This window comes from Danio rerio, chromosome 3, assembly GCF_049306965.1.
Source record: "Danio rerio strain Tuebingen ecotype United States chromosome 3, GRCz12tu, whole genome shotgun sequence".
NCBI classification, from domain to species: domain Eukaryota; kingdom Metazoa; phylum Chordata; class Actinopteri; order Cypriniformes; family Danionidae; genus Danio; species Danio rerio.
Window position 1 is genome coordinate 46,783,428 of NC_133178.1, and position 70,067 is coordinate 46,853,494.

A 70,067-nucleotide genomic window follows, 5' to 3' on the forward strand; every position below is an offset into this window, starting at 1 on the left:
AATCTCTCCCTGGACTTGCAGTGTAGGCCCCAGGGTGCCCCCTGGCCCTCCACCTTGGAGCCTCTGACCCCAGCAAGCTACCCAGGGGTCCACCGTTGTCCCTGGACTTGCAGTATAGGCCCCAGGGTGCCCCTTTGCCCTCCACCTAGGGGCCTCTGACTCCAGCAAGCTACCCAGGGGTCCACCTACCTCCCTGGACTTGCAGTATAGGCCCCAGGGTGTCCCTTGGCCTTCCACCTAGGGGCCTCTGACCCCAGCAAGCTACCCAGGGGTCAACCTCTCTCCCTGGACTTGCAGTGTAGGCCCCAGGGTGCCCCCTGGCCCTCCACCTAGGAGCCTATGACCCCAGCAAGCTACCCAGGAGTCCACCTCTCTTCCTGGACTTCCTGGACTCTCAGTATAGCCCACAGGGTGCCCCCTGGCCTTCCACCTAGGGGACCCAGACCCCAGCAAGCTACCCAGGGGTCCACCTCCCTCCCTGGGCTTGCAGTATAGGCCTCAGGGTGCCCCCTTGCCTTTCACCTAGGGGCGCCTGACCCCAGCAAGATACCCAGGGATCCACCTAACTTCCTGGACTTTCTGGACTTGCAGTATAGCCCACAAGGTGCCCCCTGGCCTTCCACCTAGGGGACCCAGACCCCAGCAAGCTACCCAGGGGTCCACCTCCCTCCCTGGTCTTGCAGTATAGGCCTCAGGGTGCCCCCTGGCCTTTCACCTAGGGGCGCCTGACCCCAGCAAGATACCCAGGGGTCCACCTCTCTTCCTGGACTTGCACTATAGGCCCCAGGGTGCCCCCTGGCCATCCACCTAGGGGCCCCTGACCCCACCAAGCTACCCAGGGGTCCACCTCTCTTCCTGGACTTGCAGTATAGCCCACAGGGTGACCCCTGGCCCTCCACCTAGGGGACCCTGACCCCAGCAAGCTACCCAGGGGTCAATCTCCCTCACTGGGCTTGCAGTATAGGCCCCAGGGTGCCCCCTGGCCCTCCATTTAGGGGCCTCTGACCCCCGCAAGCTACCCAGCGGTCCACCCATGTCCTTGGACTTGCAGTATAGGCCCCAGGGTGCCCCCTGGCCCTTCACCTAGGGGCCTCTGACCCCAGCAAGCTACCCAGAGGTCCACCTCTCTTCCTGGACTTGCTGTATAGGCCCCAGTGTGCCCCCTGGCCCTCCACCTAGGGGCTCCAGACTTCAGCAAGCTACCCAGGGGTCAACCTCTCTTCCTGGACTTGCAGTATAGGCCCCAGGGTGCCCCCTGGCCCTCCACCTAGGGGCCTCTGACCCCAGCAAGCTACCCAGGGGTCCACCGATGTCACTGGACTTGCAGTATAGGCCCCAGGGTGCCCCCTGGCCCTCCACCTAGGGGATCCTGACCCCAGCAAGCTACCCAGGGGTCCACCTCCCTCCCTGGGCTTGCAGTATAGGCCTCAGGGTGCCCCCTGGCCTTTCACCTAGGGGCGCCTGACCCCAGCAAGATACCCAGGGGTCCACCTCTCTTCCTGGACTTGCAATATAGGCCCCAGTGTGCCCCCTGGCCATCCACCTAGGGGCCCCTGACCCCACCAAGCTACCCAGGGGTCCACCTCTCTTCCTGGACTTGCAGTATAGCCCACAGGGTGACCCCTGGCCCTCCACCTAGGGGACCCTGACCCCAGCAAGCTACCCAGGGGTCCACCTCCCTCCCTGGGCTTGCAGTATAGGCCCGAGGGTGCCCCCTGGCCCTCCACTTAGGGGCCTCTTACCCCCGCAAACTTCCCAGCGGTCCACCGATGTCATTGGACTTGCAGTATAGGCCCCAGGGTGCCCCCTGGCCCTTCACCTAGGGGCCTCTGACCCCAGCAAGCTACCCAGGGGTCCACCTCTCTTCCTGGACTTGCAGTATAGGCCCCAGTGTGCCCCCTGGCCCTTCACCTAGGGGCTCCAGACTTCAGCAAGCTACCCAGGGGTCAACCTCTCTTCCTGGACTTGCAATAAAGGCCCCACGGTGCCCCCTGGCCATCCACCTAGGGGCCCTTGACCCCACCAAGCTACCCAGGGGTCCACCTCTCTTCCTGGACTTGCAATATAGGCCCCAGGGTGCCCCCTGGCCCTCCACCTAGGGGCCTCTGACCCCAGCAAGCTACCCAGGGGTCCACCTCTCTTCCTGGACCTGCATTATAGTCCCCAGGGTGCCCCATGGCCCTCCACCTAAGGGCCCCTGACCCCAGCAAGCTACACAGTGGTCCACCGATTTCCCTGGACTTGCAGTATAGGCCTCAGGGTGCCCCCTGGCCCTCCACCTAGGGGCCTCTGACCCCAGCAAGCTACCCAGGGGTCCACCGATGTCCCTGGACTTGCAGTATAGGCCCCAGGGTGCCCCCTGGCCCTCCACCTAGGGGCCTCTGACCCCAGCAAGCTACCCAGGAGTGCACCTCATTCCCTGAACTTGCAGTATAGGCCCCAGGGGACCTTCTTGCCCTCCACATAGGGGCCTCTGACCTCAGCAAGCTACCCAGGGGTCCACTGATCTCCCTGGACTTGCAGTTTAGGCCTTAGGGTGCCCCCTGGCCCTCCACTAAGGGCCCCTGACCCCAGCAAGCTACCCAGGGGTCCACCGATGTCCCTGGACTTGCAGTATAGGCCCCAGGGTGCCCCCTGGTCCTCCACCAAGGGGCCCCTGACCCCAGCAAGCTACCCAGGGGTCCACATCTTTCCCTGGACTTGCAGTGTAGGCCCCAGGGTGCCCCCTGGCCCTCCACCTAGGAGCCTATGACCCAAGCAAGCTACCCAGAAGTCCACCTCACTCCCTGGACTTGTAGTATAGGCCGCAGGAGAACCCCTGGCCCTCCACCTAGGGGCCTCTGACCCCAGCAAGCTACCCAGGGGTCCACCGATGTTCCTGGACTTGCAGTATAGGCCCCAGTGTGCCCCTTGGCCTTCCACCTAGGGGCCTCTGACTCCAGCAAGCTACACAGGGGTCCACCTCTCTCCCTGGACTTGCATTGTAGGCCCCAGGGTGCCCCCTGGCCCTCCACTTAGGAGCCTATGACCCCAGCAAGCTACCAATGGGTCCACCTCTCTTCCTGTACTTGCAGTGTAGCCCACAGGGTGCCCCCTGGCCCTCCACCTAAGGGACCCTGACCCCAGCAAGCTACCCAGTTGTCTACCTCCCTCCCTGGGCTTGCAGTATAGGCCTCAGGGTGCCCCCTGGCCTTTCACCTAGGGGCGCCTGACCCCAGCAAGCTACCCATGGGTCCACCTCTCTCCCTGGACTTGCAATATAGGCCCCAGGGTGCCCCCTGGCCATCCACCTAATGGCCTCTGACCCCACCAAGCTACCCAGGTGTCCACCTCTTTTCCTGGACTTGCAGTATAGCCCAAAGGGTGACCCCTGGCCCTCCACCTAGGGGACCCTGACCCCAGCAAGCTACACAGGGGTCCACCTCCCTCCCTGGGCTTGCAGTATATGCCCCAGGGTGCCCCCTGGCCCTCCACTTAAGGGCCTCTGACCCCCGCAAGCTACCCAGGGGTCCACTTCTCTCCCTGGATTTGCAGTGTAGGCCCCAGGGTGCCCCTTGGCCCTCCACCTAGGAGCCTATGAGCCCAGCAAGCTACCCAGGAGTCCACCTCACTCCCTGGATTTGCAGTATAGGCCCCAGGGTGCCCCCTGGCCCTTCACATAGGGGCCTCTGACCCCAGCAAGCTACCCAGGGGTCCACCTCTGTTCCTGGACTTGTAGTATAGGCCCCAGTGTGCCCCCTGGCCATCCACCTAGGGGCTCCTGACTTCAGCAAGCTAACCAGGGGTCAACCTCTCTTCTTGGACTTGCAGTATAGCCCACAGGCTGCCACCTGGCCCTCCACCTAGGGGCCCCTGACCCCAGCAAGCTACCCAGGGGTCCACCTCTCTTCCTGGACTTGTAGTATAGGCCCCAGTGTGCCCTCTCTCCCTCCACCTAGGGGACCCTGACCCCTGCAAGCTACCCAGGGGTCCACTTCTCTTCCTGAACTTGCAGTACAGGCCCCAGGGTGCCCCCTGGCCCTCCACCTAGGGGCTCCTGACCCCAGCAAGCTACCCAGTGGTCCACCGATGTCCCTGGACTTGCATTATAGGCCCCAGGGTGCCCCCTGGCCCTCCTTCTAGGGGCCCCTGACCCCAGCAATTTACCCAGGGGTCCACCTCTCTTCCTGGACTTGCAGTATAGCCCAGAGGGTGCCCCCTGGCTATCCACCTAGGGGACCCTGACCCCAGCAAGCTACCCAGGGGTCCACCTCCCTCCCTGGGCTTGCAGTATAGGCATCAGGGTGCCCCCTGGCCCTTCACCTAGGGATGCCTGACCCCAGCAAGCTACCCAGGGGTCCACTGATCTCCCTGGACTTGCAGTATAGGCCCCAGGGTGCCCCCTGGCCCTTCACCTAGGGGCCTCTGACCCCAGCAAGCTACCCAGGGGTAAACCTCTCTTCCTAGACTTGCAGTATAGGCCCCAGTGTGCCCCCTGGCCCTCCACCTAGTGGGTCCTGACTTCAGCAAGCTACCCAGGGGTCCACCTCTCTTCCTGGACTTGCAGTATAGCCCACAGGCTGCCACCTGGCCCTCCACCTAGGGGCCCCTAACCCCAGCAAGCTACCCAGGGGTCCACCTCTCTTCCTGGACTTGCAGTATAGTCCCCAAGGTGCCCCATGGCCCTCCACCTAAGGGCCCCTGACCCCAGCAAGCTACCCAGGGGTCCACATCTCTCCCTGGACTTGCAGTGTAGGCCCCAGGGTGCCCCCTGGCCCTCCACCTAGGAGCCTATGACCCCAGCAAGCTACCCAGAAGTCCACCTCACTCCCTGGACTTGTAGTATAGGCCCCAGGGGAACCCCTGGCCCTCCACCTAGGGGCCTCTGACCCCAGCAAGCTACCCAGGGGTCCACCGATGTCCCTGGACTTGCAGTATAGGCCCCAGTGTGCCACTTGGCCTTCCACCTAGGGGCCTCTGACTCCAGCAAGCTACCCAGGGGTCCACCTCTCTCCCTGGACTTGCAGTGTAGGCCCCAGGGTGCCCCCTGGCCCTTCACTTAGGATCCTATGACCCCAGCAAGCTACCAAGGGTTCTACCTCTCTTCCTGTACTTGCAGTGTAGCCCACAGGGTGCCCCCTGGCCCTCCACCTAGGGGACCCTGACCCCAGCAAGCTACCCAGTTGTCCACCTCCCTCCATGGGCTTGCAGTATAGGCCTCAGGGTGCCCCCTGGCCTTTCACCTAGGGGCGCCTGACCCCAGCAAGCTACCCAGGGGTCCACCTCTCTTCCTGGACTTGCAATATAGGCCCCAGGGTGCCCCCTGGCCATCCACCTAATGGCCCCTGACCCCACCAAGCTACCCAGGGGTCCACCTCTTTTCCTGGATTTGCAGTATAGCCCAAAGGGTGACCCCTGGCCCTCCACCTAGGGGACCCTGACCCCAGCAAGCTACCCAGGGGTCCAACTCCCTCCCTGGGCTTGCAGTATATGCCCCAGGGTGCCCCCTGGCCCTCCACTTAAGGGCCTCTGACCCCCGCAAGCTACCCAGGGGTCCACCTCTCTCCCTGGATTTGCAGTGTAGGCCCCAGGGTGCCCCTTGGCCCTCCACCTAGGAGCCTATGAGCCCAGCAAGCTACCCAGGAGTCCACCTCACTCCCTGGACTTGCAGTATAGGCCCCAGGGTGCCCCCTGGCCCTTCACATAGGGGCCTCTGACCCCAGCAAGCTACCCAGGGGTCAACCTCTCTTCCTGGACTTGCAGTATAGCCCACAGGCTGCCACCTGGCCCTCCACCTAGGGGCCCCTGACCCCAGCAAGCTACCCAGGGGTCCACCTCTCTTCCTGGACTTGCAGTATAGGCCCCAGTGTGCCCTCTCTCCCTCCACCTAGGGGACCCTGACCCCAGCAAGCTACCCAGGGGTCCACTTCTCTTCCTGGACTTGCAGTACAGGCCCCAGGGTGCCCCCTGGCCCTCCACCTAAGGGCCCCTGAGCCCAGCAAGCTACCCAGTGGTAGACCGATGTCCCTGGACTTGCAGTATAGGCCCCAGGGTGCCCCCTGGCCCTCCTTCTAGGGGCCTCTGACCCCAGCAAGCTACCCAGGGGTCCACCGATGTCCCTGGACTTGCAGTATAGGCCCCAGGGTGCCCCCTGGCCCTCCACCTAGGGGCCTCTGACCCCAGCAAGCTACCCAGGAGTCCACCTCACTCCCTGGACTTGCAATATAGGCCCCAGGGTGCCCCCTGGCCCTCAAACTAGGGGCCCCTGACCCCAGCAAGCTACCCAGGGGTCCACATCTCTCCCTGGACTTGCAGTGTAGGCCCCAGGGTGCCCCCTGGCCCTCCACCTAGGAGCCTATGACCCCAGCAAGCTACCCAGAAGTCCACCTCACTCCCTGGACTTGCAGTATAGGCCCCAGGGGAACCCCTGGCCCTCCACCTAGGGGCCTCTGACCCCAGCAAGCTACCCAGGGGTCCACCGATGTCCCTGGACTTGCAGTATAGGCCCCAGGGTGCCCCTTGGCCCTCCACCTAGGGGCCTCTGACCCCAGCAAGCTACCCCGGGGTCCACCTCTCTTCCTGGACTTGCAGTATAGCCCACAGGGTGTCCCCTGGCCATCCACCTAGGGGACCCTGACCCCAGCAAGCTACCCAGCGGTCAACAGATGTCATTGGACTTGCAGTATAGGCCCCAGGGTGCCCCCTGGCCCTTCACCTAGGGGCCTCTGACCCCAGCAAGCTACCCAGGGGTCCACCTCTCTTCCTGGACTTGCAGTATAGGCCCCAGGGTGCCCCCTGGCCCTCCATCTAGGAGCCTCTGACCCCAGCAAGCTACCCAGGAGTCCACCTCACTCCCTGGACTTGCAGTATAGGCCCCAGGGTGCCCCCTGGCCCTCCACCTAAGGGCCCCTGACCCCAGCAAGCTAGCCAGGGGTCCACCGATGTCCCTGGACTTGCAGTAAAGGCCCCAGGGTGCCCCCTGGGCCTCAAACTAGGGGCCCCTGACCCCAGCAAGCTACCCAGGGGTCCACATCTCTCCCTGGACTTGCAGTGTAGGCCCCTGGGTGCCCCCTGGCCCTCCACCTAGGAGCCTATGACCCCAGCAAGCTACCCAGAAGTCCACCTCACTCCCTGGACTTGCAGTATATTCCCCAGGGGAACCCCTGGCCGTCCACCTAGGGGCCTCTGACCCCAGCAAGCTACCCAGGGGTCCACCGATGTCCCTGGACTTGCAGTATAGGCCCCAGGGTGCCCCTTGGCCTTCCACCTAGGGGCCTCTGACCCCAGCAAGCTACCCCGGGGTCCACCTCTCTTCCTGGACTTGCAGTATAGCCCACAGGGTGCCCCCTGGCCATCCACCTAGGGGACCCTGACCCCACCAAGCTACCCAGGGGTCCACCTCCCCTCCTGGGCTTGCAGTATAGGCCTCAGGGTGCCCCCTGGCCCTTCACCTAGGGAAGCCTGACCCCAGCAAGCTACCCAGGGGTCCACCGATCTCCCTGGACTTGCAGTATAGGCCCCAGGGTGCCCCCTGGCCCTTCACCTAGGGGCCTCTGACCCCAGCAAGCTACCCAGGGGTCCACCTCTCTTCCTAGACTTGCAGTATAGGCCCCAGTGTGCCCCCTGGCCCTCCACCTAGTGGCTCCTGACTTAAGCAAGCTACCCAGGGGTCAACCTCTCTTCCTGGACTTGCAGTATAGCCCACAGGCTGCCACCTGGCCCTCCACCTATGTGCCCCTAACCCCAGCAAGCTACCCAGGGGTCCACCTCTCTTCCTGGACTTGCAGTATAGGCCCCAGGGTGCCCCATGGCCCTCCACCTAAGGGCCCCTGACCCCAGCAAGCTACACAGGGGTCCACTGATGTCCCGGGACTTGCAGTTTAGGCCCCAGGGTGCCCCCTGGTCCTCCACCTAGGGGCCCCTGACCACAGGAAGCTACCAAGGGGTCCACATCTCTCCCTGGACTTGCAGTGTAGGCCCCAGGGTGCCCCCTGGCCCTCCACCTAGGAGCCTATGACCCAAGCAAGCTACCCAGAAGTCCACCTCACTCCCTGGACTTGCAGTATAGGCCCCAGGGGACCTTCTGGCCCTCCACATAGGGGTCTCTGACCTCAGCAAGCTACCCAGGGGTCCACTGATCTCCCTGGACTTGCAGTATAGGCCTCAGGGTGCCCCCTGGATCTCCACCTAGGGGCCCCTGACCCCAGCAAGCTACCCAGGGGTCCAAATCTCTCCCTGGACTTGCAGTGTAGGCCCCAGAGTGCCCCCTGGCCCTCCACCTAGGAGCCTCTGACCCCAGCAAGCTACCCAGGGGTCCACCGTTGTCCCTGGACTTGCAGTATAGGCCCCAGGGTGCCCCTTGGCCCTCCACCTAGGGGCCTCTGACTCCAGCAAGCTACCCAGGGGTCCACCTACCTCCCTGGACTTGCACTATAGGCCCCAGGGTGTCCCTTTGCCTTCCACCTAGGGGCCTCTGACCCCAGCAAGCTACCCAGGGGTCCACCTCTCTCCCTGGACTTGCAGTGTAGGCCCCAGGGTGCCCCCTGGCCCTCCACCTAGGAGCCTCTGACCCCAGCAAGCTACCCAGGAGTCCACCTCTCTTCCTGGACTTCCTGGACTTGCAGTATAGCCCACAGGGTGCCCCCTGGCCTTCCACCTAGGGGACCCAGACCCCAGCAAGCTACCCAGGGGTCCACCTCCCTCCCTGGGCTTGCAGTATAGGCCTCAGGGTGCCCCCTGGCCTTTCACCTAGGGGCGCCTGACCCCAGCAAGATACCCAGGGGTCCACCTCTCTTCCTGGACTTGCAGTGTAGGCCCCAGGGTGCCCCCTGGCCCTTCACCTAGGGGCTCCAGACTTCAGCAAGCTACCCAGGGGTCAACCACTCTTCCTGGACTTGCAATAAAGGCCCCACGGTGCCCCCTGGCCATCCACCTAGGGGCCCCTGACCCCACCAAGCTACCCAGGGGTCCACCTCTCTTCCTGGACTTGCACTATAGGCCCCAGGGTGCCCCCTGGCCATCCACCTAGGGGCCCCTGACCCCACCAAGCTACCCAGGGGTCCACCTCTCTTCCTGGACTTGCAGTATAGCCCACAGGGTGAACTCTGGCCCTCCACCTAGGGGACCCTGATCCCAGCAAGCTACCCAGGGGTCAAACTCCCTCACTGGGCTTGCAGTATAGGCCCCAGGGTGCCCCCTGGCCCTCCATTTAGGGGCCTCTGACCCCCGCAAGCTACCCAGCGGTCCACCCATGTCCTTGGACTTGCAGTATAGGCCCCAGGGTGCCCCCTGGCGCTTCACCTAGAGGCCTCTGACCCCAGCAAGCTACCCAGAGGTCCACCTCTCTTCCTGGACTTGCTGTATATTCCCCAGTGTGCCCCCTGGCCCTCCACCTAGGGGCTCCAGATTTCAGCAAGCTACCCAGGGGTCAACCTCTCTTCCTGGACTTGCAGTATAGGCCCCAGGGTGCCCCCTGGCCCTCCACCTAGTGGCCTCTGACCCCAGCAAGCTACCCAGGGGTCCACCTCTCTTCCTGGACTTGCAGTATAGTCCCCAGGGTGCCCCATGGCCCTCCACCTAAGGGCCCCTGACCCCAGCAAGCTACACAGTGGTCCACCGATTTCCCTGGACTTGCAGTATAGGCCTCAGGGTGCCCCCTGGCCCTCCACCTAGGGGCCTCTGACCCCAGCAAGCTACCCAGGGGTCCACCGATGTCCCTGGACTTGCAGTATAGGCCCCAGGGTGCCCCCTGGCCCTCCACCTAGGGGCCTCTGACCCCAGCAAGCTACCCAGGAGTGCACCTCATTCCCTGAACTTGCAGTATAGGCCCCAGGGGACCTTCTGGCCCTCCACATAGGGGCCTCTGACCTCAGCAAGCTACCCAGGGGTCCACTGATCTCCCTGGACTTGCAGTTTAGGCCTCAGGGTGCCCCCTGGCCCTCCACCTAAGGGCCCCTGACCCCAGCAAGCTACCCAGGGGTCCACCGATGTCCCTGGACTTGCAGTATAGGCCCCAGGGTGCCCCCTGGTCCTCCACCAAGGGGCCCCTGACCCCAGCAAGCTACCCAGGGGTCCACATCTTTCCCTGGACTTGCAGTGTAGGCCCCAGGGTGCCCCCTGGCCCTCCACCTAGGAGCCTATGACCCAAGCAAGCTACCCAGAAGTCCACCTCACTCCCTGGACTTGTAGTATAGGCCGCAGGAGAACCCCTGGCCCTCCACCTAGGGGCCTCTGACCCCAGCAAGCTACCCAGGGGTCCACCGATGTCCCTGGACTTGCAGTATAGGCCCCAGTGTGCCCCTTGGCCTTCCACCTAGGGGCCTCTGACTCCAGCAAGCTACCCAGGGGTCCACCTCTCTCCCTGGACTTGCAGTGTAGGCCCCAGGGTGCCCCCTGGCCCTCCACTTAGGAGCCTATGACCCCAGCAAGCTACCAAGGGGTCCACCTCTCTTCCTGTACTTGCAGTGTAGCCCACAGGGTGCCCCCTGGCCCTCCACCTAGGGGACCCTGACCCCAGCAAGCTACCCAGTTGTCCACCTCCCTCCCTGGGCTTGCAGTATAGGCCTCAGGGTGCCCCCTGGCCCTCCACTTAGGGGCCTCTTACCCCCGCAAGCTACCCAGCGGTCCACCGATGTCATTGGACTTGCATTATAGGCCCCAGGGTGCCCCCTGGCCCTTCACCTAGGGGCCTCTGACCCCAGCAAGCTACCCAGGGGTCCACCTCTCTTCCTGGACTTGCAGTATAGGCCCCAGTGTGCCCCCTGGCCCTTCACCTAGGGGCTCCAGACTTCAGCAAGCTACCCAGGGGTCAACCTCTCTTCCTGGACTTGCAGTAAAGGCCCCAGGGTGCCCCCTGGCCATCCACCTAGGGGCCCCTGACCCCACCAAGCTACCCAGGGGTCCACCTCTCTTCCTGGACTTGCACTATAGGCCCCAGGGTGCCCCCTGGCCATCCACCTAGGGGCCCTTGACCCCACCAAGCTACCCAGGGGTCCACCTCTCTTCCTGGACTTGCAGTATAGCCCACAGGGTGAACCCTGGCCCTCCACCTAGGCGACCCTGACCCCAGCAAGCTACCCAGGGGTCAAACTCCCTCACTGGGCTTGCAGTATAGGCCCCAGGGTGCCCCCTGGCCCTCCATTTAGGGGCCTCTGACCCCCGCAAGCTACCCAGCGGTCCACCCATGTCCTTGGACTTGCAGTATAGGCCCCATGGTGCCCCCTGGCCCTTCACCTAGAGGCCTCTGACCCCAGCAAGCTACCCAGAGGTCCACCTCTCTTCCTGGACTTGCTGTATATTCCCCAGTGTGCCCCCTGGCCCTCCACCTAGGGGCTCCAGATTTCAGCAAGCTACCCAGGGGTCAACCTCTCTTCCTGGACTTGCAGTATAGGCCCCAGGGTGCCCCCTGGCCCTCCACCTAGGGGCCTCTGACCCCAGCAAGCTACCCAGGGGTCCACCGATGTCACTGGACTTGCAGTATAGGCCCCAGTGTGCCCCCTGGCCCTCCACCTAGGGGACCCTGACCCCAGCAAGCTACCCAGGGGTCCACCTCCCTCCCTGGGCTTTCAGTATAGGCCTCAGGGTGTCCCCTGGCCTTTCACCTAGGGGCCCCTGACCCCACCAAGCTACCCAGGGGTCCACCTCTCTTCCTGGACTTGCAGTATAGCCCACAGGGTGACCCCTGGCCCTCCACCTAGGGGACCCTGACCCCAGCAAGCTACCCAGGGGTCAAACTCCCTCCCTGGGCTTGCAGTATAGGCCCCAGGGTGCCCCCTGGCCCTCCACTTAGGGGCCTCTGACCCCCGCAAGCTACACAGCGGTCCACCGATGTCATTGAACTTGCAGTATAGGCCCCAGGGTGCCCCCTGGCCCTTCACCTAGGGGCTTCTGACCCCAGCAAGCTACCCAGGGGTCCAACTCTCTTCCTGGACTTGCAGTAAAGGCCCCAGGGTGCCCCCTGGCCCTCCACCTAAGGGCCCCTGACCCCAGCAAGCTACCCATTGGTCCACCGATGTCCCTGGACTTGCAGTATAGGCCCCAGGGTGCCCCCTGGCCCTCCACCTAGGGGCCTCTGACCCCAGCAAGCTACCCAGGGGTCCACCGATGTCCCTAGACTTGCAGTATAGGCCCCAGGGTGCCCCCTGGCCCTCCACCTAGGTTCCTCTGACCCCAGCAAGCTACCCAGGGGTCCACCGATGTCCCTGGACTTGCAGTATAGGCCCCAGGGTGCCCCCTGGCCCTCCACCTAGGGGCCTCTGACCCCAGCAAGCTACCCAGGAGTCCACCTCACTCCCTGGACTTGCAGTATAGGCCCCAGGGTGCCCCCTGGCCCTCCACCTAAGGGCCCCTGACCCCAGCAAGCTACCCAGGGGTCCACCGATGTCCCTGGACTTGCAGTATAGGCCCCAGGGTGCCCCCTGGACCTCCACCTAGGAGCCTATGACCCCATTAAGCTACCCAGAAGTCCACCTCACTCCCTGGACTTGCAGTATATACCCCAGGGGAACCCCTGGCCCTCCACCAAGGGGCCTCTGACCCCAGCAAGCTACCCAGGGGTCCACCTCTCTTCCTGGACTTGCAATATAGCCCACAGGGTGCCCCCTGGCCATCCACCTAGGGGACCCTGACCCCAGCAAGCTACCCAGGGGTCCACCTCTCTTCCTGGACTTGCAGTATAGCCCACAGGGTGCCCCCTGGCCATCCACCTAGGGGACCCTGACCCCAGCAAGCTACCCAGGGGTCCACCTCCCTCCCTGGGCTTACAGTATAGGCCTCAGGGTGCCTCCTGGCCCTTCACCTAGGGATGCCTGACCCCAGCAAGCTACCCAGGGGTCCACCGATCTCCCTGGACTTGCAGTATAGGCCCCAAGGTGTGCCCCTTGGCCCTTCACCTAGGGGCCTCTGACCCCAGCAAGCTACCCAGGGGTCCACCTCTCTTCCTAGACTTGCAGTATAGGCCCCAGTGTGCCCCCTGGCCTTCCACCTAGTGGCTCCTGACTTCAGCAAGCTGCCCAGGGGTCAACCTCTCTTCCTGGACTTGCAGTATAGCCCACAGGCTGCCACCTGGCCCTTCACCTAGGGGCCCCTAACCCCAGCAAGCTACCCAGGGGTCTACCTCTCTTCCTGGACTTGCAGTATAGTCCCCAGGGTACCCCATGGCCCTCCACCTAAGGGCCCCTGACCCCAGCAAGCTACACAGTGGTCCACCGATTTCCCTGGACTTGCAGTATAGGCCCCAGGGTGCCCCCTGGCCCTCCACCTAGGGGCCTCTGACCCCAGCAAGCTACCCAGAGGTCCACCTCTCTTCCTGGACTTGCTGTAAAGGTCCCAGTGTGGCCCCTGGCCCTCCACCTAGGGGCTCCAGACTTCAGCAAGCTACCCAGGGGTCAACCTCTCTTCCTGGACTTGCAGTATAGGCCCCAGGGTGCCCCCTGGCCCTCCACCTAGGGGCCCCTGACCCCAGCAAGCTACCCAGGGGTCCACCGATGTCCCTGGACTTGCAGTATAGGCCCCAGGGTGCCCCCTGGCCCTCCACCTAGGGGACCCTGACCCCAGCAAGCTACCAGGGGTCCACCGCCCTCCCTGGGCTTGCAGTATAGGCCTCAGGGTGCCCCCTGGCCTTTCACCTAGGGGCGCCTGACCCCAGCAAGATACCCAGGGGTCCACCTCTCTTCCTGGACTTGCAGTATAGCCCACAGGGTGACCCCTGGCCCTCCACCTAGGGGACCCTGACCCCAGCAAGCTACCCAGGGGTACACCTCCCTCCCTGGGCTTGCAGTATAGGCCCCAGGGTGCCCCCTGGCCCTCCACTTAGGGGCCTCTGACCCCCGCAAGCTACCCAGCGGTCCACCGATGTCATTGGACTTGCATTATAGGCCCCAGGGTGCCCCCTGGCCCTTCACCTAGGGGCCTCTGACCCCAGCAAGCTACCCAGGGGTCCACCTCTCTTCCTGGACTTGCAGTATAGGCCCCAGTGTGCCCCCTGGCCCTTCACCTAGGGGCTCCAGACTTCAGCAAGCTACCCAGGGGTCAACCTCTCTTCCTGGACTTGCAGTAAAGGCCCCAGGGTGCCCCCTGGCCCTCCACCTAAGGGCCCCTGACCCCAGCAAGCTACCCATTGGTCCACCGATGTCACTGGACTTGCAGTATAGGCCTCAGGGTGCCCCCTGGCCCTCCACCTAGGGGCCACTGACACCAGCAAGCTACCCAGTGGTCCACCGATGTCCCTAGACTTGCAGTATAGGCCCCAGGGTGCCCCCTGGCCCTCCACCTAGGTTCCTCTGACCCCAGCAAGCTACCCAGGGGTCCACCGATGTCCCTGGACTTGCAGTATAGGCCCCAGGGTGCCCCCTGGCCCTCCACCTAGGGGCCTCTGACCCCAGCAAGCTACCCAGGAGTCCACCTCTCTTCCTGGACTTGCAGTATAGCCCACAGGGTTCCCCCTGGCCATCCACCTAGGGGACCCTGACCCCACCAAGCTACCCAGGGGTCCACCTCCCCTCCTGGGCTTGCAGTATAGGCCTCAGGGTGCCCCCTGGCCCTTCACCTAGGGAAGCCTGACCCCAGCAAGCTACCCAGGGGTCAACCAATCTCCCTGGACTTGCAGTATAGGCCCCAGGGTGCCCCCTGGCCCTTCACCTAGGGGCCTCTGACCCCAGCAAGCTACCCAGGGGTCCACCTCTCTTCCTAGACTTGCAGTATAGGCCCCAGTGTGCCCCCTGGCCCTCCACCTAGTGGCTCCTGACTTCAGCAAGCTACCCAGGGGTCAACCTCTCTTCCTGGACTTGCAGTATAGCCCACAGGCTGCCACCTGGCCCTCCACCTAGGTGCCCCTAACCCCAGCAAGCTACCCAGGGGTCCACCTCTCTTCCTGGACTTGCAGTATAGGCCCCAGGGTGCCCCATGGCCCTCTACCTAAGGGCCCCTGACCCCAGCAAGCTACACAGTGGTCCACCAATTTCCCTGGACTTGCAGTATAGGCCCCAGGGTGCCCCCTGGCCCTCCACCTAGGGCCCTCTAACCCCAGCAAGCTACCCAGGGGTCCACTGATGTCCCTGGACTTGCAGTTTAGGCCCCAGGGTGCCCCCTGGTCCTCCACCTAGGGGCCCCTGACCCCAGCAAGCTACCCAGGGGTCCACATCTCTCCCTGGACTTGCAGTGTAGGCCCCAGGGTGCCCCCTGGCCCTCCACCTAGGAGCCTATGACCCCAGCAAGCTACCCAGAAGACCACCTCACTCCCTGGACTTGTAGTATAGGCCCCAGGGGAACCCCTGGCCCTCCACCTAGGGGCCTCTGACCCCAGCAAGCTACCCAGGGGTATACTGATGTCCCTGGACTTGCAGTATAGGCCCCAGGGTGCCCCCTGGCCCTCCATCTAGGGGCCTCAGACCCCAGCAAGCTACCCAGGAGTCCACCTCACTCCCTGGACTTGCAGTATAGGCCCCAGGGGACCTTCTGGCCCTCCACATAGGGGTCTCTGACCTCAGCTAGCTATCCAGGGGTCCACTGATCTCCCTGGACTTGCAGTATAGGCCTCAGGGTGCCCCCTGGACCTCAACCCAGGGGCCCCTGACCCCAGCAAGCTACCCAGGGGTCCAAATCTCTCCCTGGACTTGCAGTGTAGGCCCCAGGGTGCCCCCTGGCCCTCCACCTTGGAGCCTCTGACCCCAGCAAGCTACCCAGGGGTCCACCGTTGTCCCTGGACTTGCAGTATAGGCCCCAGGGTGCCCCTTTGCCCTCCACCTAGGGGCCTCTGACTCCAGCAAGCTACCCAGGGGTCCACCTACCTCCCTGGACTTGCAGTATAGGCCCCAGGGTGTCCCTTGGCCTTCCACCTAGGGGCCTCTGACCCCAGCAAGCTACCCAGGGGTCCTCCTCTCTCCCTGGACTTGCAGTGTAGGCCCCAGGGTGCCCCCTGGCCCTCCACCTAGGAGCCTATGACCCCAGCAAGCTACCCAGGAGTCCACCTCTCTTCCTGGACTTCCTGGACTTGCAGTATAGCCCACAGGGTGCCCCCTGGCCTTCCACCTAGGGGACCCAGACCCCAGCAAGCTACCCAGGGGTCCACCTCCCTCCCTGGGCTTGCAGTATAGGCCTCAGGGTGCCCCCTTGCCTTTCACTCAGGGGTGCCTGACCCCAGCAAGATACCCAGGGGTCCACCTAACTTCCTGGACTTCCTGGACTTGCAGTATAGCCCACAAGGTGCCCCCTGGCCTTCCACCTAGGGGACCCAGACCAAAGCAAGCTACCCAGGGGTCCACCTCCCTCCCTGGTCTTGCAGTATAGGCCTCAGGGTGCCCCCTGGCCTTTCACCTAGGGGCGCCTGACCCCAGCAAGATACCCAGGGGTCCACCTCTCTTCCTGGACTTGCACTATAGGCCCCAGGGTGCCCCCTGGCCATCCACCTAGGGGCCCTTGACCCCACCAAGCTACCCAGGGGTCCACCTCTCTTCCTGGACTTGCAGTATAGCCCACAGGGTGACCCCTGGCCCTCCACCTAGGGGACCCTGACCCCAGCAAGCTACCCAGGGGTCAAACTCCCTCACTGGGCTTGCAGTATAGGCCCCAGGGTGCCCCCTGGCCCTCCATTTAGGGGCCTCTGACCCCCGCAAGCTACACAGCGGTCCACCCATGTCCTTGGACTTGCAGTATAGGCCCCAGGGTGCCCCCTGGCCCTTCACCTAGGGGCCTCTGACCCCAGCAAGCTACCCAGAGGTCCACCTCTCTTCCTGGACTTGCTGTATAGGCCCCAGTGTGCCCCCTGGCCCTCCACCTAGGGGCTCCAGACTTCAGCAAGCTACCCAGGGGTCAACCTCTCTTCCTGGACTTGCAGTATAGGCCCCAGGGTGCCCCCTGGCCCTCCACCTAGGGGCCTCTGACCCCAGCAAGCTACCCAGGGGTCCACCGATGTCACTGGACTTGCAGTATAGGCCCCAGGGTGCCCCCTGGCCCTCCACCTAGGGGACTTTGACCCCAGCAAGCTACCCAGGGGTCCACCTCCCTCCCTGGGCTTGCAGTATAGGCCTCAGGGTGCCCCCTGGCCTTTCACCTAGGGGCGCCTGACCCCAGCAAGATACCCAGGGGTCCACCTCTCTTCCTGGACTTGCAATATAGGCCCCAGTGTGCCCCCTGGCCATCCACCTAGGGGCCCCTGACCCCACCAAGCTACCCAGGGGTCCACCTCTCTTCCTGGACTTGCAGTATAGCCCACAGGGTGACCCCTGGCCCTCCACCTAGGGGACCCTGACCCCAGCAAGCTACCCAGGGGTCCACCTCCCTCCCTGGGCTTGCAGTATAGGCCCGAGGGTGCCCCCTGGCCCTCCACTTAGGGGCCTCTTACCCCCGCAAGCTACCCAGCGGTCCACCGATGTCATTGGACTTGCAGTATAGGCCCCAGGGTGCCCCCTGGCCCTTCACCTAGGGGCCTCTGACCCCAGCAAGCTACCCAGGGGTCCACCTCTCTTCCTGGACTTGCAGTATAGGCCCCAGTGTGCCCCCTGGCCCTTCACCTAGGGGCTCCAGACTTCAGCAAGCTACCCAGGGGTCAACCTCTCTTCCTGGACTTGCAATAAAGGCCCCACGGTGCCCCCTGGCCATCCACCTAGGGGCCCCTGACCCCACCAAGCTACCCAGGAGTCCACCTCTCTTCCTGGACTTGCACTATAGGCCCCAGGGTGCCCCCTGGCCATCCACCTAGGGGCCCCTGACCCCACCAAGCTACCCAGGGGTCCACCTCTCTTCCTGGACTTGCAGTATAGCCCACAGGGTGAACCCTGGCCCTCCACCTAGGGGACCCTGACCCCAGCAAGCTACCCAGGGGTCAAACTCCCTCACTGGGCTTGCAGTATAGGCCCCAGGGTGCCCCCTGGCCCTCCATTTAGGGGCCTCTGACCCCCGCAAGCTACCCAGCGGTCCACCCATGTCCTTGGACTTGCAGTATAGGCCCCAGGGTGCCCCCTGGCCCTTCACCTAGAGGCCTCTGACCCCAGCAAGCTACCCAGAGGTCCACCTCTCTTCCTGGACTTGCTGTATATTCCCCAGTGTGCCCCCTGGCCCTCCACCTAGGGGCTCCAGATTTCAGCAAGCTACCCAGGGGTCAACCTCTCTTCCTGGACTTGCAGTATAGGCCCCAGGGTGCCCCCTGGCCCTCCACCTAGGGGCCTCTGACCCCAGCAAGCTACCCAGGGGTCCACCTCTCTTCCTGGACTTGCAATATAGGCCCCAGGGTGCCCCCTGGCCCTCCACCTAGGGGCCCCTGACCCCACCAAGCTACCCAGGGGTCCACCTCTCTTCCTGGACTTGCAGTATAGCCCACAGGGTGACCCCTGGCCCTCCACCTAGGGGACCCTGACCCCAGCAAGCTACCCAGGGGTCCACCTCCCTCCCTGGGCTTGCAGTATAGGCCCCAGGGTGCCCCCTGGCCCTCCACTTAGGGGCCTCTGACCCCCGCAAGCTACCCAGCGGTCCACCGATGTCATTGAACTTGCAGTATAGGCCCCAGGGTGCCCCCTGGCCCTTCACCTAGGGGCCTCTGACCCCAGCAGGCTACCCAGGGGTCCACCTCTCTTCCTGGACTTGCAGTATAGGCCCCAGTGTGCCCCCTGGCCCTTCACCTAGGGGCTCCAGACTTCAGCAAGCTACCCAGGGGTCAACCTCTCTTCCTGGACTTGCAGTAAAGGACCCAGGGGTCCCCCTGGCCCTCCACCTAAGGGCCCCTGACCCCAGCAAGCTACCCATTGGTCCACCGATGTCCCTGGACTTGCAGTATAGGCCCCAGGGTGCCCCCTGGCCCTCCACCTAGGGGCCTCTGACCCCAGCAAGCTACCCAGGGGTCCACCGATGTCCCTAGACTTGCAGTATAGGCCCCAGGGTGCCCCCTGGCCCTCCACCTAGGTTCCTCTGACCCCAGCAAGCTACTCAGGGGTCCACCGATGTCCCTGGACTTGCAGTATAGGCCCCAGGGTGCCCCCTGGCCCTCCACCTAGGAGCCTCTGACCCCAGCAAGCTACCCAGGAGTCCACCTCACTCCCTGGACTTGCAGTATAGGCCCCAGGGGAACCCCTGGCCCTCCACCTAAGGGCCCCTGACCCCAGCAAGCTACCCAGGGGTCCACCTCTCTTCCTGGACTTGCAATATAGCCCACAGGGTGCCCCCTGGCCATCCACCTAGGGGACCCTGACCCCAGCAAGCTACCCAGGGGTCCACCTCTCTTCCTGGACTTGCAGTATAGCCCACAGGGTGCCCCCTGGCCATCCACCTAGGGGACCCTGACCCCAGCAAGCTACCCAGGGGTCCACCTCCCTCCCTGGGCTTACAGTATAGGCCTCAGGGTGCCTCCTGGCCCTTCACCTAGGGATGCCTGACCCCAGCAAGCTACCCAGGGGTCCACCGATCTCCCTGGCCTTGCAGTAGAGGCCCCAGGGTGCCCCTTGGCCCTTCACCTAGGGGCCTCTGACCCTAGCAAGCTACCCAGGGGTCCACCTCTCTTCCTAGACTTGCAGTATAGGCCCCAGTGTGCCCCCTGGCCCTCCACCTAGTGGCTCCTGACTTCAGCAAGCTGCCCAGGGGTCAACCTCTCTTCCTGGACTTGCAGTATAGCCCACAGGCTGCCACCTGGCCCTCCACCTAGGGGCCCCTAACCCCAGCAAGCTACCCAGGGGTCCACCTCTCTTCCTGGACTTGCAGTATAGTCCCCAGGGTACCCCATGGCCCTCCACCTAAGGGCCCCTGACCCCAGCAAGCTACAGAGTGGTCCACCGATTTCCCTGGACTTGCAGTATAGGCCCCAGGGTGCCCCCTGGCCCTCCACCTAGGGGCCTCTGACCCCAGCAAGCTACCCAGGGGTCCACCGATGTCCCTGGACTTGCAGTATAGGCGCCAGGGTGCCCCCTGGCCCTCCACCTAGGGGCCTCTGACCCCAGCAAGCTACCCAGGAGTCCACCTCATTCCCTGAACTTGCAGTATACCCCCCAGGGGACCTTCTGGCCCTCCACATAGGGGCCTCTGACCTCAGCAAGCTACCCAGGGGTCCACTGATCTTCCTGGACTTGCAGTTTAGGCCTCAGGGTGCCACCTGGCCCTCCACCTAAGGGCCCCTGACCCCAGCAAGCAACCCAGGGGTCCACCAATGTCCCTGGACTTGCAGTATAGGCCCCAGGGTGCCCCCTGGTCCTCCACCAAGGGGCCCCTGACCCCAGCAAGCTACCCAGGGGTCCACATCTCTCCCTGGACTTGCAGTGTAGGCCCCAGGGTGCCCCCTGGCCCTCCACCTATTAGCCTATGACCGCAGCAAGCTACCCAGAAGTCCACCTCACTCCCTGGACTTGTAGTATAGGCCCCAGGGGAACCCCTGGCCCTCCACCTAAGGGTCTCTGACCCCAGCAAGCTACCCAGGGGTCCACCGATGTCCCTGGACTTGTAGTATAGGCCCCAGTGTGCCCCTTGGCCTTCCACCTAGGGGCGCCTGACCCCAGCAAGATACCCAGGGGTCCACCGATGTCCCTGGACTTGCAGTATAGGCCCCAGGGTGCCCCCTGGCCCTCCACTTAGGGGCCTCTGACCCCCGCAAGCTACCCAGCGGTCCACCGATGTCATTGGACTTGCAGTATAGGCCCCAGGGTGCCCCCTGGCCCTCCACCTAGGGGCCTATGACCCCAGCAAGCTACCCAGGAGTGCACCTCATTCCCTGAACTTGCAGTATAGGCCCCAGGGGACCTTCTGGCCCTCCACATAGGGGCCTCTGACCTCAGCAAGCTACCCAGGGGTCCACTGATCTCCCTGGACTTGCAGTTTAGGCCTCAGGGTGCCCCCTGGCCCTCCACCTAAGGGCCCCTGACCCCAGCAAGCTACCCAGGGGTCCACCGATGTCCCTGGACTTGCGGTATAGGCCCCAGGGTGCCCCCTGGTCCTCCACCAAGGGGCCCCTGACCCCAGCAAGCTACCCAGGGGTCCACATCTTTCCCTGGACTTGCAGTGTAGGCCCCAGGGTGCCCCCTGGCCCTCCACTTAGGAGCCTATGACCCAAGCAAGCTACCCAGAAGTCCACCTCACTCCCTGGACTTGTAGTATAGAACCCCTGGCCCTCCACCTAGGGGCCTCTGACCCCAGCAAGCTACCCAGGGGTCCACCGATGTCCCTGGACTTGCAGTATAGGCCCCAGTGTGCCCCTTGGCCTTCCACCTAGGGGCCTCTGACTCCAGCAAGCTACCCAGGGGTCCACCTCTCTCCCTGGACTTGCAGTGTAGGCCCCAGGGTGCCCCCTGGCCCTCCACTTAGGAGCCTATGACCCCAGCAAGCTACCAAGGGGTCCACCTCTCTTCCTGTACTTGCAGTGTAGCCCACAGGGTGCCCCCTGGCCCTCCACCTAGGGGACCCTGACCCCAGCAAGCTACCCAGTTGTCTACCTCCCTCCCTGGGCTTGCAGTATAGGCCTCAGGGTGCCCCCTGGCCTTTCACCTAGGGGCGCCTGACCCCAGCAAGCTACCCAGGGGTCCACCTCTCTTCCTGCACTTGCAATATAGGCCCCAGGGTGCCTCCTGGCCATCCACCTAATGGCCTCTGACCCCACCAAGCTACCCAGGGGTCCACCTCTTTTCCTGGACTTGCAGTATAGCCCAAAGGGTGACCCCTGGCCCTCCACCTAGGGGACCCTGACCCCAGCAAGCTACCCAGGGGTCCAACTCCCTCCCTGGGCTTGCAGTATATGCCCCAGGGTGCCCCCTGGCCCTCCACTTAAGGGCCTCTGACCCCCGCAAGCTACCCAGGGGTCCACCTCTCTCCCTGGATTTGCAGTGTAGGCCCCAGGGTGCCCCTTGGCCCTCCACCTAGGAGCCTATGAGCCCAGCAAGCTACCCAGGAGTCCACCTCACTCCCTGGACTTGCAGTATAGGCCCCAGGGTGCCCCCTGGCCCTTCACATAGGGGCCTCTGACCCCAGCAAGCTACCCAGGGGTCCACCTTTGTTCCTGGACTTGCAGTATAGGCCCCAGTGTGCCCCCTGGTCCTCCACCTAGGGGCTCCTGACTTCAGCAAGCTACCCAGGGGTCAACCTCTCTTCCTGGACTTGCAGTATAGCCCACAGGCTGCCACCTGGCCCTCCACCTAGGGGCCCCTGACCCCAGCAAGCTACCCAGGGGTCCACCTCTCTTCGTGGACTTGCAGTATAGGCCCCAGTGTGCCCTCTCTCCCTCCACCTAGGGGACCCTGACCCCAGCAAGCTACCCAGGGGTCCACTTCTCTTCCTGGACTTGCAGTACAGGCCCCAGGGTGCCCCCTGGCCCTCCACCTAAGGGCCCCTGAGCCCAGCAAGCTACCCAGTGGTCCACCGATGTCCCTGGACTTGCAGTATAGGCCCCAGGGTGCCCCCTGGCCTTCCTTCTAGGGGCCTCTGACCCCAGCAAGCTACCCAGGGGTCCACCGATGTCCCTGGACTTGCAGTATAGGCCCCAGGGTGCCCCCTGGCCCTCCACCTAGGGGCCTCTGACCCCAGCAAGCTACCCAGGAGTCCACCTCACTCCCTGGACTTGCAATATAGGCCCCAGGGTGCCCCCTGGCCCTCAAACTAGGGGCCCCTGACCCCAGCAAGCTACCCAGGGGTCCACCGATGTCCCTGGACTTGCAGTATAGGCCCCAGGGTGCCCCCTGGCCCTCCACCTAGGGGCCTCTGACCCCAGCAAGCTACCCAGGAGTCCACCTCTCTTCCTGGACTTGCAGTATAGCCCACAGGGTTCCCCCTGGCCATCCACCTAGGGTACCCTGACCCCACCAAGCTACCCAGGGGTCCACCTCCCCTCCTGGGCTTGCAGTATAGGCCTCAGGGTGCCCCCTGGCCTTTCACCTAGGGAAGCCTGACCCCAGCAAGCTACCCAGGGGTCAACCGATCTCCCTGGACTTGCAGTATAGGCCCCAGGGTGCCCCCTGGCCCTTCACCTAGGGGCCTCTGACCCCAGCAAGCTACCCAGGGGTCCACCTCTCTTCCTAGACTTGCAGTATAGGCCCCAGTGTGCCCCCTGGCCCTCCACCTAGTGGCTCCTGACTTCAGCAAGCTACCCAGGGGTCAACCTCTCTTCCTGGACTTGCAGTATAGCCCACAGGCTGCCACCTGGCCCTCCACCTAGGTGCCCCTAACCCCAGCAAGCTACCCAGGGGTCCACCTCTCTTCCTGGACTTGCAGTATAGGCCCCAGGGTGCCCCATGGCCCTCTACCTAAGGGCCCCTGACCCCAGCAAGCTACACAGTGGTCCACCAATTTCCCTGGACTTGCAGTATAGGCCCCAGGGTGCCCCCTGGCCCTCCACCTAGGGCCCTCTAACCCCAGCAAGCTACCCAGGGGTCCACTGATGTCCCTGGACTTGCAGTTTAGGCCCCAGGGTGCCCCCTGGTCCTCCACCTAGGGGCCCCTGACCCCAGCAAGCTACCCAGGGGTCCACATCTCTCCCTGGACTTGCAGTGTAGGCCCCAGGGTGCCCCCTGGCCCTCCACCTAGGAGCCTATGACCCCAGCAAGCTACCCAGAAGACCACCTCACTCCCTGGACTTGTAGTATAGGCCCCAGGGGAACCCCTGGCCCTCCACCTAGGGGCCTCTGACCCCAGCAAGCTACCCAGGGGTATACCGATGTCCCTGGACTTGCAGTATAGGCCCCAGGGTGCCCCCTGGCCCTCCATCTAGGGGCCTCAGACCCCAGCAAGCTGCCCAGGAGTCCACCTCACTCCCTGGACTTGCAGTATAGGCCCCAGGGGACCTTCTGGCCCTCCACATAGGGGTCTCTGACCTCAGCTAGCTATCCAGGGGTCCACTGATCTCCCTGGACTTGCAGTATAGGCCTCAGGGTGCCCCCTGGACCTCAACCCAGGGGCCCCTGACCCCAGCAAGCTACCCAGGGGTCCAAATCTCTCCCTGGACTTGCAGTGTAGGCCCCAGGGTGCCCCCTGGCCCTCCACCTTGGAGCCTCTGACCCCAGCAAGCTACCCAGGGGTCCACCGTTGTCCCTGGACTTGCAGTATAGGCCCCAGGGTGCCCCTTTGCCCTCCACCTAGGGGCCTCTGACTCCAGCAAGCTACCCAGGGGTCCACCTACCTCCCTGGACTTGCAGTATAGGCCCCAGGGTGTCCCTTGGCCTTCCACCTAGGGGCCTCTGACCCCAGCAAGCTACCCAGGGGTCCACCTCTCTCCCTGGACTTGCAGTGTAGGCCCCAGGGTGCCCCCTGGCCCTCCACCTAGGAGCCTATGACCCCAGCAAGCTACCCAGGAGTCCACCTCTCTTCCTGGACTTCCTGGACTTGCAGTATAGCCCACAGGGTGCCCCCTGGCCTTCCACCTAGGGGACCCAGACCCCAGCAAGCTACCCAGGGGTCCACCTCCCTCCCTGGGCTTGCAGTATAGGCCTCAGGGTGCCCCCTTGCCTTTCACCTAGGGGCGCCTGACCCCAGCAAGATACCCAGGGGTCCACCTAACTTCCTGGACTTCCTGGACTTGCAGTATAGCCCACAAGGTGCCCCCTGGCCTTCCACCTAGTGGACCCAGACCAAAGCAAGCTACCCAGGGGTCCACCTCCCTCCCTGGTCTTGCAGTATAGGCCTCAGGGTGCCCCCTGGCCTTTCACCTAGGGGCGCCTGACCCCAGCAAGATACCCAGGGGTCCACCTCTCTTCCTGGACTTGCACTATAGGCCCCAGGGTGCCCCCTGGCCATCCACCTAGGGGCCCCTGACCCCACCAAGCTACCCAGGGGTCCACCTCTCTTCCTGGACTTGCAGTATAGCCCACAGGGTGACCCCTGGCCCTCCACCTAGGGGACCCTGACCCCAGCAAGCTACCCAGGGGTCAAACTCCCTCACTGGGCTTGCAGTATAGGCCCCAGGGTGCCCCCTGGCCCTCCATTTAGGGGCCTCTGACCCCCGCAAGCTACCCAGCGGTCCACCCATGTCCTTGGACTTGCAGTATAGGCCCCAGGGTGCCCCCTGGCCCTTCACCTAGGGGCCTCTGACCCCAGCAAGCTACCCAGAGGTCCACCTCTCTTCCTGGACTTGCTGTATAGGCCCCAGTGTGCCCCCTGGCCCTCCACCTAGGGGCTCCAGACTTCAGCAAGCTACCCAGGGGTCAACCTCTCTTCCTGGACTTGCAGTATAGGCCCCAGGGTGCCCCCTGGCCCTCCACCTAGGGGCCTCTGACCCCAGCAAGCTACCCAGGGGTCCACCGATGTCACTGGACTTGCAGTATAGGCCCCAGGGTGCCCCCTGGCCCTCCACCTAGGGGACTTTGACCCCAGCAAGCTACCCAGGGGTCCACCTCCCTCCCTGGGCTTGCAGTATAGGCCTCAGGGTGCCCCCTGGCCTTTCACCTAGGGGCGCCTGACCCCAGCAAGATACCCAGGGGTCCACCTCTCTTCCCGGACTTGCAATATAGGCCCCAGTGTGCCCCCTGGCCATCCACCTAGGGGCCCCTGACCCCACCAAGCTACCCAGGGGTCCACCTCTCTTCCTGGACTTGCAGTATAGCCCACAGGGTGACCCCTGGCCCTCCACCTAGGGGACCCTGACCCCAGCAAGCTACCCAGGGGTCCACCTCCCTCCCTGGGCTTGCAGTATAGGCCCGAGGGTGCCCCCTGGCCCTCCACTTAGGGGCCTCTTACCCCCGCAAGCTACCCAGCGGTCCACCGATGTCATTGGACTTGCAGTATAGGCCCCAGGGTGCCCCCTGGCCCTTCACCTAGGGGCCTCTGACCCCAGCAAGCTACCCAGGGGTCCACCTCTCTTCCTGGACTTGCAGTATAGGCCCCAGTGTGCCCCCTGGCCCTTCACCTAGGGGCTCCAGACTTCAGCAAGCTACCCAGGGGTCAACCTCTCTTCCTGGACTTGCAATAAAGGCCCCACGGTGCCCCCTGGCCATCCACCTAGGGGCCCCTGACCCCACCAAGCTACCCAGGGGTCCACCTCTCTTCCTGGACTTGCACTATAGGCCCCAGGGTGCCCCCTGGCCATCCACCTAGGGGCCCCTGACCCCACCAAGCTACCCAGGGGTCCACCTCTCTTCCTGGACTTGCAGTATAGCCCAGAGGGTGAACCCTGGCCCTCCACCTAGGGGACCCTGACCCCAGCAAGCTACCCAGGGGTCAAACTCCCTCACTGGGCTTGCAGTATAGGCCCCAGGGTGCCCCCTGGCCCTCCATTTAGGGGCCTCTGACCCCCGCAAGCTACCCAGCGGTCCACCCATGTCCTTGGACTTGCAGTATAGGCCCCAGGGTGCCCCCTGGCCCTTCACCTAGAGGCCTCTGACCCCAGCAAGCTACCCAGAGGTCCACCTCTCTTCCTGGACTTGCTGTATATTCCCCAGTGTGCCCCCTGGCCCTCCACCTAGGGGCTCCAGATTTCAGCAAGCTACCCAGGGGTCAACCTCTCTTCCTGGACTTGCAGTATAGGCCCCAGGGTGCCCCCTGGCCCTCCACCTAGGGGCCTCTGACCCCAGCAAGCTACCCAGGGGTCCACCTCTCTTCCTGGACTTGCAATATAGGCCCCAGGGTGCCCCCTGGCCCTCCACCTAGGGGCCCCTGACCCCACCAAGCTACCCAGGGGTCCACCTCTCTTCCTGGACTTGCAGTATAGCCCACAGGGTGACCCCTGGCCCTCCACCTAGGGGACCCTGACCCCAGCAAGCTACCCAGGGGTCCACCTCCCTCCCTGGGCTTGCAGTATAGGCCCCAGGGTGCCCCCTGGCCCTCCACTTAGGGGCCTCTGACCCCCGCAAGCTACCCAGCGGTCCACCGATGTCATTGAACTTGCAGTATAGGCCCCAGGGTGCCCCCTGGCCCTTCACCTAGGGGCCTCTGACCCCAGCAGGCTACCCAGGGGTCCACCTCTCTTCCTGGACTTGCAGTATAGGCCCCAGTGTGCCCCCTGGCCCTTCACCTAGGGGCTCCAGACTTCAGCAAGCTACCCAGGGGTCAACCTCTCTTCCTGGACTTGCAGTAAAGGACCCAGGGGTCCCCCTGGCCCTCCACCTAAGGGCCCCTGACCCCAGCAAGCTACCCATTGGTCCACCGATGTCCCTGGACTTGCAGTATAGGCCCCAGGGTGCCCCCTGGCCCTCCACCTAGGGGCCTCTGACCCCAGCAAGCTACCCAGGGGTCCACCGATGTCCCTAGACTTGCAGTATAGGCCCCAGGGTGCCCCCTGGCCCTCCACCTAGGTTCCTCTGACCCCAGCAAGCTACTCAGGGGTCCACCGATGTCCCTGGACTTGCAGTATAGGCCCCAGGGTGCCCCCTGGCCCTCCACCTAGGAGCCTCTGACCCCAGCAAGCTACCCAGGAGTCCACATCACTCCCTGGACTTGCAGTATAGGCCCCAGGGGAACCCCTGGCCCTCCACCTAAGGGCCCCTGACCCCAGCAAGCTACCCAGGGGTCCACCTCTCTTCCTGGACTTGCAATATAGCCCACAGGGTGCCCCCTGGCCATCCACCTAGGGGACCCTGACCCCAGCAAGCTACCCAGGGGTCCACCTCTCTTCCTGGACTTGCAGTATAGCCCACAGGGTGCCCCCTGGCCATCCACCTAGGGGACCCTGACCCCAGCAAGCTACCCAGGGGTCCACATCTCTCCCTGGACTTGCAGTGTAGGCCCCAGGGTGCCCCCTGGCCCTCCACCTATTAGCCTATGACCGCAGCAAGCTACCCAGAAGTCCACCTCATTCCCTGAACTTGCAGTATACCCCCCAGGGGACCTTCTGGCCCTCCACATAGGGGCCTCTGACCTCAGCAAGCTACCCAGGGGTCCACTGATCTTCCTGGACTTGCAGTTTAGGCCTCAGGGTGCCCCCTGGCCCTCCACCTAAGGGCCCCTGACCCCAGCAAGCAACCCAGGGGTCCACCAATGTCCCTGGACTTGCAGTATAGGCCCCAGGGTGCCCCCTGGTCCTCCACCAAGGGGCCCCTGACCCCAGCAAGCTACCCAGGGGTCCACATCTCTCCCTGGACTTGCAGTGTAGGCCCCAGGGTGCCCCCTGGCCCTCCACCTATTAGCCTATGACCGCAGCAAGCTACCCAGAAGTCCACCTCACTCCCTGGACTTGTAGTATAGGCCCCAGGGGAACCCCTGGCCCTCCACCTAAGGGTCTCTGACCCCAGCAAGCTACCCAGGGGTCCACCGATGTCCCTGGACTTGTAGTATAGGCCCCAGTGTGCCCCTTGGCCTTCCACCTAGGGGCGCCTGACCCCAGCAAGATACCCAGGGGTCCACCGATGTCCCTGGACTTGCAGTATAGACCCCAGGGTGCCCCCTGGCCCTCCACTTAGGGGCCTCTGACCCCCGCAAGCTACCCAGCGGTCCACCGATGTCATTGGACTTGCAGTATAGGCCCCAGGGTGCCCCCTGGCCCTCCACCTAGGGGCCTCTGACCCCAGCAAGCTACCCAGAAGTGCACCTCATTCCCTGAACTTGCAGTATAGGCCCCAGGGGACCTTCTGGCCCTCCACATAGGGGCCTCTGACCTCAGCAAGCTACCCAGGGGTCCACTGATCTCCCTGGACTTGCAGTTTAGGCCTCAGGGTGCCCCCTGGCCCTCCACCTAAGGGCCCCTGACCCCAGCAAGCTACCCAGGGGTCCACCGATGTCCCTGGACTTGCAGTATAGGCCCCAGGGTGCCCCCTGGTCCTCCACCAAGGGGCCCCTGACCCCAGCAAGCTACCCAGGGGTCCACATCTTTCCCTGGACTTGCAGTGTAGGCCCCAGGGTGCCCCCTGGCCCTCCACCTAGGAGCCTATGACCGAAGCAAGCTACCCAGAAGTCCACCTCACTCCCTGGACTTGTAGTATAGAACCCCTGGCCCTCCACCTAGGGGCCTCTGACCCCAGCAAGCTACCCAGGGGTCCACCGATGTCCCTGGACTTGCAGTATAGGCCCCAGTGTGCCCCTTGGCCTTCCACCTAGGGGCCTCTGACTCCAGCAAGCTACCCAGGGGTCCACCTCTCTCCCTGGACTTGCAGTGTAGGCCCCAGGGTGCCCCCTGGCCCTCCACTTAGGAGCCTATGACCCCAGCAAGCTACCAAGGGGTCCACCTCTCTTCCTGTACTTGCAGTGTAGCCCACAGGGTGCCCCCTGGCCCTCCACCTAGGGGACCCTGACCCCAGCAAGCTACCCAGTTGTCTACCTCCCTCCCTGGGCTTGCAGTATAGGCCTCAGGGTGCCCCCTGGCCTTTTACCTAGGGGCGCCTGACCCCAGCAAGCTACCCAGGGGTCCACCTCTCTTCCTGCACTTGCAATATAGGCCCCAGGGTGCCTCCTGGCCATCCACCTAATGGCCTCTGACCCCACCAAGCTACCCAGGGGTCCACCTCTTTTCCTGGACTTGCAGTATAGCCCAAAGGGTGACCCCTGGCACTCCACCTAGGGGACCCTGACCCCAGCAAGCTACCCAGGGGTCCAACTCCCTCCCTGGGCTTGCAGTATATGCCCCAGGGTGCCCCCTGGCCCTCCACTTAAGGGCCTCTGACCCCCGCAAGCTACCCAGGGGTCCACCTCTCTCCCTGGATTTGCAGTGTAGGCCCCAGGGTGCCCCTTGGCCCTCCACCTAGGAGCCTATGAGCCCAGCAAGCTACCCAGGAGTCCACCTCACTCCCTGGACTTGCAGTATAGGCCCCAGGGTGCCCCCTGGCCCTTCACATAGGGGCCTCTGACCCCAGCAAGCTACCCAGGGGTCCACCTTTGTTCCTGGACTTGCAGTATAGGCCCCAGTGTGCCCCCTGGTCCTCCACCTAGGGGCTCCTGACTTCAGCAAGCTACCCAGGGGTCAACCTCTCTTCCTGGACTTGCAGTATAGCCCACAGGCTGCCACCTGGCCCTCCACCTAGGGGCCCCTGACCCCAGCAAGCTACCCAGGGGTCCACCTCTCTTCGTGGACTTGCAGTATAGGCCCCAGTGTGCCCTCTCTCCCTCCACCTAGGGGACCCTGACCCCAGCAAGCTACCCAGGGGTCCACTTCTCTTCCTGGACTTGCAGTACAGGCCCCAGGGTGCCCCCTGGCCCTCCACCTAAGGGCCCCTGAGCCCAGCAAGCTACCCAGTGGTCCACCGATGTCCCTGGACTTGCAGTATAGGCCCCAGGGTGCCCCCTGGCCCTCCTTCTAGGGGCCTCTGACCCCAGCAAGCTACCCAGGGGTCCACCGATGTCCCTGGACTTGCAGTATAGGCCCCAGGGTGCCCCCTGGCCCTCCACCTAGGGGCCTCTGACCCCAGCAAGCTACCCAGGAGTCCACCTCACTCCCTGGACTTGCAATATAGGCCCCAGGGTGCCCCCTGGCCCTCAAACTAGGGGCCCCTGACCCCAGCAAGCTACCCAGGGGTCCACATCTCTCCCTGGACTTGCAGTGTAGGCCCCAGGGTGCCCCCTGGCCCTCCACCTAGGAGCCTATGACCCCAGCAAGCTACCCAGAAGTCCACCTCACTCCATGGACTAGCAGTATAGGCCCCAGGGGAACCCCTGGCCCTCCACCTAGGGGCCTCTGACCCCAGCAAGCTACCCAGGGGTCCACCGATGTCCCTGGACTTGCAGTATAGGCCCCAGGGTGACCCTTGGCCCTCCACCTAGGGGCCTCTGACCCCAGTAAGCTACCCCGGGGTCCACCTCTCTTCCTGGACTTGCAGTATAGCCCACAGGGTGCCCCCTGGCCATCCACCTAGGGGACCCTGACCCCAGCAAGCTACCCAGCGGTCAACCGATGTCATTGGACTTGCAGTATAGGCCCCAGGGTGCCCCCTGGCCCTTTACCTAGGGGCCTCTGACCCCAGCAAGCTACCCAGGGGTCCACCTCTCTTTCTGGACTTGCAGTATAGGCCCCAGGGTGCCCCCTGGCCCTCCATCTAGGAGCCTCTGACCCCAGCAAGCTACCCAGGAGTCCACCTCACTCCCTGGACTTGCAGTATAGGCCCCAGGGTGCCCCCTGGCCCTCCACCTAAGGGCCCCTGACCCCAGCAAGCTAGCCAGGGGTCCACCGATGTCCCTGGACTTGCAGTAAAGGCCCCAGGGTGCCCCCTGGGCCTCAAACTAGGGGCCCCTGACCCCAGCAAGCTACCCAGGGGTCCACATCTCTCCCTTGACTTGCAGTGTAGGCCCCTGGGTGCCCCCTGGCCCTCCACCTAGGAGCCTATGACCCCAGCAAGCTACCCAGAAGTCCACCTCACTCCCTGGACTTGCAGTGTAGGCCCCAGGGGAACCCCTGGCCGTCCACCTAGGGGCCTCTGACCCCAGCAAGCTACCCAGGGGTCCACCGATGTCCCTGGACTTGCAGTATAGGCCCCAGGGTGCCCCCTGGCCCTCCACCTAGGGGCCTCTGACCCCAGCAAGCATCCCCGGGGTCCACCTCTCTTCCTGGACTTGCAGTATAGCCCACAGGGTGCCCCCTGGCCATCCACCTAGGGGACCCTGACCCCACCAAGCTACCCAGGGGTCCACCTCCCCTCCTGGACTTGCAGTATAGGCCTCAGGGTGCCCCCTGGCCCTTCACCTAGGGAAGCCTGACCCCAGCAAGCTACCCAGGGGTCCACCGATCTCCCTGGACTTGCAGTATAGGCCCCAGGGTGCCCCCTGGCCCTTCACCTAGGGGCCTCTGACCCAAGCAAGCTACCCAGGGGTCCACCTCTCTTCCTAGACTTGCAGTATAGGCCCCAGTGTGCCCCCTGGCCCTCCACCTAGTGGCTCCTGACTTAAGCAAGCTACCCAGGGGTCAACCTCTCTTCCTGGACTTGCAGTATAGCCCACAGGCTGCCACCTGGCCCTCCACCTAGGTGCCCCTAACCCCAGCAAGCTACCCAGGGTTCCACCTCTCTTCCTGGACTTGCAGTATAGGCCCCAGGGTGCCCCATGGCCCTCCACCTAAGGGCCCCTGACCCCAGCAAGCTACACAGGGGTCCACCGATGTCCCTGGACTTGCAGTTTAGGCCCCAGGGTGCCCCCTGGTCCTCCACCTAGGGGCCCCTGACCACAGGAAGCTACCCAGGGGTCCACATCTCTCCCTGGACTTGCAGTGTAGGCCCCAGGGTGCCCCCTGGCCCTCCACCTAGGAGCCTATGACCCAAGCAAGCTACCCAGAAGTCCACCTCACTCCCTGGACTTGCAGTATAGGCCCCAGGGGACCTTCTGGCCCTCCACATAGGGGTCTCTGACCTCAGCAAGCTACCCAGGGGTCCACTGATCTCCCTGGACTTGCAGTATGGGCTTCAGGGTGCCCCCTGGATCTCCACCTAGGGGCCCCTGACCCCAGCAAGCTACCCAGGGGTCCAAATCTCTCCCTGGACTTGCAGTGTAGGCCCCAGAGTGCCCCCTGGCCCTCCACCTAGGAGCCTCTGACCCCAGCAAGCTACCCAGGGGTCCACCGTTGTCCCTGGACTTGCAGTATAGGCCCCAGGGTGCCCCCTGGCCCTCCACCTAGGGGCCTCTGACCCCAGCAAGCTACCCAGGAGTCCACCTCACTCCCTGGACTTGCAATATAGGCCCCAGGGTGCCCCCTGGCCCTCAAACTAGGGGCCCCTGACCCCAGCAAGCTACCCAGGGGTCCACATCTCTCCCTGGACTTGCAGTGTAGGCCCCAGGGTGCCCCCTGGCCCTCCACCTAGGAGCCTATGACCCCAGCAAGCTACCCAGAAGTCCACCTCACTCCATGGACTAGCAGTATAGGCCCCAGGGGAACCCCTGGCCCTCCACCTAGGGGCCTCTGACCCCAGCAAGCTACCCAGGGGTCCACCGATGTCCCTGGACTTGCAGTATAGGCCCCAGGGTGACCCTTGGCCCTCCACCTAGGGGCCTCTGACCCCAGTAAGCTACCCCGGGGTCCACCTCTCTTCCTGGACTTGCAGTATAGCCCACAGGGTGCCCCCTGGCCATCCACCTAGGGGACCCTGACCCCAGCAAGCTACCCAGCGGTCAACCGATGTCATTGGACTTGCAGTATAGGCCCCAGGGTGCCCCCTGGCCCTTTACCTAGGGGCCTCTGACCCCAGCAAGCTACCCAGGGGTCCACCTCTCTTTCTGGACTTGCAGTATAGGCCCCAGGGTGCCCCCTGGCCCTCCATCTAGGAGCCTCTGACCCCAGCAAGCTACCCAGGAGTCCACCTCACTCCCTGGACTTGCAGTATAGGCCCCAGGGTGCCCCCTGGCCCTCCACCTAAGGGCCCCTGACCCCAGCAAGCTAGCCAGGGGTCCACCGATGTCCCTGGACTTGCAGTAAAGGCCCCAGGGTGCCCCCTGGGCCTCAAACTAGGGGCCCCTGACCCCAGCAAGCTACCCAGGGGTCCACATCTCTCCCTTGACTTGCAGTGTAGGCCCCTGGGTGCCCCCTGGCCCTCCACCTAGGAGCCTATGACCCCAGCAAGCTACCCAGAAGTCCACCTCACTCCCTGGACTTGCAGTGTAGGCCCCAGGGGAACCCCTGGCCGTCCACCTAGGGGCCTCTGACCCCAGCAAGCTACCCAGGGGTCCACCGATGTCCCTGGACTTGCAGTATAGGCCCCAGGGTGCCCCCTGGCCCTCCACCTAGGGGCCTCTGACCCCAGCAAGCTACCCCGGGGTCCACCTCTCTTCCTGGACTTGCAGTATAGCCCACAGGGTGCCCCCTGGCCATCCACCTAGGGGACCCTGACCCCACCAAGCTACCCAGGGGTCCACCTCCCCTCCTGGACTTGCAGTATAGGCCTCAGGGTGCCCCCTGGCCCTTCACCTAGGGAAGCCTGACCCCAGCAAGCTACCCAGGGGTCCACCGATCTCCCTGGACTTGCAGTATAGGCCCCAGGGTGCCCCCTGGCCCTTCACCTAGGGGCCTCTGACCCAAGCAAGCTACCCAGGGGTCCACCTCTCTTCCTAGACTTGCAGTATAGGCCCCAGTGTGCCCCCTGGCCCTCCACCTAGTGGCTCCTGACTTAAGCAAGCTACCCAGGGGTCAACCTCTCTTCCTGGACTTGCAGTATAGCCCACAGGCTGCCACCTGGCCCTCCACCTAGGTGCCCCTAACCCCAGCAAGCTACCCAGGGTTCCACCTCTCTTCCTGGACTTGCAGTATAGGCCCCAGGGTGCCCCATGGCCCTCCACCTAAGGGCCCCTGACCCCAGCAAGCTACACAGGGGTCCACCGATGTCCCTGGACTTGCAGTTTAGGCCCCAGGGTGCCCCCTGGTCCTCCACCTAGGGGCCCCTGACCACAGGAAGCTACCCAGGGGTCCACATCTCTCCCTGGACTTGCAGTGTAGGCCCCAGGGTGCCCCCTGGCCCTCCACCTAGGAGCCTATGACCCAAGCAAGCTACCCAGAAGTCCACCTCACTCCCTGGACTTGCAGTATAGGCCCCAGGGGACCTTCTGGCCCTCCACATAGGGGTCTCTGACCTCAGCAAGCTACCCAGGGGTCCACTGATCTCCCTGGACTTGCAGTATGGGCTTCAGGGTGCCCCCTGGATCTCCACCTAGGGGCCCCTGACCCCAGCAAGCTACCCAGGGGTCCAAATCTCTCCCTGGACTTGCAGTGTAGGCCCCAGAGTGCCCCCTGGCCCTCCACCTAGGAGCCTCTGACCCCAGCAAGCTACCCAGGGGTCCACCGTTGTCCCTGGACTTGCAGTATAGGCCCCAGGGTGCCCCTTGGCCCTCCACCTAGGGGCCTCTGACTCCAGCAAGCTACCCAGGGGTCCACCTACCTCCCTGGACTTGCACTATAGGCCCCAGGGTGTCCCTTGGCCTTCCACCTAGGGGCCTCTGACCCCAGCAAGCTACCCAGGGGTCCACCTCTCTCCCTGGACTTGCAGTGTAGGCCCCAGGGTGCCCCCTGGCCCTCCACCTAGGAGCCTCTGACCCCAGCAAGCTACCCAGGAGTCCACCTCTCTTCCTGGACTTCCTGGACTTGCAGTATAGCCCACAGGGTGCCCCCTGGCCTTCCACCTAGGGGACCCAGACCCCAGCAAGCTACCCAGGGGTCCACCTCCCTCCCTGGGCTTGCAGTATAGGCCTCAGGGTGCCCCCTGGCCTTTCACCTAGGGGCGCCTGACCCCAGCAAGCTACCCAGGGGTCCACCTCTCTTCCTGGACTTCCTGGACTTGCAGTATAGCCCACAAGGTGCCCCCTGGCCTTCCACCTAGGGGACCCAGACCCCAGCAAGCTACCCAGGGGTCAACCTCTCTTCCTGGACTTGCAGTATAGCCCACAGGCTGCCACCTGGCCCTCCACCTAGGGGCCCCTAACCCCAGCAAGCTACCCAGGGGTCCACCTCTCTTCCTGGACTTGCAGTATAGTCCCCAGGGTACCCCATGGCCCTCCACCTAAGGGCCCCTGACCCCAGCAAGCTACACAGTGGTCCACCGATTTCCCTGGACTTGCAGTATAGGCCCCAGGGTGCCCCCTTGCCCTCCACCTAGGGGCCTCTGACCCCAGCAAGCTACCCAGGGGTCCACCGATGTCCCTGGACTTGCAGTATAGGCCCCAGGGTGCCCCCTGGCCCTCCACCTTGGGGCCTCTGACCCCAGCAAGCTACCCAGGAGTCCACCTCATTCCCTGAACTTGCAGTATAGGCCCCAGGGGACCTTCTGGCCCTCCACATAGGGGCCTCTGACCTCAGCAAGCTACCCAGGGGTCCACTGATCTCCCTGGACTTGCAGTTTAGGCCTCAGTGTGCCCCCTGGCCCTCCACCTAAGGGCCCCTGACCCCAGCAAGCTACCCAGGGGTCCACCAATGTCCCTGGACTTGCAGTATAGGCCCCAGGGTGCCCCCTGGTCCTCCACCAAGGGGCCCCTGACCCCAGCAAGCTACCCAGGGGTCCACATCTCTCCCTGGACTTGCAGTGTAGGCCCCAGGGTGCCCCCTGGCCCTCCACCTAGGAGCCTATGACCCCAGCAAGCTACCCAGAAGTCCACCTCACTCCCTGGACTTGTAGTATAGGCCCCAGGGGAACCCCTGGCCCTCCACCTAGGGGTCTCTGACCCCAGCAAGCTACCCAGGGGTCCACCGATGTTCCTGCACTTGTAGTATAGGCCCCAGTGTGCCCCTTGGCCTTCCACCTAGGGGCCTCTGACTCCAGCAAGCTACCCAGGGGTCCACCTACCTCCCTGGACTTGCAGTATAGGCCCGAGGGTGCCCCCTGGCCTTCCACCTAGGGGCCTATGACCCCAGCAAGCTACACAGGGGTCCACCTCTCTCCCTGGACTTGCAGTGTAGGCCCCAGGGTGCCCCCTGGCCCTCCACCTAGGGGCTCCAGACTTTAGCAAGCTACCCAGGGGTCAACCTCTCTTCCTGGACTTGCAGTATAGGCCCCAGGGTTCCCCCTGGCCCTCCACCTAAGGACCCCTGACCCCAGCAAGCTACCCAGGGGTCCACCGATGTCCCTGGACTTGCAGTATAGGCCCCAGGGTGCCTCCTGGACCTCAACCTAGGGGCCCCTGACCCCAGCAAGCTACCCAGGGGTCCACATCTCTCCCTGGACTTGCAGTGTAGGCCCCAGGGTGCCCCCTGGCCCTCCACCTAGGAGCCTATGACTCCATCAAGCTACCCAGAAGTCCACTTCACTCCCTGGACTTGCAGTATTTACCCCAGGGGAAACCCTGGCCCTCCACCTAGAGCCTCTGACCCCAGCAAGCTACCCTGGGGTCCACCGATGTCCCTGGACTTGCAGTATAGGCCCCCTGGGTGCCCCCTGGACCTCAACCTAGGGGCCCCTGACCCTAGCAAGCTACCCCGGGGTCCACATCTATCCCTGGACTTGCAGTGTAGGCCCCAGGGTGCCCCCAGGCCCTCCACCTAGGAGCCTATGACCCCATCAAGCTACCCAGAAGTCCACCTCACTCCCTGGACTTGCAGTATATACCCCAGGGGAACCCCTGGCCCTCCACCTAGGGGCCTCTGACCCCAGCAAGCTAACCAGGGGTCCACCTCTCTTCCTGGACTTGCAATATAGCCCACAGGGTGCCCCCTGGCCATCCACCTAGGGGACCCTGACCCCAGCAAGCTACCCAGGGGTCCACCTCTCTTCCTGGACTTGCAGTATAGCCCACAGGGTGCCCCTTGGCCATCCACCTAGGGGACCCTGACCCCAGCAAGCTACCCAGGGGTCCACCTCCCTCCCTGGGCTTACAGTATAGGCCTCAGGGTGCCCCCTGGCCCTTCACCTAGGGATGCCTGACCCCAGCAAGCTACCCAGGGGTCCACCGATCTCCCTGGACTTGCAGTATAGGCCCCAGGGTGCCCCCTGGCCCTTCACCTAGGGGCCTCTGACCCCAGCAAGCTACCCAGTGGTCCACCTCTCTTCCTAGACTTGCAGTATAGGCCCCAGTGTGCCCCCTGGCCCTCCACCTAGTGGCTCCTGACTTCAGCAAGCTACCCAGGGGTCAACCTCTCTTCCTGGACTTGCAGTATAGCCCACAGGCTGCCATCTGGCCCTCCACCTAGGGGCCCCTAACCCCAGCAAGCTACCCAGGGGTCCACCTCTCTTCCTGGACTTGCAGTATAGTCCCCAGGGTACCCCATGGCCCTCCACCTAAGGGCCCCTGACCCCAGCAAGCTACACAGTGGTCCACCGATTTCCCTGGACTTGCAGTATAGGCCCCAGGGTGCCCCCTTGCCCTCCACCTAGGGGCCTCTGACCCCAGCAAGCTACCCAGGGGTCCACCGATGTCCCTGGACTTGCAGTATAGGCCCCAGGGTGCCCCCTGGCCCTCCACCTTGGGGCCTCTGACCCCAGCAAGCTACCCAGGAGTCCACCTCATTCCCTGAACTTGCAGTATAGGCCCCAGGGGACCTTCTGGCCCTCCACATAGGGGCCTCTGACCTCAGCAAGCTACCCAGGGGTCCACTGATCTCCCTGGACTTGCAGTTTAGGCCTCAGTGTGCCCCCTGGCCCTCCACCTAAGGGCCCCTGACCCCAGCAAGCTACCCAGGGGTCCACCAATGTCCCTGGACTTGCAGTATAGGCCCCAGGGTGCCCCCTGGTCCTCCACCAAGGGGCCCCTGACCCCAGCAAGCTACCCAGGGGTCCACATCTCTCCCTGGACTTGCAGTGTAGGCCCCAGGGTGCCCCCTGGCCCTCCACCTAGGAGCCTATGACCCCAGCAAGCTACCCAGAAGTCCACCTCACTCCCTGGACTTGTAGTATAGGCCCCAGGGGAACCCCTGGCCCTCCACCTAGGGGTCTCTGACCCCAGCAAGCTACCCAGGGGTCCACCGATGTTCCTGCACTTGTAGTATAGGCCCCAGTGTGCCCCTTGGCCTTCCACCTAGGGGCCTCTGACTCCAGCAAGCTACCCAGGGGTCCACCTACCTCCCTGGACTTGCAGTATAGGCCCGAGGGTGCCCCCTGGCCTTCCACCTAGGGGCCTATGACCCCAGCAAGCTACACAGGGGTCCACCTCTCTCCCTGGACTTGCAGTGTAGGCCCCAGGGTGCCCCCTGGCCCTCCACCTAGGGGCTCCAGACTTTAGCAAGCTACCCAGGGGTCAACCTCTCTTCCTGGACTTGCAGTATAGGCCCCAGGGTTCCCCCTGGCCCTCCACCTAAGGACCCCTGACCCCAGCAAGCTACCCAGGGGTCCACCGATGTCCCTGGACTTGCAGTATAGGCCCCAGGGTGCCCCCTGGACCTCAACCTAGGGGCCCCTGACCCCAGCAAGCTACCCAGGGGTCCACATCTCTCCCTGGACTTGCAGTGTAGGCCCCAGGGTGCCCCCTGGCCCTCCACCTAGGAGCCTATGACTCCATCAAGCTACCCAGAAGTCCACTTCACTCCCTGGACTTGCAGTATTTACCCCAGGGGAAACCCTGGCCCTCCACCTAGAGCCTCTGACCCCAGCAAGCTACCCTGGGGTCCACCGATGTCCCTGGACTTGCAGTATAGGCCCCAGGGTGCCCCCTGGACCTCAACCTAGGGGCCCCTGACCCTAGCAAGCTACCCCGGGGTCCACATCTATCCCTGGACTTGCAGTGTAGGCCCCAGGGTGCCCCCAGGCCCTCCACCTAGGAGCCTATGACCCCATCAAGCTACCCAGAAGTCCACCTCACTCCCTGGACTTGCAGTATATACCCCAGGGGAACCCCTGGCCCTCCACCTAGGGGCCTCTGACCCCAGCAAGCTAACCAGGGGTCCACCTCTCTTCCTGGACTTGCAATATAGCCCACAGGGTGCCCCCTGGCCATCCACCTAGGGGACCCTGACCCCAGCAAGCTACCCAGGGGTCCACCTCTCTTCCTGGACTTGCAGTATAGCCCACAGGGTGCCCCTTGGCCATCCACCTAGGGGACCCTGACCCCAGCAAGCTACCCAGGGGTCCACCTCCCTCCCTGGGCTTACAGTATAGGCCTCAGGGTGCCCCCTGGCCCTTCACCTAGGGATGCCTGACCCCAGCAAGCTACCCAGGGGTCCACCGATCTCCCTGGACTTGCAGTATAGGCCCCAGGGTGCCCCCTGGCCCTTCACCTAGGGGCCTCTGACCCCAGCAAGCTACCCAGTGGTCCACCTCTCTTCCTAGACTTGCAGTATAGGCCCCAGTGTGCCCCCTGGCCCTCCACCTAGTGGCTCCTGACTTCAGCAAGCTACCCAGGGGTCAACCTCTCTTCCTGGACTTGCAATATAGCCCACAGGCTGCCACCTGGCCCTCCACCTAGGGGCCCCTAACCCCAGCAAGCTACCCAGGGGTCCACCTCTCTTCCTGGACTTGCAGTATAGTCCCCAGGGTACCCCATGGCCCTCCACCTAAGGGCCCCTGACCCCAGCAAGCTACACAGTGGTCCACCGATTTCCCTGGACTTGCAGTATAGGCCCCAGGGTGCCCCCTTGCCCTCCACCTAGGGGCCTCTGACCCCAGCAAGCTACCCAGGGGTCCACCGATGTCCCTGGACTTGCAGTATAGGCCCCAGGGTGCCCCCTGGCCCTCCACCTTGGGGCCTCTGACCCCAGCAAGCTACCCAGGAGTCCACCTCATTCCCTGAACTTGCAGTATAGGCCCCAGGGGACCTTCTGGCCCTCCACATAGGGGCCTCTGACCTCAGCAAGCTACCCAGGGGTCCACTGATCTCCCTGGACTTGCAGTTTAGGCCTCAGTGTGCCCCCTGGCCCTCCACCTAAGGGCCCCTGACCCCAGCAAGCTACCCAGGGGTCCACCAATGTCCCTGGACTTGCAGTATAGGCCCCAGGGTGCCCCCTGGTCCTCCACCAAGGGGCCCCTGACCCCAGCAAGCTACCCAGGGGTCCACATCTCTCCCTGGACTTGCAGTGTAGGCCCCAGGGTGCCCCCTGGCCCTCCACCTAGGAGCCTATGACCCCAGCAAGCTACCCAGAAGTCCACCTCACTCCCTGGACTTGTAGTATAGGCCCCAGGGGAACCCCTGGCCCTCCACCTAGGGGTCTCTGACCCCAGCAAGCTACCCAGGGGTCCACCGATGTTCCTGCACTTGTAGTATAGGCCCCAGTGTGCCCCTTGGCCTTCCACCTAGGGGCCTCTGACTCCAGCAAGCTACCCAGGGGTCCACCTACCTCCCTGGACTTGCAGTATAGGCCCGAGGGTGCCCCCTGGCCTTCCACCTAGGGGCCTATGACCCCAGCAAGCTACACAGGGGTCCACCTCTCTCCCTGGACTTGCAGTGTAGGCCCCAGGGTGCCCCCTGGCCCTCCACCTAGGGGCTCCAGACTTTAGCAAGCTACCCAGGGGTCAACCTCTCTTCCTGGACTTGCAGTATAGGCCCCAGGGTTCCCCCTGGCCCTCCACCTAAGGACCCCTGACCCCAGCAAGCTACCCAGGGGTCCACCGATGTCCCTGGACTTGCAGTATAGGCCCCAGGGTGCCCCCTGGACCTCAACCTAGGGGCCCCTGACCCCAGCAAGCTACCCAGGGGTCCACATCTCTCCCTGGACTTGCAGTGTAGGCCCCAGGGTGCCCCCTGGCCCTCCACCTAGGAGCCTATGACTCCATCAAGCTACCCAGAAGTCCACTTCACTCCCTGGACTTGCAGTATTTACCCCAGGGGAAACCCTGGCCCTCCACCTAGAGCCTCTGACCCCAGCAAGCTACCCTGGGGTCCACATCTCTTCCTGGACTTGCAATATAGCCCACAGGGTGCCCCCTGGCCATCCACCTAGGGGACCCTGACCCCAGCAAGCTACCCAGGGTTCCACCTCTCTTCCTGGACTTGCAGTATAGCCCACAGGGTGCCCCCTGGCCATCCACCTAGGGGACCCTGACCCCAGCAAGCTACCCAGGGGTCCACCTCTCTTCCTGGACTTGCAATATAGGCCCCAGGGGAACCCCTGGCCCTCCACCTAGGGGCCTCTGACCCCAGCAAGCTACCCAAGGGTCCACCAATCTCCCTGGACTTGCTGTATAGGCCCCAGGGTGCCCCATGGCCCTTCACCAAGGGGCCTCTGACCCAGGCAAGCTACCCAGGGGTCCACCTCCCTCCCTGGGCTTGCAGCATAGGCCTCAGGGTGCCCCCTGGCCATCCACCTAGGGGACCCTGACCCCAGCAAGCTACCCAGGGTTCCACCTCTCTTCCTGGACTTGCAGTATAGCCCACAGGGTGCCCCCTGGCCATCCACCTAGGGGACCCTGACCCCAGCAAGCTACCCAGGGGTCCACCTCTCTTCCTGGACTTGCAATATAGGCCCCAGGGGAACCCCTGGCCCTCCACCAAAGGACCCCTGACCCCAGCAAGCTACCCAGGGGTCCACCGATGTCCCTGGACTTGCAGTATAGGCCCCAGGGTGCCCCCTGGACCTCAACCTAGGGGCCCCTGACCCCAGCAAGCTACCCAGGGGTCCACATCTCTCCCTGGACTTGCAGTGTAGGCCCCAGGGTGCCCCCTGGCCCTCCACCTAGGAGCCTATGACTCCATCAAGCTACCCAGAAGTCCACTTCACTCCCTGGACTTGCAGTATTTACCCCAGGGAAAACCCTGGCCCTCCACCTAGGGGCCTCTGACCCAAGCAAGCTACCCTGGGGTCCACCTCTCTTCCTGGACTTGCAATATAGCCCACAGGGTGCCCCCTGGCCATCCACCTAGGGGACCCTGACCCCAGCAAGCTACCCAGGGTTCCACCTCTCTTCCTGGACTTGCAGTATAGCCCACAGGGTGCCCCCTGGCCATCCACCTAGGGGACCCTGACCCCAGCAAGCTACCCAGGGGTCCACCTCTCTTCCTGGACTTGCAATATAGGCCCCAGGGGAACCCCTGGCCCTCCACCTAGGGGCCTCTGACCCCAGCAAGCTACCCAAGGGTCCACCGATCTCCCTGGACTTGCTGTATAGGCCCCAGGGTGCCCCATGGCCCTTCACCAAGGGGCCTCTGACCCAGGCAAGCTACCCAGGGGTCCACCTCCCTCCCTGGGCTTGCAGCATAGGCCTCAGGGTGCTCCCTGGCCCTTCACCTAGGGGCGCCTGACCCCGGAAAGCTACCCAGGGGTCCACCTCTCTTCCTGGACTTGCAGTATAGGCCCCAGGATGCCCCCTGGCCCTCCACCTAAGGACCCCTGACCCCAGCAAGCTACACAGTGGTCCACCGATGTCCCTGGACTTGCAGTAAAGGCCCCAGGGTGCCCCCTGGGCCTCAAACTAGGGGCCCCTGACCCCAGCAAGCTACCCAGGGGTCCACATCTCTCCCTGGACTTGCAGTGTAGGCCCCTGGGTGCCCCCTGGCCCTCCACCTAGGAGCCTATGACCCCAGCAAGCTACCCAGAAGTCCACCTCACTCCCTGGACTTGCAGTATAGGCCCCAGGGGAACCCCTGGCCGTCCACCTAGGGGCCTCTGACCCCAGCAAGCTACCCAGGGGTCCACCGATGTCCCTGGACTTGCAGTATAGGCCCCAGGGTGCCCCTTGGCCCTCCACCTAGGGGCCTCTGACCCCAGCAAGCTACCCCGGGGTCCACCTCTCTTCCTGGACTTGCAGTATAGCCCACAGGGTGCCCCCTGGCCATCCACCTAGGGGACCCTGACCCCACCAAGCTACCCAGGGGTCCACCTCCCCTCCTGGGCTTGCAGTATAGGCCTCAGGGTGCCCCCTGGCCCTTCACCTAGGGAAGCCTGACCCCAGCAAGCTACCTAGGGGTCCACCGATCTCCCTGGACTTGCAGTATAGGCCCCAGGGTGCCCCCTGGCCCTTCACCTAGGGGCCTCTGACCCCAGCAAGCTACCCAGGGGTCCACCTCTCTTCCTAGACTTGCAGTATAGGCCCCAGTGTGCCCCCTGGCCCTCCACCTAGTGGCTCCTGACTTCAGCAAGCTACCCAGGGGTCAACCTCTCTTCCTGGACTTGCAGTATAGCCCACAGGCTGCCACCTGGCCCTCCACCTAGGTGCCCCTAACCCCAGCAAGCTACCCAGGGGTCCACCTCTCTTCCTGGACTTGCAGTATAGGCCCCAGGGTGCCCCATGGCCCTCCACCTAAGGGCCCCTGACCCCAGCAAGCTACACAGTGGTCCACCGATTTCCCTGGACTTGCAGTATAGGCCCCAGGGTGCCCCCTGGCCCTCCACCTAGGGCCCTCTGACCCCAGCAAGCTACCCAGGGGTCCACTGACGTCCCTGGACTTGCAGTTTAGGCCCCAGGGTGCCCCCTGGTCCTCCACCTAGGGGCCCCTGACCACAGGAAGCTACCCAGGGGTCCACATCTCTCCCTGGACTTGCAGTGTAGGCCCCAGGGTGCCCCCTGGCCCTCCACCTAGGAGCCTATGACCCCAGCAAGCTACCCAGAAGTCCACCTCACTCCCTGGACTTGTAGTACAGGCCCCAGGGGAACCCCTGGCCCTCCACCTAGGGGCCTCTGACCCCAGCAAGCTGCCCAGGGGTCCAGTGATCTCCCTGGACTTGCAGTATAGGCCTCAGGGTGCCCCCTGGACCTCCACCTAGGGGCCCCTGACCCCAGCAAGCTACCCAGGGGTCCAAATCTCTCCCTGGACTTGCAGTGTAGGCCCTAGAGTGCCCCCTGGCCCTCCACCTAGGAGCCTCTGACCCCAGCAAGCTACCCAGGGGTCCACCGTTGTCCCTGGACTTGCAGTATAATCCCCAGGGTGCCCCTTGGCCCTCCACCTAGGGGCCTCTGACTCCAGCAAGCTACCCAGGGGTCCACCTACCTCCCTGGACTTGCACTATAGGCCCCAGGGTGTCCCTTGGCCATCCACCTAGGGGCCTCTGACCCCAGCAAGCTACCCAGGGGTCCACCTCTCTTCCTGGACTTGCAGTGTAGGCCCCAGGGTGCCCCCTGGCCCTCCACCTAGGAGCCTTTGACCCCAGCAAGCTACCCAGGAGTCCACCTCTCTTCCTGGACTTCCTGGACTTGCAGTATAGCCCACAGGGTGCCCCCTGGCCTTCCCCCTAGGGGACTCAGACCCCAGCAAGCTACCCAGGGGTCCACCTCCCTCCCTGGGCTTGCAGTATAGGCCTCAATGTGCCCCCTGGCCTTTCACCTAGGGGTGCCTGACCCCAGCAAGTTACCCAGGGGTCCACCTCTCTTCCTGGACTTCCTGGACTTGCAGTATAGCCCACAAGGTGCCCCCTGGCCTTCCACCTAGGGGACCCAGACCCCAGCAAGCTACCCAGGGGTCCACCTCCCTCCCTGGGCTTGCAGTATAGGCCTCAGGGTGCCCCCTGGCCTTTCACCTAGGGGCGCCTGACCCCAGCAAGATACCCAGGGGTCCACCTCTCTTCCTGGACTTGCACTATAGGCCCCAGGGTGCCCCCTGGCCATCCACCTACGGGCCCCTGACCCCACCAAGCTACCCAGGGGTCCACCTCTCTTCCTGGACTTGCAGTATAGCCCACAGGGTGACCCCTGGCCCTCCACCTAGGGGACCCTGACCCCAGCAAGCTACCCAGGGGTCAAACTCCCTCACTGGGCTTGCAGTATAGGCCCCAGGGTGCCCCCTGGCCCTCCATTTAGGGGCCTCTGACCCCCGCAAGCTACCCAGCGGTCCACCCATGTCCTTGGACTTGCAGTGTAGGCCCCAGGGTGCCCCCTGGCCCTTCACCTAGGGGCTTCTGACCCCAGCAAGCTACCCAGAGGTCCACCTCTCTTCCTGGACTTGCTGTATAGGCCCCAGTGTGCCCCCTGGCCCTCCACCTAGGGGCTCCAGACTTCAGCAAGCTACCCAGGGGTCAACCTCTCTTCCTGGACTTGCAGTATAGGCCCCAGGGTGCCCCCTGGCCCTCCACCTAGGGGCCTCTGACCCCAGCAAGCTACCCAGGGGTCCACCTCTCTTCCTGGACTTGCAGTATAGCCCACAGGGTGACCCCTGGCCCTCCACCTAGGGGACCCTGACCCCAGCAAGCTACCCAGGGGTCAAACTCCCTCACTGGGCTTGCAGTATAGGCCCCAGGGTGCCCCCTGGCCCTCCATTTAGGGGCCTCTGACCCCCGCAAGCTACCCAGCGGTCCACCCATGTCCTTGGACTTGCAGTGTAGGCCCCAGGGTGCCCCCTGGCCCTTCACCTAGGGGCTTCTGACCCCAGCAAGCTACCCAGAGGTCCACCTCTCTTCCTGGACTTGCTGTATAGGCCCCAGTGTGCCCCCTGGCCCTCCACCTAGGGGCTCCAGACTTCAGCAAGCTACCCAGGGGTCAACCTCTCTTCCTGGACTTGCAGTATAGGCCCCAGGGTGCCCCCTGGCCCTCCACCTAGGGGCCTCTGACCCCAGCAAGCTACCCAGGGGTCCACCGATGTCCCTGGACTTGCAGTATAGGCCCCAGGGTGCCCCCTGGCCCTCCACCTAGGGGACCCTGACCCCAGCAAGCTACCAGGGGTCCACCTCCCTCCCTGGGCTTGCAGTATAGGCCTCAGGGTGCCCCCTGGCCTTTCACCTAGGGGCGCCTGACCCCAGCAAGATACCCAGGGGTCCACCTCTCTTCCTGGACTTGCAATATAGGCCCCAGGGTGCCCCCTGGCCATCCACCTAGGGGCCCCTGACCCCACCAAGCTACCCAGGAGTCCACCTCTCTTCCTGGACTTGCAGTATAGCCCACAGGGTGACCCCTGGCCCTCCACCTAGGGGACCCTGACCCCAGCAAGCAACCCAGGGGTACACCTCCCTCCCTGGGCTTGCAGTATAGGCCCCAGGGTGCCCCCTGGCCCTCCACTTAGGGGCCTCTGACCCCCGCAAGCTACCCAGCGGTCCACCGATGTCATTGGACTTGCAGTATAGGCCCCAGGGTGCCCCCTGGCCCTTCACCTAGGGGCCTCTGACCCCAGCAAGCTACCCAGGGGTCCACCTCTCTTCCTGGACTTGCAGTATAGGCCCCAGTGTGCCCCCTGGCCCTTCACCTAGGGGCTCCAGACTTCAGCAAGCTACCCAGGGGTCAACCTCTCTTCCTGGACTTGCAGTAAAGGCCCCAGGGTGCCCCCTGGCCCTCCACCTAAGGGCCCCTGACCCCAGCAAGCTACCCATTGGTCCACCGATGTCCCTGGACTTGCAGTATAGGCCCCAGGGTGCCCCCTGGCCCTCCACCTAGCGGCCTCTGACCCCAGCAATCTACCCAGGGGTCCACCGATGTCCCTAGACTTGCAGTATAGGCCCCAGGGTGCCCCCTGGCCCTCCACCTAGGTTCCTCTGACCCCAGCAAGCTACCCAGGGGTCCACCGATGTCCCTGGACTTGCAGTATAGGCCCCAGGGTGCCCTCTGGCCCTCCACCTAGGGGCCTCTGACCCCAGCAAGCTACCCAGGAGTCCACCTCTCTTCCTGGACTTGCAGTATAGCCCACAGGGTTCCCCCTGGCCATCCACCTAGGGGACCCTGACCCCACCAAGCTACCCAGGGGTCCACCTCCCCTCCTGGGCTTGCAGTATAGGCCTCAGGGTGCCCCCTGGCCCTTCACCTAGGGAAGCCTGACCCCAGCAAGCTACCCAGGGGTCAACCGATCTCCCTGGACTTGCAGTATAGGCCCCAAGGTGCCCCCTGGCCCTTCACCTAGGGGCCTCTGACCCCAGCAAGCTACCCAGGGGTCCACCTCTCTTCCTAGACTTGCAGTATAGGCCCCAGTGTGCCCCCTGGTCCTCCACCTAGGGGCTCCTGACTTCAGCAAGCTACCCAGGGGTCAACCTCTCTTCCTGGACTTGCAGTATAGGCCCCAGTGTGCCCTCTCTCCCTCCACCTAGGGGACCCTGACCCCAGCAAGCTACCCAGGGGTCCACTTCTCTTCCTGGACTTGCAGTATAGGCCCCAGGGTGCCCCCTGGCCCTCCACCTAAGGGCCCCTAACCCCAGCAAATTACCCAGTGGTCCACCGATGTCCCTGGACTTGCAGTATAGGCCCCAGGGTGCCCCCTGGCCCTCCTTCTAGGGGCCTCTGACCCCAGCAAGCTACCCAGGGGTCCACCGATGTCCCTGGACTTGCAGTATAGGCCCCAGGGTGCCCCCTGGCCCTCCACCTAGGGGCCTCTGACCCCAGCAAGCTACCCAGGGGTCCACATCTCTCCCTGGACTTGCAGTGTAGGCCCCAGGGTGCCCCCTGGCCCTCCACCTAGGAGCCTATGACCCCAGCAAGCTACCCAGAAGTCCACCTCACTCCCTGGACTTGCAGTATTGGCCCCAGGGGAACCCCTGGCCCTCCACCTAGGGGCCTCTGACCCCAGCAAGCTACCCAGGGGTCCACCGATGTCCCTGGACTTGCAGTATAGGCCCACAGAGTGCCCCTTGGCCCTCCACCTAGGGGCCTCTGACCCCAGCAAGCTACCTCGGGGTCCACCTCTCTTCCTGGACTTGCAGTATAGCCCACAGGGTGCCCCCTGGCCATCCACCTAGGGGACCCTGACCCCAGCAAGCTACCCAGCGGTCCACCGATGTCATTGGACTTGCAGTATAGGCCCCAGGGTGCCCCCTGGCCCTTCACCTAGGGGCCTCTGACCCCAGCAAGCTACCCAGGGGTCCACCTCTCTTCCTGGACTTGCAGTATAGGCCCCAGGGTGCCCCCTGGCCCTTCACCTAGGGAAGCCTGACCCTAGCAAGCTACCCAGGGGTCCACCGATCTCCCTGGACTTGCAGTATAGGCCCCAGGGTGCCCCCTGGCCCTTCACCTAGGGGCCTCTGACCCCAGCAAGCTACCCAGGGGTCCACCTCTCTTCCTAGACTTGCAGTATAGGCCCCAGTGTGCCCCCTGGCCCTCCAACTAGTGGCTCCTGACTTCAGCAAGCTACCCAGGGGTCAACCTCTCTTCCTGGACTTGCAGTATAGCCCACAGGCTGCCACCTGGCCCTCCACCTAGGGGCCCCTAACCCCAGCAAGCTACCCAGGGGTCCACCTCTCTTCCTGGACTTGCAGTATAGGCCCCAGGGTGCCCCCTGGCCCTCCACCTAAGGGCCCCTGACCCCAGCAAGCTACCCAGGGGTCCACCGATGTCCCTGGACTTGCAGTATAGGCCCCAGGGTGCCCCCTGGCCCTCCACCTAGGGGCCTCTGACCCCAGCAAGCTACCCAGGGGTCCACCGATGTCCCTGGACTTGCAGTATATGCCCCAGAGTGCCCCTTGGCCCTCCACCGAGGGGCCTCTGACCCCAGCAAGCTACCCAGGGGTCCACCTACCTCCCTGGACTTGCAGTATAGGTCCCAGGGTGCCCCCTGGCCTTCCACCTAGGGGCCTCTGACCCTGGCAAGCTACCCAGGGGTCCACCTCTCTCCCTGGACTTGCACTGTAGGCCCCAGGATGCCCCCTGGCCCTCCACCTAGGGGACCCTTACCCCAGCAAGCTACTCTGGGGTCCACTTCTCTTCCTGGACTTGCAATATAGGCCCCAGGGTGCCCCATGGCCCTCCACCTAGGGGCCTCTGACTCCAGCAAGCTACCCAGGGGTCCACCTACCTCCCTGGACTTGCAGTATAGGCCCCAGGGTGTCCCTTTGGTCTTCGACCTAGGGGCCTCTGACCCAAGCAAGCTTCCCAGGGGTCCATCTCTCTCCCTGGACTTGCAGTGTAGGCCCCAGGGTGCCCCCTGGCCCTCCACCTAGTAGCCTATGACCCCAGTTAGCTACCCAGGGGTCCACCTCTCTTCCTGGACTTGCATTATAGCCCACAGGGTGACCCCTGGCCTTCCACCTAGGGGACCCTGACCCCAGCAAGCTACCCAGGAGTCCACCTCACTCCCTGGACTTGCAGTATAGGCCCCAGGGTGCCCCCTGGCCCTTCACATAGGGGCCTCTGACCCCAGCAAGCTACCCGGGGGTCCACCTCTGTTCCTGGACTTGCAGTATAGGCCCCAGTGTGCTCCCTGGCCCTCCACCTAGGGGCTCCTGACTTCAGCAAGCTACCCAGGGGTCATCCTCTCTTCCTGGACTTGCAGTATAGCCCACAGGCTGCCACCTGGCCCTCCACCTAGGGGCCCCTGACCCCAGCAAGCTACCCAGGGGTCCACCTCTCTTCCTGGACTTGCAGTATAGGCCCCAGTGTGCCCCCTCTCCCTCCATCTAGGGGACCCTGACCCCAGCAAGCTACCCAGCGGTCCACCAATGTCATTGGACTTGCAGTATAGGCCCCAGGGTGCCCCCTGGCCCTTCACCTAGGGGCCTCTGACCCCAGCAAGCTACCCAGGGGTCCACCTCTCTTCCTGGACTTGCAGTATAGGCCCCAGTGTGCCCCCTGGCCCTCCACCTAGGGGCTCCAGACTTTAGCAAGCTACCCAGGGGTCAACCTCTCTTCCTGGACTTGCAGTATAGGCCCCAGGGTTCCCCCTGGCCCTCCACCTAAGGACCCCTGACCCCAGCAAGCAACCCAGGGGTCCACCGATGTCCCTGGACTCTCAGCATAGGCCCCAGGGTGCCCCCTGGACCTCACCCTAGGGGCCCCTGACCCCAGCAAGCTACCCAGGGGTCCACATCTCTCCCTGGACTTGCAGTGTAGGCCCCAGGGTGCCCCCTGGCCCTCCACCTAGGAGCCTATGACACCATCAAGCTACCCAGAAGTCCACCTCACTCCCTGGACTTGCAGTATTTACCCCAGGGGAAACCCTGGCCCTCCACCTAGGGGCCTCTGACCCCAGCAAGCTACCCTGGGGTCCACCTCTCTTCCTGGACTTGCAATATAGCCCACAGGGTGCCCCCTGGCCATCCACCTAGGGGACCCTGACCCCAGCAAGCTACCCAGGGTTCCACCTCTCTTCCTGGACTTGCAGTATAGCCCACAGGGTGCCCCCTGGCCATCCACCTAGGGGACCCTGACCCCAGCAAGCTACCCAGGGGTCCACCTCTCTTCCTGGACTTGCAATATAGGCCCCAGGGGAACCCCTGGCCCTCCACCGAGGGGCCTCTGACCCCAGCAAGCTACCCAAGGGTCCACCGATCTCCCTGGACTTGCTGTATAGGCCCCAGGGTGCCCCATGGAGCTTCACCTAGGGGCGCCTGACCCCGGAAAGCTACCCAGGGGTCCACCTCTCCTCCTGGACTTGCAGTATAGGCCCCAGGATGCCCCCTGGCCCTCCACCTAAGGACCCCTGACCCCAGCAAGCTACACAGTGGTCCACCGATGTCCCTGGACTTGTAGTATAGGCCCCAGGGTGCCCCCTGGCCCTCCACCCAGGGGCCTCTGACCCCAGCAAGCTACCCAGGGGTCCACCGATGTCCCTGGACTTGCAGTATAGGCCCCAGGGTGCCCCCTGGCCCTCCACCTAGGGTTCTCTGACCCCAGCAAGCTACCCAGGAGTCCAACTCACTTTCTGGACTTGCAGTATAGGCCCCAGGAGACCTTCTGGTCCTCCACATAGGGGTCTCTGACCTCAGCAAGCTACCCAATTGTCCACCTCCCTTCCTGGGCTTGCAGTATAGGCCTCAGGGTGCCCCTTGGCCTTTCACCTAGGGGCGCCTGACCCCAGCAAGCTACCCAGGGGTCCACCTCTCTTCCTGGACTTGCAATATAGGCCCCAGAGTGCCCCCTGGCCATCCACCTAATGGCCCCTGACCCCACCAAGCTACCCAGGGGTCCACCTCTTTTCCTGGACTTGCAGTACAGCCCAAAGGGTGACCCCTGGCCCTCCACCTAGGGGACCCTGGCCCCAGCAAGCTACCCAGGGGTCCACCTCCCTCCCTGGGCTTGCAGTATATGCCCCAGGGTACCACCTGGCCCTCCACTTAAGGGCCTCTGACCCCCGCAAGCTACCCAGGGGTCCACCTCTCTCCCTGGATTTGCAGTGTAGGCCCCAGGGTGCCCCTTGGCCCTCCACCTAGGAGCCTATGAGCCCAGCAAGCTACCCAGGAGTCCACCTCACTCCCTGGACTTGCAGTATAGGCCCCAGGGTGCCCCCTGGCCCTTCACATAGGGGCCTCTGACCCCAGCAAGCTACCCGGGGGTCCACCTCTGTTCCTGGACTTGCAGTATAGGCCCCAGTGTGCTCCCTGGCCCTCCACCTAGGGTCTCCTGACTTCAGCAAGCTACCCAGGGGTCAACCTCTCTTCCTGGACTTGCAGTATAGCCCACAGGCTGCCACCTGGCCCTCCACCTAGGGGCCCCTGACCCCAGCAAGCTACCCAGGGGTCCACCTCTCTTCCTGGACTTGCAGTATAGGCCCCAGTGTGCCCCCTCTCCCTCCATCTAGGGGACCCTGACCCCAGCAAGCTACCCAGCGGTCCACCGATGTCATTGGACTTGCAGTATAGGCCCCAGGGTGCCCCCTGGCCCTTCACCTAGGGGCCTCTGACCCCAGCATGCTACCCAGGGGTCCACCTCTCTTCCTGGACTTGCAGTATAGGCCCCAGGGTGCCCCCTGGCCCTCCATCTAGGAGCCTCTGACCCCAGCAAGCTACCCAGGAGTCCACCTCACTCCCTGGACTTGCAGTATAGGCCCCAGGGTGCCCCCTGGCCCTCCACCTAAGGGCCCCTGACCCCAGCAAGCTAGCCAGGGGTCCACTGATGTCCCTGGACTTGCAGTAAAGGCCCCAGGGTGCCCCCTGGGCCTCAAACTAGGGGCCCCTGACCCCAGCAAGCTACCCAGGGGTCCACATCTCTCCCTGGACTTGCAGTGTAGGCCCCTGGGTGCCCCCTGGCCCTCCACCTAGGAGCCTATGACCCCAGCAAGCTACCCAGAAGTCCACCTCACTCCCTGGACTTGCAGTATAGGCCCCAGGGGAACCCCTGGCCGTCCACCTAGGGGCCTCTGACCCCAGCAAGCTACCCAGGGGTCCACCGATGTCCCTGGACTTGCAGTATAGGTCCCAGGGTGCCCCTTGGCCCTCCACCTAGGGGCCTCTGACCCCAGCAAGCTACCCCGGGGTCCACCTCTCTTCCTGGACTTGCAGTATAGCCCACAGGGTGCCCCCTGGCCATCCACCTAGGGGACCCTGACCCCACCAAGCTACCCAGGGGTCCACCTCCCCTCCTGGGCTTGCAGTATAGGCCTCAGGGTGCCCCCTGGCCCTTCACCTAGGGAAGCCTGACCCCAGCAAGCTACCCAGGGGTCCACCGATCTCCCTGGACTTGCAGTATAGGCCCCAGGGTGCCCCCTGGCCCTTCACCTAGGGGCCTCTGACCCCAGCAAGCTACCCAGGGGTCCACCTCTCTTCCTAGACTTGCAGTATAGGCCCAAGTGTGCCCCTGGCCCTCCACCTAGTGGCTCCTGACTTCAGCAAGCTACCCAGGGGTCAACCTCTCTTCCTGGACTTGCAGTATAGCCCACAGGCTGCCACCTGGCCCTCCACCTAGGTGCCCCTAACCCCAGCAAGCTACCTAGGGGTCCACCTCTCTTCCTGGACATGCAGTATAGGCCCCAGGGTGCCCCATGGTTCTCCACCTAAGGGCCCCTGACCCCAGCAAGCTACACAGTGGTCCACCGATTTCCCTGGACTTGCAGTATAGGCCCCAGGGTGCCCCCTGGCCCTCCACCTAGGGCCCTCTGACCCCAGCAAGCTACCCAGGGGTCCACTGATGTCCCTGGACTTGCAGTTTAGGCCCCAGGGTGCCCCCTGGTCCTCCACCTAGGGGCCCCTGACCACAGGAAGCTACCCAGGGGTCCACATCTCTCCCTGGACTTGCAGTGTAGGCCCCAGGGTGCCCCCTGGCCCTCCACCTAGGAGCCTATGACCCCAGCAAGCTACCCAGAAGTCCACCTCACCCCCTGGACTTGTAGTACAGGCCCCAGGGGAACCCCTGGCCCCTTCACCTAGGGGCCTCTGACCCCAGCAAGCTGCCCAGGGGTATACCGATGTCCCTGGACTTGCAGTATAGGCCCCAGGGTGCCCCCTGGCCCTCCACCTAGGGGCCTCTGACCCCAGCAAGCTACCCAGGAGTCCACCTCATTCCCTGGACTTGCAGTATAGGCCCCAGGGGACCTTCTGGCCCTCCACATAGGGGTCTCTGACCTCAGCAAGCTACCCAGGGGTCCAGTGATCTCCCTGGACTTGCAGTATAGGCCTCAGGGTGCCCCCTGGACCTCCACCTAGGGGCCCCTGACCCCAGCAAGCTACCCAGGGGTCCAAATCTCTCCCTGGACTTGCAGTGTAGGCCCTAGAGTGCCCCCTGGCCCTCCACCTAGGAGCCTCTGACCCCAGCAAGCTACCCAGGGGTCCACCGTTGTCCCTGGACTTGCAGTATAGGCCCCAGGGTGCCCCTTGGCCCTCCACCTAGGGGCCTCTGACTCCAGCAAGCTACCCAGGGGTCCACCTACCTCCCTGGACTTGCACTATAGGCCCCAGGGTGTCCCTTGGCCTTCCACCTAGGGGCCTCTGACACCAGCAAGCTACCCAGGGGTCCACCTCTCTCCCTGGACTTGCAGTGTAGGCCCCAGGGTGCCCCCTGGCCCTCCACCTAGGAGCCTTTGACCCCAGCAAGCTACCCAGGAGTCCACCTCTCTTCCTGGACTTCCTGGGCTTGCAGTATAGCCCACAGGGTGCCCCCTGGCCTTCCCCCTAGGGGACCCAGACACCAGCAAGCTACCCAGGGGTCCACCTCCCTCCCTGGGCTTGCAGTATAGGCCTCAGGGTGCCCCCTGGCCTTTCACCTAGGGGCGCCTGACCCCAGCAAGATACCCAGGGGTCCACCTCTCTTCCTGTACTTCCTGGACTTGCAGTATAGCCCACAAGGTGCCCCCTGGCCTTCCACCTAGGGGACCCAGACCCCAGCAAGCTACCCAGGGGTCCACCTCCCTCCCTGGGCTTGCAGTATAGGCCTCAGGGTGCCCCCTGGCCTTTCACCTAGGGGCGCCTGACCCCAGCAAGATACCCAGGGGTCCACCTCTCTTCCTGGACTTGCACTATAGGCCCCAGGGTGCCCCCTGGCCATCCACCTACGGGCCCCTGACCCCACCAAGCTACCCAGGGGTCCACCTCTCTTCCTGGACTTGCAGTATAGCCCACAGGGTGACCCCTGGCCCTCCACCTAGGGGCTCCAGACTTCAGCAAGCTACCCAGGGGTCAACCTCTCTTCCTGGACTTGCAGTATAGGCCCCAGGGTGCCCCCTGGCCCTCCACCTAGGGGCCCCTGACCCCAGCAAGCTACCCAGGGGTCCACCGATGTCCCTGGACTTGCAGTATAGGCCCCAGGGTGCCCCCTGGCCCTCCACCTAGGGGACCCTGACCCCAGCAAGCTACCAGGGGTCCACCTCCCTCCCTGGGCTTGCAGTATAGGCCTCAGGGTGCCCCCTGGCCTTTCACCTAGGGGCGCCTGACCCCAGCAAGATACCCAGGGGTCCACCTCTCTTCCTGGACTTGCAATATAGGCCCCAGGGTGCCTCCTGGCCACCCACCTAGGGGAACCTGACCCCACCAAGCTACCCAGGAGTCCACCTCTCTTCCTGGACTTGCAGTATAGCCCACAGGGTGACCCCTGGCCCTCCACCTAGGGGACCCTGACCCCAGCAAGCTACCCAGGGGTACACCTCCCTCCCTGGGCTTGCAGTATAGGCCCCAGGGTGCCCCCTGGCCCTCCACTTAGGGGCCTCTGACCCCCGCAAGCTACCCAGCGGTCCACCGATGTCATTGGACTTGCATTATAGGCCCCAGGGTGCCCCCTGGCCCTTCACCTAGGGGCCTCTGACCCCAGCAAGCTACCCAGGGGTCCACCTCTCTTCCTGGACTTGCAGTATAGGCCCCAGTGTGCCCCCTGGCCCTTCACCTAGGGGCTCCAGACTTCAGCAAGCTACCCAGGGGTCAACCTCTCTTCCTGGACTTGCAGTAAAGGCCCCAGGGTGCCCCCTGGCCCTCCACCTAAGGGCCCCTGACCCCAGCAAGCTACCCATTGGTCCACCGATGTCCCTGGACTTGCAGTATAGGCCTCAGGGTGCCCCCTGGCCCTCCACCTAGGGGCCTCAGACCCCAGCAAGCTACCCAGGGGTCCACCGATGTCCCTAGACTTGCAGTATAGGCCCCAGGGTGCCCCCTGGCCCTCCACCTAGGTTCCTCTGACCCCAGCAAGCTACCCAGGGGTCCACCTACCTCCCTGGACTTGCAGTATAGGCCCCAGGGTGCCCCCTGGCCCTCCACCTAGGGGCCTCTGACCCCAGCAAGCTACGCAGGAGTCCACCTCTCTTCCTGGACTTGCAGTATAGCCCACAGGGTTCCCCCTGGCCATCCACCTAGGGGACCCTGACCCCACCAAGCTACCCAGGGGTCCACCTCTCTTCCTGGACTTGCAGTATAGGCCCCAGGGTGCCCCATGGCCCTCTACCTAAGGGCCCCTGACCCCAGCAAGCTACACAGTGGTCCACCGATTTCCCTAGACTTGCAGTATAGGCCCCAGGGTGCCCCCTGGCCCTCCACCTAGGGCCCTTTGACCCCAGCAAGCTACCCAGGGGTCCACTAATGTCCCTGGACTTGCAGTTTAGGCCCCAGGGTGCCCCCTGGTCCTCCACCTAGGGGCCCCTGACCCCAGCAAGCTACCCAGGGGTCCACATCTCTCCCTGGACTTGCAGTGTAGGCCCCAGGGTGCCCCCTGGCCCTCCACCTAGGAGCCTATGACCCCAGCAAGCTACCCAGAAGACCACCTCACTCCCTGGACTTGTAGTATAGGCCCCAGGGGAACCCCTGGCCCTCCACCTAGGGGCCTCTGACCCCAGCAAGCTACCCAGGGGTCCACCTCCCTCCCTGGGCTTGCAGTATAGGCCTCAGGGTGCCCCCTTGCCTTTCACCTAGGGGCGCCTGACCCCAGCAAGATACCCAGGGGTCCACCTAACTTCCTGGACTTCCTGGACTTGCAGTATAGCCCACAAGGTGCCCCTGGCCTTCCACCTAGGAGTCCCAGACCCCAGCAAGCTACCCAGGGGTCCACCTCCCTCCCTGGTCTTGCAGTATAGGCCTCAGGGTGCCCCCTGGCCTTTCACCTAGGGGCGCCTGACCCCAGCAAGATACCCAGGGGTCCACCTCTCTTCCTGGACTTGCACTATAGGCCCCAGGGTGCCCCCTGGCCATCCACCTAGGGGCCCCTGACCCCACCAAGCTACCCAGGGGTCCACCTCTCTTCCTGGACTTGCAGTATAGCCCACAGGGTGACCCCTGGCCCTCCACCTAGGGGACCCTGACCCCAGCAAGCTACCCAGGGGTCAAACTCCCTCACTGGGCTTGCAGTATAGGCCCCAGGGTGCCCCCTGGCCCTCCATTTAGGGGCCTCTGACCCCCGCAAGCTACCCAGCGGTCCACCCATGTCCTTGGACTTGCAGTATAGGCCCCAGGGTGCCCCCTGGCCCTTCACCTAGGGGCCTCTGACCCCAGCAAGCTACCCAGAGGTCCACCTCTCTTCCTGGACTTGCTGTATAGGCCCCAGTGTGCCCCCTGGCCCTCCACCTAGGGGCTCCAGACTTCAGCAAGGTACCCAGGGGTCAACCTCTCTTCCTGGACTTGCAGTATAGGCCCCAGGGTGCCCCCTGGCCCTCCACCTAGGGGCCTCTGACCCCAGCAAGCTACCCAGGGGTCCACCGATGTCACTGGACTTGCAGTATAGGCCCCAGGGTGCCCCCTGGCCCTCCACCTAGGGGACCCTGACCCCAGCAAGCTACCCAGGGGTCCACCTCCCTCCCTGGGCTTGCAGTATAGGCCTCAGGGTGCCCCCTGGCCCTTCACCTAGGGGCGCCTGACCCCAGCAAGATACCCAGGGGTCCACCTCTCTTCCTGGACTTGCAATATAGGCCCCAGTGTGCCCCCTGGCTATCCACCTAGGGGCCCCTGACCCCACCAAGCTACCCAGTGGTCCACCTCTCTTCCTGGACTTGCAGTATAGCCCACAGGGTGACCCCTGGCCCTCCACCTAGGGGACCCTGACCCCAGCAAGCTACCCAGGGGTCCACCTCCCTCCCTGGGCTTGCAGTATAGGCCCGAGGGTGCCCCCTGGCCCTCCACTTAGGGGCCTCTTACACCCGCAAGCTACCCAGCGGTCCACCGATGTCATTGGACTTGCAGTATAGGCCCCAGGGTGCCCCCTGGCCCTTCACCTAGGGGCCTCTGACCCCAGCAAGCTACCCAGGGGTCCACCTCTCTTCCTGGACTTGCAGTATAGGCCCCAGTGTGCCCCCTGGCCCTTCACCTAGTGGCTCCAGACTTCAGCAAGCTACCCAGGGGTCAACCTCTCTTCCTGGACTTGCAGTAAAGGCCCCAGGGTGCCCCCTGGCCATCCACCTAGGGGGCCCTGACACCACCAAGCTACCCAGGGGTCCACCTCTCTTCCTGGACTTGCACTATAGGCCCCAGGGTGCCCCCTGGCCATCCACCTAGGGGCCCCTGACCCCACCAAGCTACCCAGGGGTCCACCTCTCTTCCTGGACTTGCAGTATAGTCCACAGGGTGAACCCTGGCCCTCCACCTAGGGGACCCTGACCCCAGCAAGCTACCCAGGGGTCAAACTCCCTCACTGGGCTTGCAGTATAGGCCCCAGGGTGCCCCCTGGCCCTCCATTTAGGGGCCTCTGACCCCCGCAAGCTACCCAGCGGTCCACCCATGTCCTTGGACTTGCAGTATAGGCCCCAGGGTGCCCCCTGGCCCTTCACCTAGAGGCCTCTGACCCCAGCAAGCTACCCAGAGGTCCACCTCTCTTCCTGGACTTGCTGTATATTCCCCAGTGTGCCCCCTGGCCCTCCACCTAGGGGCTCCAGATTTCAGCAAGCTACCCAGGGGTCAACCTCTCTTCCTGGACTTGCAGTATAGCCCACAGGCTGCCACCTGGCCCTCCACCTAGGGGACCCAGACCCCAGCAAGCTACCCAGGGGTCCACCTCCCTCCCTGGGCTTGCAGTATAGGCCTCAGGGTGCCCCCTGGCCTTTCACCTAGGGGCGCCTGACCCCAGCAAGCTACCCAGCGGTCCACCGATGTCATTGGACTTGCAGTATAGGCCCCAGGGTGCCCCCTGGCCCTTCACCTAGGGGCCTCTGACCCCAGCATGCTACCCAGGGGTCCACCTCTCTTCCTGGACTTGCAGTATAGGCCCCAGGGTGCCCCCTGGCCCTCCATCTAGGAGCCTCTGACCCCAGCAAGCTACCCAGGAGTCCACCTCACTCCCTGGACTTGCAGTATAGGCCCCAGGGTGCCCCCTGGCCCTCCACCTAAGGGCCCCTGACCCCAGCAAGCTAGCCAGGGGTCCACTGATGTCCCTGGACTTGCAGTAAAGGCCCCAGGGTGCCCCCTGGGCCTCAAACTAGGGGCCCCTGACCCCAGCAAGCTACCCAGGGGTCCACATCTCTCCCTGGACTTGCAGTGTAGGCCCCTGGGTGCCCCCTGGCCCTCCACCTAGGAGCCTATGACCCCAGCAAGCTACCCAGAAGTCCACCTCACTCCCTGGACTTGCAGTATAGGCCCCAGGGGAACCCCTGGCCGTCCACCTAGGGGCCTCTGACCCCAGCAAGCTACCCAGGGGTCCACCGATGTCCCTGGACTTGCAGTATAGGTCCCAGGGTGCCCCTTGGCCCTCCACCTAGGGGCCTCTGACCCCAGCAAGCTACCCCGGGGTCCACCTCTCTTCCTGGACTTGCAGTATAGCCCACAGGGTGCCCCCTGGCCATCCACCTAGGGGACCCTGACCCCACCAAGCTACCCAGGGGTCCACCTCCCCTCCTGGGCTTGCAGTATAGGCCTCAGGGTGCCCCCTGGCCCTTCACCTAGGGAAGCCTGACCCCAGCAAGCTACCCAGGGGTCCACCGATCTCCCTGGACTTGCAGTATAGGCCCCAGGGTGCCCCCTGGCCCTTCACCTAGGGGCCTCTGACCCCAGCAAGCTACCCAGGGGTCCACCTCTCTTCCTAGACTTGCAGTATAGGCCCAAGTGTGCCCCTGGCCCTCCACCTAGTGGCTCCTGACTTCAGCAAGCTACCCAGGGGTCAACCTCTCTTCCTGGACTTGCAGTATAGCCCACAGGCTGCCACCTGGCCCTCCACCTAGGTGCCCCTAACCCCAGCAAGCTACCTAGGGGTCCACCTCTCTTCCTGGACATGCAGTATAGGCCCCAGGGTGCCCCATGGTTCTCCACCTAAGGGCCCCTGACCCCAGCAAGCTACACAGTGGTCCACCGATTTCCCTGGACTTGCAGTATAGGCCCCAGGGTGCCCCCTGGCCCTCCACCTAGGGCCCTCTGACCCCAGCAAGCTACCCAGGGGTCCACTGATGTCCCTGGACTTGCAGTTTAGGCCCCAGGGTGCCCCCTGGTCCTCCACCTAGGGGCCCCTGACCACAGGAAGCTACCCAGGGGTCCACATCTCTCCCTGGACTTGCAGTGTAGGCCCCAGGGTGCCCCCTGGCCCTCCACCTAGGAGCCTATGACCCCAGCAAGCTACCCAGAAGTCCACCTCACCCCCTGGACTTGTAGTACAGGCCCCAGGGGAACCCCTGGCCCCTTCACCTAGGGGCCTCTGACCCCAGCAAGCTGCCCAGGGGTATACCGATGTCCCTGGACTTGCAGTATAGGCCCCAGGGTGCCCCCTGGCCCTCCACCTAGGGGCCTCTGACCCCAGCAAGCTACCCAGGAGTCCACCTCATTCCCTGGACTTGCAGTATAGGCCCCAGGGGACCTTCTGGCCCTCCACATAGGGGTCTCTGACCTCAGCAAGCTACCCAGGGGTCCAGTGATCTCCCTGGACTTGCAGTATAGGCCTCAGGGTGCCCCCTGGACCTCCACCTAGGGGCCCCTGACCCCAGCAAGCTACCCAGGGGTCCAAATCTCTCCCTGGACTTGCAGTGTAGGCCCTAGAGTGCCCCCTGGCCCTCCACCTAGGAGCCTCTGACCCCAGCAAGCTACCCAGGGGTCCACCGTTGTCCCTGGACTTGCAGTATAGGCCCCAGGGTGCCCCTTGGCCCTCCACCTAGGGGCCTCTGACTCCAGCAAGCTACCCAGGGGTCCACCTACCTCCCTGGACTTGCACTATAGGCCCCAGGGTGTCCCTTGGCCTTCCACCTAGGGGCCTCTGACACCAGCAAGCTACCCAGGGGTCCACCTCTCTCCCTGGACTTGCAGTGTAGGCCCCAGGGTGCCCCCTGGCCCTCCACCTAGGAGCCTTTGACCCCAGCAAGCTACCCAGGAGTCCACCTCTCTTCCTGGACTTCCTGGGCTTGCAGTATAGCCCACAGGGTGCCCCCTGGCCTTCCCCCTAGGGGACCCAGACACCAGCAAGCTACCCAGGGGTCCACCTCCCTCCCTGGGCTTGCAGTATAGGCCTCAGGGTGCCCCCTGGCCTTTCACCTAGGGGCGCCTGACCCCAGCAAGATACCCAGGGGTCCACCTCTCTTCCTGTACTTCCTGGACTTGCAGTATAGCCCACAAGGTGCCCCCTGGCCTTCCACCTAGGGGACCCAGACCCCAGCAAGCTACCCAGGGGTCCACCTCCCTCCCTGGGCTTGCAGTATAGGCCTCAGGGTGCCCCCTGGCCTTTCACCTAGGGGCGCCTGACCCCAGCAAGATACCCAGGGGTCCACCTCTCTTCCTGGACTTGCACTATAGGCCCCAGGGTGCCCCCTGGCCATCCACCTACGGGCCCCTGACCCCACCAAGCTACCCAGGGGTCCACCTCTCTTCCTGGACTTGCAGTATAGCCCACAGGGTGACCCCTGGCCCTCCACCTAGGGGCTCCAGACTTCAGCAAGCTACCCAGGGGTCAACCTCTCTTCCTGGACTTGCAGTATAGGCCCCAGGGTGCCCCCTGGCCCTCCACCTAGGGGCCCCTGACCCCAGCAAGCTACCCAGGGGTCCACCGATGTCCCTGGACTTGCAGTATAGGCCCCAGGGTGCCCCCTGGCCCTCCACCTAGGGGACCCTGACCCCAGCAAGCTACCAGGGGTCCACCTCCCTCCCTGGGCTTGCAGTATAGGCCTCAGGGTGCCCCCTGGCCTTTCACCTAGGGGCGCCTGACCCCAGCAAGATACCCAGGGGTCCACCTCTCTTCCTGGACTTGCAATATAGGCCCCAGGGTGCCTCCTGGCCACCCACCTAGGGGAACCTGACCCCACCAAGCTACCCAGGAGTCCACCTCTCTTCCTGGACTTGCAGTATAGCCCACAGGGTGACCCCTGGCCCTCCACCTAGGGGACCCTGACCCCAGCAAGCTACCCAGGGGTACACCTCCCTCCCTGGGCTTGCAGTATAGGCCCCAGGGTGCCCCCTGGCCCTCCACTTAGGGGCCTCTGACCCCCGCAAGCTACCCAGCGGTCCACCGATGTCATTGGACTTGCATTATAGGCCCCAGGGTGCCCCCTGGCCCTTCACCTAGGGGCCTCTGACCCCAGCAAGCTACCCAGGGGTCCACCTCTCTTCCTGGACTTGCAGTATAGGCCCCAGTGTGCCCCCTGGCCCTTCACCTAGGGGCTCCAGACTTCAGCAAGCTACCCAGGGGTCAACCTCTCTTCCTGGACTTGCAGTAAAGGCCCCAGGGTGCCCCCTGGCCCTCCACCTAAGGGCCCCTGACCCCAGCAAGCTACCCATTGGTCCACCGATGTCCCTGGACTTGCAGTATAGGCCTCAGGGTGCCCCCTGGCCCTCCACCTAGGGGCCTCAGACCCCAGCAAGCTACCCAGGGGTCCACCGATGTCCCTAGACTTGCAGTATAGGCCCCAGGGTGCCCCCTGGCCCTCCACCTAGGTTCCTCTGACCCCAGCAAGCTACCCAGGGGTCCACCTACCTCCCTGGACTTGCAGTATAGGCCCCAGGGTGCCCCCTGGCCCTCCACCTAGGGGCCTCTGACCCCAGCAAGCTACGCAGGAGTCCACCTCTCTTCCTGGACTTGCAGTATAGCCCACAGGGTTCCCCCTGGCCATCCACCTAGGGGACCCTGACCCCACCAAGCTACCCAGGGGTCCACCTCTCTTCCTGGACTTGCAGTATAGGCCCCAGGGTGCCCCATGGCCCTCTACCTAAGGGCCCCTGACCCCAGCAAGCTACACAGTGGTCCACCGATTTCCCTAGACTTGCAGTATAGGCCCCAGGGTGCCCCCTGGCCCTCCACCTAGGGCCCTTTGACCCCAGCAAGCTACCCAGGGGTCCACTAATGTCCCTGGACTTGCAGTTTAGGCCCCAGGGTGCCCCCTGGTCCTCCACCTAGGGGCCCCTGACCCCAGCAAGCTACCCAGGGGTCCACATCTCTCCCTGGACTTGCAGTGTAGGCCCCAGGGTGCCCCCTGGCCCTCCACCTAGGAGCCTATGACCCCAGCAAGCTACCCAGAAGACCACCTCACTCCCTGGACTTGTAGTATAGGCCCCAGGGGAACCCCTGGCCCTCCACCTAGGGGCCTCTGACCCCAGCAAGCTACCCAGGGGTCCACCTCCCTCCCTGGGCTTGCAGTATAGGCCTCAGGGTGCCCCCTTGCCTTTCACCTAGGGGCGCCTGACCCCAGCAAGATACCCAGGGGTCCACCTAACTTCCTGGACTTCCTGGACTTGCAGTATAGCCCACAAGGTGCCCCTGGCCTTCCACCTAGGAGTCCCAGACCCCAGCAAGCTACCCAGGGGTCCACCTCCCTCCCTGGTCTTGCAGTATAGGCCTCAGGGTGCCCCCTGGCCTTTCACCTAGGGGCGCCTGACCCCAGCAAGATACCCAGGGGTCCACCTCTCTTCCTGGACTTGCACTATAGGCCCCAGGGTGCCCCCTGGCCATCCACCTAGGGGCCCCTGACCCCACCAAGCTACCCAGGGGTCCACCTCTCTTCCTGGACTTGCAGTATAGCCCACAGGGTGACCCCTGGCCCTCCACCTAGGGGACCCTGACCCCAGCAAGCTACCCAGGGGTCAAACTCCCTCACTGGGCTTGCAGTATAGGCCCCAGGGTGCCCCCTGGCCCTCCATTTAGGGGCCTCTGACCCCCGCAAGCTACCCAGCGGTCCACCCATGTCCTTGGACTTGCAGTATAGGCCCCAGGGTGCCCCCTGGCCCTTCACCTAGGGGCCTCTGACCCCAGCAAGCTACCCAGAGGTCCACCTCTCTTCCTGGACTTGCTGTATAGGCCCCAGTGTGCCCCCTGGCCCTCCACCTAGGGGCTCCAGACTTCAGCAAGGTACCCAGGGGTCAACCTCTCTTCCTGGACTTGCAGTATAGGCCCCAGGGTGCCCCCTGGCCCTCCACCTAGGGGCCTCTGACCCCAGCAAGCTACCCAGGGGTCCACCGATGTCACTGGACTTGCAGTATAGGCCCCAGGGTGCCCCCTGGCCCTCCACCTAGGGGACCCTGACCCCAGCAAGCTACCCAGGGGTCCACCTCCCTCCCTGGGCTTGCAGTATAGGCCTCAGGGTGCCCCCTGGCCCTTCACCTAGGGGCGCCTGACCCCAGCAAGATACCCAGGGGTCCACCTCTCTTCCTGGACTTGCAATATAGGCCCCAGTGTGCCCCCTGGCTATCCACCTAGGGGCCCCTGACCCCACCAAGCTACCCAGTGGTCCACCTCTCTTCCTGGACTTGCAGTATAGCCCACAGGGTGACCCCTGGCCCTCCACCTAGGGGACCCTGACCCCAGCAAGCTACCCAGGGGTCCACCTCCCTCCCTGGGCTTGCAGTATAGGCCCGAGGGTGCCCCCTGGCCCTCCACTTAGGGGCCTCTTACACCCGCAAGCTACCCAGCGGTCCACCGATGTCATTGGACTTGCAGTATAGGCCCCAGGGTGCCCCCTGGCCCTTCACCTAGGGGCCTCTGACCCCAGCAAGCTACCCAGGGGTCCACCTCTCTTCCTGGACTTGCAGTATAGGCCCCAGTGTGCCCCCTGGCCCTTCACCTAGTGGCTCCAGACTTCAGCAAGCTACCCAGGGGTCAACCTCTCTTCCTGGACTTGCAGTAAAGGCCCCAGGGTGCCCCCTGGCCATCCACCTAGGGGGCCCTGACACCACCAAGCTACCCAGGGGTCCACCTCTCTTCCTGGACTTGCACTATAGGCCCCAGGGTGCCCCCTGGCCATCCACCTAGGGGCCCCTGACCCCACCAAGCTACCCAGGGGTCCACCTCTCTTCCTGGACTTGCAGTATAGTCCACAGGGTGAACCCTGGCCCTCCACCTAGGGGACCCTGACCCCAGCAAGCTACCCAGGGGTCAAACTCCCTCACTGGGCTTGCAGTATAGGCCCCAGGGTGCCCCCTGGCCCTCCATTTAGGGGCCTCTGACCCCCGCAAGCTACCCAGCGGTCCACCCATGTCCTTGGACTTGCAGTATAGGCCCCAGGGTGCCCCCTGGCCCTTCACCTAGAGGCCTCTGACCCCAGCAAGCTACCCAGAGGTCCACCTCTCTTCCTGGACTTGCTGTATATTCCCCAGTGTGCCCCCTGGCCCTCCACCTAGGGGCTCCAGATTTCAGCAAGCTACCCAGGGGTCAACCTCTCTTCCTGGACTTGCAGTATAGGCCCCAGGGTGCCCCCTGGCCCTCCACCTAGGGGCCTCTGACCCCAGGAAGCTACCCAGGGGTCCACCGATGTCACTGGACTTGCAGTATAGGCCCCAGTGTGCCCCCTGGCCCTCCACCTAGGGGACCCTGACCCCAGCAAGCTACCCAGGGGTCCACCTCCCTCCCTGGGCTTGCAGTATAGGCCTCAGGGTGCCGCCTGGCCTTTCACCTAGGGGCGCCTGACCCCAGCAAGATACCCAGGGGTCCACCTCTCTTCCTGGACTTGCAATATAGGCCCCAGGGTGCCCCATGGCCCTCCACCTAGGGTCCCCTGACCCCACCAAGCTACCCAGGGGTCCACCTCTCTTCCTGGACTTGCAGTATAGCCCACAGGGTGACCCCTGGCCCTCCACCTAGGGGACCCTGACCCCAGCAAGCTACCCAGGGGTCCACCTCCCTCCCTGGGCTTGCAGTATAGGCCCCAGGGTGCCCCCTGGCCCTCCACTTAGGGGCCTCTGACCCCCGCAAGCTACCCAGCGGTCCACCGATGTCATTGAACTTGCAGTATAGGCCCCAGGGTGCCCCCTGGCCCTTCACCTAGGGGCCTCTGACCCCAGCAAGCTACCCAGGGGTCCACCTCTCTTCCTGGACTTGCAGTATAGGCCCCAGTGTGCCCCCTGGCCCTTCACCTAGGGGCTCCAGACTTCAGCAAGCTACCCAGGGGTCAACCTCTCTTCCTGGACTTGCAGTAAAGGCCCCAGGGTGCCCCCTGGCCCTCCACGTAAGGGCCCCTGACCCCAGCAAGCTACCCATTGGTCCACCGATGTCCCTGGACTTGCAGTATAGGCCCCAGGGTGCCCCCTGGCCCTCCACCTAGGGGCCTCTGACCCCAGCAAGCTACCCAGGGGTCCACCGATGTGCCTAGACTTGCAGTATAGGCCCCAGGGTGCCCCCTGGCCCTCCACCTAGGTTCCTCTGACCCCAGCAAGCTACCCAGGGGTCCACCGATGTCCCTGGACTTGCAGTATAGGCCCCAGGGTGCCCCCTGGCCCTCCACCTAGGGGCCTCTGACCCCAGCAAGCTACCCAGGAGTCCACCTCACTCCCTGGACTTGCAGTATAGACCCCAGGGTGCCCCCTTGCCCTCCACCTAAGGGCCCCTGACCCCAGCAAGCTACCCAGGGGTCCACCGATGTCCCTGGACTTGCAGTATAGGCCCCAGGGTGCCCCCTGGACCTCCACCTAGGAGCCTATGACCCCATCAAGCTACCCAGAAGTCCACCTCACTCCCTGGACTTGCAGTACAAACCCCAGGGGAACCCCTGGCCCTCCACCAAGGGGCCTCTGACCCCAGCAAGCTACCCAGGGGTCCACCTCTCTTCCTGGACTTGCAATATAGCCCACAGGGTGCCCCCTGGCCATCCACCTAGGGGACCCTGACCCCAGCAAGCTACCCAGGGGTCCACCTCTCTTCCTGGACTTGCAGTATAGCCCACAGGGTGCCCCCTGGCCATCCACCTAGGGGACCCTGACCCCAGCAAGCTACCCAGGGGTCCACCTCCCTCCCTGGGCTTACAGTATAGGCCTCAGGGTGCCTCCTGGCCCTTCACCTAGGGATGCCTGACCCCAGCAAGCTACCCAGGGGTCCACCGATCTCCCTGGATTTGCAGTAGAGGCCCCAGGGTGCCCCTTGGCCCTTCACCTAGGGGCCTCTGACCCCAGCAAGCTACCCAGGGGTCCACCTCTCTTCCTAGACTTGCAGTATAGGCCCCAGTGTGCCCCCTGGCCCTCCACCTAGTGGCTCCTGACTTCAGCAAGCTGCCCAGGGGTCAACCTCTCTTCCTGGACTTGCAGTATAGCCCACAGGCTGCCACCTGGCCCTCCACCTAGGGGCCCCTAACCCCAGCAAGCTACCCAGGGGTCCACCTCTCTTCCTGGACTTGCAGTATAGTCCCCAGGGTACCCCATGGCGCTCCACCTAAGGGCCCCCGACCCCAGCAAGCTACACAGTGGTCCACCGATTTCCCTGGACTTGCAGTATAGGCCCCAGGGTGCCCCCTGGCCCTCCACCTAGGGGCCTCTGACCCCAGCAAGCTACCCAGGGGTCCACCGATGTCCCTGGACTTGCAGTATAGGCGCCAGGGTGCCCCCTGGCCCTCCACCTAGGGGCCTCTGACCCCAGCAAGCTACCCAGGAGTCCACCTCATTCCCTGAACTTGCAGTATAGGCCCCAGGGGACCTTCTGGCCCTCCACATAGGGGCCTCTGACCTCAGCAAGCTACCCAGGGGTCCACTGATCTCCCTGGACTTGCAGTTTAGGCCTCAGGGTGCCCCCTGGTCCCTCCACCTAAGGGCCCCTGACCCCAGCAAGCAACCCAGGGGTCCACCAATGTCCCTGGACTTGCAGTATAGGCCCCAGGGTGCCCCCTGGTCCTCCACCAAGGGGCCCCTGACCCCAGCAAGCTACCCAGGGGTCCACATCTCTCCCTGGACTTGCAGTGTAGGCCCCAGGGTGCCCCCTGGCCCTCCACCTATTAGCCTATGACCGCAGCAAGCTACCCAGAAGTCCACCTCACTCCCTGGACTTGTAGTATAGGCCCCAGGGGAACCCCTGGCCCTCCACCTAGGGGTCTCTGACCCCAGCAAGCTACCCAGGGGTCCACCGATGTCCCTGGACTTGTAGTATAGGCCCCAGTGTGCCCCTTGGCCTTCCACCTAGGGGCCTCTGACCCCAGCAAGCTACCCAGGGGTCCACCTCTCTCCCTGGACTTGCAGTGTAGGCCCCAGGGTGCCCCCTGGCCCTCCACCTAGGAGCCTATGACCCCATCAAGCTACATAGGGGTCCACCTCTCTTCCTGTACTTGCAGTGTAGCCCACAGGGTGCCCCCTGGCCCTCCACCTAGGGGACCCTGACCCCAGCAAGCTACCCAGTTGTCCACCTCCCTCCATGGGCTTGCAGTATAGGCCTCAGGGTGCCCCCTAGCATTTTACCTAGGGGCGCCTGACCCCAGCAAGCTACCCAGGGGTCCACCTATCTTCCTGGACTTGCAATAAAGGCCCCAGGGTGCCCCCTGGCCATCCACCTAATGGCCTGTGACCCCACCAAGCTACCCAGGGGTCCACCTCTCTTCCTGGACTTGCACTATAGGCCCCAGGGTGCCCCCTGGCCATCCACCTAATGGCCTCTGACCCCACCAAGCTACCCAGGGGTCCACCTCTCTTCCTGGACTTGCAGTATAGGCCCCAGTGTGCCCTCTCTCCCTCCACCTAGGGGACCCTGACCCCAGCAAGCTACCCAGGGGTCCACTTCTCTACCTGGACTTGCAGTACAGGCCCCAGGGTGCCCCCTGGCCCTCCACCTAGGGGCTCCTGACCCCAGCAAGCTACCCAGTGGTCCACCGATGTCCCTGGACTTGCAGTATAGGCCCCAGGGTGCCCCCTGGCCCTCCTTCTAGGGGCCCCTGACCCCAGCAAGCTACCCAGGGGTCCACCTCTCTTCCTGGACTTGCAGTATAGCCCACAGGGTGCCCCCTGGCCATCCACCTAGGAGACCCTGACCCCAGCAAGCTACCCAGGGGTCCACCTCCCTCCCTGGGCTTGCAGTATAGGCCTCAGGGTGCCCCCTGGCCCTTTACCTAGGGATGCCTGACCCCAGCAAGCTACCCAGGGGTCCACTGATCTCCCTGGACTTGCAGTATAGGCCCCAGGGTGCCCCCTGGCCCTTCACCTAGGGGCCTCTGACCCCAGCAAGCTACCCAGGGGTCCACCTTTCTTCCTAGACTTGCAGTATAGGCCCCAGTGTGCCCCCTGGCCCTCCACCTAGTGGCTCCTGACTTCAGCAAGCTACCCAGGGGTCCACCTCTCTTCCTGGACTTGCAGTATAGTCCCCAGGGTGCCCCATGGCCCTCCACCTAAGGGCCCCTGACCCCAGCAAGCTACACAGTGGTCCACCGATTTCCCTGGACTTTCAGTATAGGCCTCAGGGTGCCCCCTGGCCCTCCACCTAGGGGCCTCTGACCCCAGCAAGCTACCCAGGGGTCCACCGATGTCCCTGGACTTGCAGTATAGGCCCCAGGGTGCCCCCTGGCCCTCCACCTAGGGGCCTCTGACCCCAGCAAGCTACCCAGGAGTGCACCTCATTCTCTGAACTTGCAGTATAGGCCCCAGGGGACCTTCTGGCCTTCCACATAGGGGCCTCTGACCTCAGCAAGCTACCCAGGGGTCCACTGATCTCCCTGGACTTGCAGTTTAGGCCTCAGGGTGCCCCCTGGCCCTCCACCTAAGGGCCCCTGACCCCAGCAAGCTACCCAGGGGTCCACCGATGTCCCTGGACTTGCAGTATAGGCCCCAGGGTGCCCCCTGGTCCTCCACCAAGGGGCCCCTGACCCCAGCAAGCTACCCAGGGGTCCACATCTTTCCCTGGACTTGCAGTGTAGGCCCCAGGGTGCCCCCTGGCCCTCCACCTAGGAGCCTATGACCCAAGCAAGCTACCCAGAAGTCCACCTCACTCCCTGGACTTGTAGTATAGGCCGCAGGAGAACCCCTGGCCCTCCACCTAGGGGCCTCTGACCCCAGCAAGCTACCCAGGGGTCCACCGATGTCCCTGGACTTGCAGTATAGGCCCCAGTGTGCCCCTTGGCCTTCCACCTAGGGGCCTCTGACTCCAGCAAGCTACCCAGGGGTCCACCTCTCTCCCTGGACTTGCAGTGTAGGCCCCAGGGTGCCCCCTGGCCCTCCCCTTAGGAGCCTATGACCCCAGCAAGCTACCAAGGGGTCCACCTCTCTTCCTGTACTTGCAGTGTAGCCCACAGGGTGCCCCCTGGCCCTCCACCTAGGGAACCCTGACCCCAGCAAGCTACAAAGTTGTCTACCTCCCTCCCTGGGCTTGCAGTATAGGCCTCAGGGTGCCCCCTGGCCTTTCACCTAGGGGCGCCTGACCCCAGCAAGCTACCCAGGGGTCCACCTCTCTTCCTGGACTTGCAATATAGGCCCCAGGGTGCCCCCTGGCCATCCACCTAATGGCCTCTGACCCCACCAAGCTACCCAGGGGTCCACCTCTTTTCCTGGCCCAAAGGGTGACCCCTGGCCCTCCACCTAGGGGACCCTGACCCCAGCAAGCTACCCAGGGGTCCACCTCCCTCCCTGGGCTTGCAGTATATGCCCCAGGGTGCCCCCTGGCCCTCCACTTAAGGGCCTCTGACCCCCGCAAGCTACCCAGGGGTCCACTTCTCTCCCTGGATTTGCAGTGTAGGCCCCAGGGTGCCCCTTGGCCCTCCACCTAGGAGCCTATGAGCCCAGCAAGCTACCCAGGAGTCCACCTCACTCCCTGGACTTGCAGTATAGGCCCCAGGGTGCCCCCTGGCCCTTCACATAGGGGCCTCTGACCCCAGCAAGCTACCCAGGGGTCCACCTCTGTTCCTGGACTTGTAGTATAGGCCCC